Genomic DNA, 67,125 nt, shown 5'->3' with positions numbered 1-67,125 from the left:
ATGCAAGGCTGTCGATGATTGCGAGGCTGGAAGATAATGCATCCTTCGCAACTTCATGCAACCACACTCCACCGTGGCATACAGTGTGGTGGATCGAGAGAGTGGTGAGCCTGAAGGAGCTGATTCACAGCCGCAGTGGGTCTAAACAGTGGCCCGATCAGGTTGAAGGAGCCGGACTCTGGCACTGATAACTCATGGACGGTCCCTCTGGTCAGCACATTGAGCGACTGCTTCACGATTTTCCTGTTCTACCGCTTCAAATTCCGTCCGTACAACCATGGACTCTGTCTCTGGACTCAACAACTCATTCGGGTTCACCGCCATTGACGCACGGCGTCATCTCAATGGTATCGGTGTCGATGTGATGCGAAGCGACGACATTTTGAAAATTACAAAGCAACCGTTTAGAGCCTTGACCGTGTTGCTCCTCTCAGCCATTCTACTATCGCTTGTGGCAAGAGTTTCAAGACGTTACCGCCATCTCGCCGAGTATCGAGGTCCAGGAATTGCAGCATATACCCGGCTATGGATCTGCCGGACCATCGCCTCGGGAAACTCCGCAAAGATCATGGTCGACATCAACAAACAGTATGGACCGATCGCCCGCATTGGCCCGAATCACCTTTTGACCAGTGACCCCGAACTTGTCAAACACATACTCGCTGCACGCTCTCACTACACGCGAGGAGCATGGTTCGACTCAATCCGCATTGATCCAGAAGTGACAAACATTGTCTCGGAGCGAGATACCGGCCGCCACAATCATCTGCGCCATCAGATGTCCGGCGGGTATGGTGGCAAAGAAGTGGAAAATCTGGAAAGAGATGTCGCCAGCCGGGTCATGGAGTTTGTCTCCTGGCTTGAAGAGCGAGTCACCGAATGTGGCAATGGCAAACAGCCCATTGATCTGGCGAGACCTATCCAGTATCTGACGATCGATATTATCACACATTTGTGCTTTGGCTACCCGCTTGGGTTCGTTCGGGAGAACAGGGACTTATTCAACTTCTTGCAAACGATCGAGACGCAATTGCCGATTGTGCAGCATTTCTCGGTCATCCTGGAGCTGAATACGCTGCTGCGGACTCTGGTAAAAGTGCCCTTCCTGCGGCCCTTTATCACTCCATCAGCTCGCGACAAGTCTGGAATTGGAGTCATCATGGGGGTATGTTTCTGATCTAGTTCCGTCACAAATATTGACCCTGCAGGACTGATATCTCGCAGCTCTCGCGTGAGGTGATCGACAAACGCTATGCCCCTGGAGCTCCAGCTGAGCGGGATATGCTTGGAGCGTTCAAAAAGCACGGGATCACTGCTGACGAAGCGGTGACGGAAGTCTCGATTTCCTTGTAAGTGTCTACCATCTCAAAATCTCAGCGTAAAGCATCAGGGTCTGATGATGAAAGGAACAAAGGGTCGCCGGATCCGACACGACAGCAACTTCGATGAGAGCAATCCTGCTCATGATCATCTCGAACCCAAGAGTTTACGGAAAACTTCAACAAGAAATCGATGACTTCGCCGCAAAAGGAATGCTGAATAGCCCTGTGGCCGACGAGCAGTCCCGGCAAATGCCATATCTCCAAGCCTGCATCAAAGAGGGTCTTCGCCGGTACCCACCTATCACTCAGCTGCGAGAGCGCGTGAGCCCGCCCGAGGGCGATATTTTCCATGGCCATCGAATCCCTCCAGGTACATTCGTGGGCATCAACGCCTGGGGCTTGCAGCTGGACCCGGTATATGGTCCCGATGCAGATGTCTTCCGACCTGAGCGATGGCTCGAAGCGGAGCCTGAGCAGCTCGTTGCCATGACGCAGGTGCATGGATTGATTTTCGGCTATGGCAATACGAAGTGTCTCGGCATTCCTATTGCTATGATGAACTTGAATAAGTTCTTTGTCGAGGTGCGTATCATACACAGGCGGTCATGGGTGCTGGGAGGTGAACGCTGACATTAAGTAGGTCCTACGACGGTACGATGTGGCATTGGCGGACGCTACGCAACCATGGAAGTCCTTGTGCTATGGCATTTTCTTTCAGAAGGACTTCAATGTCGTTATTTCTCGCCGGGAAGAGGCTGTGTGATAGGCTAGATAGCAGATCTACTAGTACGAACGAAGGGCCCTGAATCAGTCTCGCACGGGTTGTGTGACCTCAGGAGAAGGATGACGGAGTTCTGCGGATGAACACAAGTACGGCAAGTTGTCATCCTTGATATCAACTTTGCTCGGCTTCATGTACAACAGTAATTTCGCCGGAGGATTGAGAACCACACCGGCGAAGGATCGAGAACTACACCGGCGAAGGATCAAGGATCACGCTGATAAAGGAACAGAATCCACACCGGTGAAGGTCCAGAAGCTTTGTTGGTGAAAGCTTGCATAGGGCGCGCTCGTGCATCGCACAATGAGTATTGCCTGAGCCAGCGTGCAAGGGACATAAGCTAATGAGAATCGCCGAATATGGCAGGTGTGGAGACGGAGACTAGTCACTAGCGAACAGCTGACAAGTTGCCAGCACTAGTGGCTGGGGAGGACGGGTGATCCTCCGCCGTAGTACACGAAGCGAGAGAACTGGGGCCGCATAATGGGATTGACCTGAGATTGTTTCGCGATAGCGGAGTGGATCACTCCATGGCGGACGGCTAGGAAGGGCAGGTCATGCTTGACCGGTCGATGCGGCCTTCCAGCTGACGACGAGGCATTCATCCTTCGACGAGGTAGGCTATTGAAGTGGACTTCTTGACTCTGACGACAAATTCGGGTCCCGCCAGGATGCAGGAATTGGAAGAACAACATCGCATCGGTACATGCCGGCGACCTGGAGAAAGTTATCGGCAGGCGTTGAGGAGGAGGATTGCCATCCTTACCTAGAGGCGTTCGAGTGCTCAGACTCATTCGGTTCGATAGGGAACTCGAAGTGACAGGATATGGAAGTTTCCGCGAAGGCCTCGTCTTTCGAGCTTGGCCACTCGACCGGTCTGGCTGCAACTCAAGTTCATGGCCAGACGACCCAGCATGGCTCACTCTGGTCCATGTCAACATGGTCGGAAGTAACATTCACACATCTATATGAGGTGTCCTCTCGCGAGTCATTATCAGCATCCAATGCTTCCTCAATCTTCCCAAAGTCCACCACTGATCTGACCTCAGGCGACAGGCTTCTTGCCAATCATCAGGTACATTGGCGTAAAGAGACCGTGCTTGCCTCCGGCCACGAGCGCATCGCCTCCATCCGACAACTCTGCCGCCGTAGTCGCGGTCCCCGACGGCGCAAGACCGACAAACTCCAGCGATCGCAACAAACATCCAATGCCATATCGACCGACATGTGTCATGCGAAGGTAGCCTAAGAAGTCGGTGATGTTGCGCGAGCCGGCGAGGTTGCCCGCCAGTGGTGCATACCACGGCTTCCAGTCCGCACGCTCAGCCAGATCCTCACGCTCCTCAACTACGAAGCCCGCCTTGATCATGGCTCCGTACGCCTCTTTGGCTGGAACCATGTTGGAGATGCCGTTGCCGCGCTCGATTCCCAGTCGGATCGCTTGATGCTCGGGATCCTTGGGGTTGTACTTGTCCGTCATGACCCACTCGTAAACGCCAAAGGTTCCGCCTGGCTTCAAGACACGGTAGATTTGCGAGTAGACGCCTTCCAATGTTGGAGCGTGGCAGGTTGCCTCGATGGCATATACGGCGTCGAAGGTGTTTTCGGGGAAGTTAATTTCCTGAAGACAAATTTGATCAGCTCTCCGTAGAAGGACTTGTTAATGCAATAGCTGGGCTTACCATGAAGTTGCCCTTGACGAATGACACTTTGTGTGATAGCTTCTCTCTGGCGGCGTGGCTTGTTGCCCTCTCAATCTGATATGCGTTGTTGTTCAAGCCGACCACGTTACAGCCGGTGAATGTGGCGATCTCTCGTGCTGGTTTACCGACACCACAGCCGACGTCCAGCACAGTCATGTCCTTGGTCAGGCCGATGCGGTGGGCGAGGTAGTGCTCATGGCGGGCCAAAGCTTGCAAGAGCGATTCGTCTGGCGCAAAGCTGCAGAGGTGGAAGGACTGCGCCCAGCCCTCTTCGTACAAGTCCGTGACGAGATCGTAGTAGCTGTCAGGCCAAGTCAGCGGTGCGCAGTAAGACAGGTCTGCGTGAGGGCGGCTTACTTGTTCACCAAAGACATGTACTTGCTCTTCCGGTCGTCTCGCGCTGCTTCGTCGTCGCGGGCGACACCGTTGGTCTCCCATGCGTTGACGTAGTCTCTGGTGACGGTCTTGTGTGTGTTGTGATCCTTCTTCAGCATAGACAGGAAAGCATTGCGCTCCTCTGCCGACTTGCCATGCATCAATTTGAGCATAACAGGATCGCGGTCGACATCGGTAGTGACTGTGGTTACGGCCATTATGAATGTGAGGATGTTGGTGCCAGAAACGAGAGATGGAAACAGCAGGAGAAAGAAAAAGAGGTATAGGAACTCGATAAACACGAATCCGTTATCGATACCAAAGATCAGACCACTTTCCATATCGTAGCCGTTGCAAATTTCTCGATGCATACTGCAGGTCCCGTTGCATTGAGTCCCTTGCATGCGCACTTGTGGAGCCTCTGATCCTGAAGGATTCGGACTCGGACTGATGGCTGGTTGTGCAACTTAGTTGATCGGTACCCGAACGGTGATGATCAAGCAAAGATCTGGTGACTGTCCATAATTTGTTCTCTCCATCCATATGTTGCCACGCATGCAACACGTGGAAGTCAGATCTTGCCTGAGATTTCCTGCGATTGTCACCAACAAGCCTCGATCAGGAAAACGCCCAGACCAGCCCAGACCAGTGTAGCGCATAGTGGCTCACTCAAACGCTCGGCTACAGGCCCCTGGTGAGGATTGTGCTGGATAGCTGCAGTCGTGTGAAGCAGAGCCAAGTGGAATCAGGAACATGATTGACTCTAGTCTGGTCCGGGTCCAGATTGGAATTGGGGCATCGCGGGAGGTCAGACAATCCGGAGGTCGACTCGGGTCTCGACCATATGGACAGAACAGCATCGTCGTAGTTCACTGAACAGTGGACTGTTCCTGGGTCTGTTGGCGAAAATCGTGCGGCGAGGCGCCGGTCTCTGCACGATTTGCGGCTGCGGAACAATGTCCTCGCTGTTCTATGCGGGAAATATGACCTTTCGATCCAGGCCTTCGCCAGAGTTTGAACGCCATATGCCAATGTGCCACCGATTTGCTCCCTACTTTGTGACTTGAGGCTGAACAGTAGTTCGGAGATAGAAGATCCTGTCAATGTCTGTGCCGCCGATACAGTCCACGCCAATCTCAGATCCCTGTTCCGGTTACTCGCTTCATAGACCAATTGGAGCTGCGTTGTTTGTACATCTTCGTTCAGAGTCAAACATGAGGAAACCGCCTTTGAAAGGACTCTTGCACCTAACAACCGATTCCCTGCTCGAGCAACACCCCGGGAACGTCGACAGGCGACGCGCGGAGCATCAAATCTCCTTCACCTCGAATTCGAAATCACCGCCAGTGGTAAGAGTAATCTTCGAAGGGCCGTATTCGAAAGCTTTCCTTTCTGCCGTCAAGACATCTTCTCTTGTTCCGCACATCCACTTCGAGATGGAGTCGAGGCCGCTGAGTCCGAATCGATACCTATGGCCTGGCTTCAGAGGTCGATCCCGACGAGTTGCGAGCACCAACTCATTAGCGAAGGTGAGTGGCGTGTCCGGATAGAATGTCACCAGGTATTGATCATCATCGCCGCCAATCTGGCAATTGACAAAGCCGGACCGTTTGCCGGCATTCTCTATGTCGAGATTGACCTCTTGGCCGTCGTCAGACGTATCGTCACAGAAGAAGTTGTGCCGAGCATATCTGGGTATCTACACCTGAATGTAGACCGCGTTGGAGGATTGTGTTTCGACGTCGTTGTTGTCGTGAGAAGTGTCGAGTCTCCTTGTCTCCCTCGGTTCGGATCTGCGGGCCAATGATTTCGCCGAAGAGCTGCCGCTCTCCCTATGACCTGGTATGACCTGACTCCGCCATTCCTCTCCTCTCCTCTGCGCCGACTCGGCCATCTCGTCGGTCATGACTTGACGCAGCCGTGCACCAAAGAGCAGCCTGGCCAGCGCATCAGGTCGCCACGGCGATCAGGTGACACAGGAAGCATTCTGGCGGTGGCTCACTGCCTCCATCAAAGGCCGCCGGGCCGTATTATTGTCGATGCAGAACGCAGAATCCATCTGCCACGACGCCAGACTTCTATACAGATGGCCGTCCGGTACGCCTGCGCGACGGCACATGCGCGACAAGCCCACAATGGGAATTGCTACGATGATACGATGCTTACCTTGCCAACCTCAATCCAAGTCGACCAACATCTGAACGTCGCTGAAACATCTGAAGGGTCGGAGGATGGCGAGAAGTTATCGACGCTGTTGAGGGCACTCATCGGCCACCAACGAAGCCACGTACGACCACACCAGCCACTAAACCAAGGATGTACCATTCGTCTGCCGCAAGACCGGCCGCGGTCGCGAGCTCGTGGCTGCTCGTGCGGATAATCCTCCTTGACTACAGTGAGAGGGTCGATCAAGTCTTCGTCGGAGCTGAGCCGGCTATGTGCGAGCCATGCTTTCCTCAAGCTTCGTTGCACGGCGAGGATCAAGTCCGGTCAAGCAAGGCGCAGCGAAAGGATCGAGAATTGCCTTTGCGGATTTAGTGTTGGCCTTGACCAACATCGCCTCAACTCGATGCAAGAAGGGGACCATGCGCGATATAAAGACACGGTGAGTCGCTTCAATGTGATCTCAATCTTCCTCAAAATTCATCCCAGTCATCACCGCATCTTTGCTTCTTAACTTCAACCACGACAATATGAAATTCCTCCTTCCAGTGCTTGCGCTTGCGGAGCTCCTCACGACCAGAGTCCTGGCCACACCTGCGCCGCAGATACCGACTCGTGTCCTCGAGAAACGTTGTCCGGCTTCACAGCACAACAAACCCAGCAGCTGACGGACGCTTTCGCCGACGCCATGGAGCTTGCCGGCTATGTCCGATCTCCTGCCACGGCGACGAAAGTGGGACAGATCTTTGAGCACTATTTCAACCCAGTCGACCGAAAGATGGTGGACAGTGCGCCTTCCCACACATGCTCGCGTTTGCTCTGTACTGATACATGCAGACGTCTACGATGCCATTCTCGGAGGCGATCCCTCGCATCCTCCGGGGAATCCATTGCTTGGTAAGGGCCGAGCTGCTTTGCTGCTATTCAATCGGGACTCTAACAGCTTTGGTACTTCAAGCCGATATCACTGTCGTGCCCGACTTCACGGATAACAGGTACCCCAACCTGGTGTGCAAACGTGGAGTGATGGCAGCCCTGAGATATCAAGATACGGATAAGCCCAAGGTATGTCCATCGCTCCATTGACAAGACACATCACTGACAGCCTCAAGATGATCATCTGCCCACGTGCCGGGTTCGGTCACGGCGGAATTGGCAAAGGATACAACAACGTCGTTGCGATCTCCTGCCCCTACACAAGGAGAAAGCGACTCGCAATGCGGATAGGTATGGGAAAAGTGCCCTGCGTTCACACGGAACGACGTACTAATGGCTGTTGCAGCTTTTCCTGGCTTGCGAACGAAGTACTGTGGTCGGTCATTTGTGACACAGACTACGTGGCTCCGCAGGCTGGCGACGAAGAAGATGAAAATTGTGACAACCAGGGCTGCACAGCGTGATCGAGATCGATTTCTAGGCACGACGGTCAGCGTTAGAGAAGGACCATTGTCGAGTTGGTTCCATGTTCGGGCTTTGATGAGGTTTCCATCACGATCCTTTCTCGTTGCTATTAGCCTCTTCAACTTCACTGCCATTCAGATCGTCACTATGCAGGATCGTCCGTAATGATTCCACAGCCAAGACGAGTTGAGTGGCGGTCACCTAGCGCTATGCCGGTGAGGTAATTCCAGAGGCCAATACGGGCACGGAGCCATCTCCGAGAGCGCGCAGAACTGGCCAGAACGTCGTGTCTCTTCTCGTGAAGCGAAGAGAACTACCGACAACAACCACCCTGGTCCTTGACTCCTCTTTCTCGGTGAATTATGACAAATCACGACTGGATTCCATTGATGGAAACATGCCGGCGCATTGGCACAACTGTGGCAGCCACTATGCCTGATGCTGACCGCGAACATCACCGCCAGCTGATTCGCCAATGCCGCATTTGCAGGCATCCCCCCTTGACCAGCTCACCCAGGTCGTGCGATCTTGGCAGCAGCAGAGCACTCCACCTTTCCTTTGCGCCGAGACAATGAAAGAGTACACTCCAATTTCCATCAAGAGCGTTCAATCCATTCAACGGCCCTCTCGGGGTCTCGCCTCTGCGACAAGCAATGAGCCATAGCACTGCCCTTGCAGAAGCGACTGCAATAGATTAGTGATGACCGTCAAATGCGCCGAACACGGGCGAGAGTAGGCGGACCTCGAACGAGATTCCGCCACTTCCGAGCGAATGTCAAGTCAATGATTTGTGCATGACCATACGGAAAGGCCGTCGATTGGGCCACAGGCTGTGCGACAGTCCGGGGTGGCCATATACATGGAGCTTCTCCGTGTCTCTAGCGCAAACAACCATGTCGGCACGCGTGTTCGCAATCTCGAACCCATGCGTCGTTCTTCCAACTGCGCCGCACCACCGCGAGCGGCACATCCATGGAGGCCATGATGGGGTTTATGGATGATACTCGGAGCCCGCCCGGCATCCGTTGTGATCCAAGATGGATGTGGAGTCGACCGCGTGATTTAATACCATCTCGGACCCCAACTGCCATACTTCTGCTTCAACCCGTCGTGCGAGCGAAGAACTGTTTACGCATTCGTCAATCAGCTCGTCAACTTCAAGATGAAGGGTTGTCTCAATCATCTGCTGCCCGTGTTGGCCATCACCAACGCCCTCGGTGTCGATGCCCTCTGCCCGGCCTTGAACGCCAGAGGAGCCTCCGAAAACATCCTTGCTGCTCCTCATGGCAATCTGGAAGCCCGCTACGCCGCTGCTCCACCCGACAATGGCAGATGTTCCCGCATCTCGAAGGCAGCCGGCGGTGGAACTCGTTCCCACGACTGGTGGCCGTGCGAGCTCAGCCTCAATGTTCTGCGTCAGAACGCGCAGAGCACGATTCCGCTTCAGGCGAATTTCGATTACGCTACGGAGTTCGCCAAGCTTGATGGTATGTGTTGACGATGCCGAGAACTGACACCAAGGTGATGCTGACATGGCGGTGATCTAGTCGAGGAACTGAAGAAAGATCTCTTGAAGCTTCAGACCGACTCTCAGTCATGGTGGCCTGCGGACTTCGGCAACTACGGTCCTTTCTTCATCCGGATGTCATGGCACAGTGCCGGTACCTACCGAGCGACTGATGGTCGCGGTGGCTCTGGTGCTGGTCAACAGCGTTTCGCTCCTCTGAACAGCTGGCCGGACAATGCCAGCTTGGACAAGGCTCGACGTTTGTTGTGTAAGTCTTCTGCATCATGGCTTGCGTGATTTGCCGATGTATGCTGACCTCGCTTGCTCTCTCCAGGGCCGGTCAAGCAGAAGTATGGCCAGAAGATCTCCTGGGCTGACTTGTTCGTGTTCGCCGGCAACGTCGCCATGGAAAGCATGGGCTTTCCCACGTACGGCTTCGCATTCGGCCGCGTGGATACCTGGCAGGCGGATGAGAGCATCTACTGGGGTGGCGAGGTCGAGATCTTCCCGAGCAACAAGAGTAACGCGGTCCGTTACGATGGCAGCGATGATCTTGCCGATCGCGCGGACAAACTCGAGGACCCACTTGCAGCCGTGGATATGGGGTTGATCTACGTTGATCCTCGTGGACCCAATGGTGTGCCAGACCCGTTGTTGTCTGCCAAGGACATTCGCAAGACCTTTGGCCGTATGGGCATGAACGACACAGAGACCGTGGCCCTGATCGCCGGCGGTCACGCCTTTGGAAAATGCCATGGTGCCGTCAAAGGCGGCTCGAACATCGGACCCGAACCCAACAATGCACCAATCGAACAGCAAGGATTCGGATGGCAGAACAGCGTCGGCACTGGAGCTGGTGTAGACGCATACACCAGTGGTCTAGAGGTCATCTGGTCCGACAAGCCGCTCGAATGGACCAACGACTACCTGAAGTCCCTCCTGACGAACAACTTCACTCTCGTCCAGAGCCCAGATGGTGCACCTCAGTGGGAGGCACTCGACGGACCAGAGATCTACCCGGATCCATTCGTTTCCGGCAAGTTTCGAAGGCCGACTATGCTGACCAGCGATTTGGCCCTTCGCGACGACCCGGTCTATGGAGAAATCTCGAACTCCTTCTTCAAGGACTTTGACCTCTTCACAGAAGTGTTCTCCAAGACTTGGTGTGAGTCCGCCTTCAAGCCATCTGAGCTCGACACACAGATTTGCTGACACTTTCCCCAGACAAACTCCTGCACCGCGACATGGGTCCAAGCTTTCGTTATCTGGGACCATATGTTCCTAAATCCGAGCCTTTCCTCTGGCAGGATCCTCTCCCGGCAGCTCCGTCCGTCATCATTGACGATGCCGACATCGCCCAACTCAAGAGCAAGATTCTTGGCAGTGGGTTGAACAGCTCAGAGCTTGTCACCACCGCCTGGGGCGCGGCCTCAAGCTTCCGCATCTCTGACAAGCGCGGCGGAGCCAACGGTGGTCGTATCGCCCTTGAACCTCAGCGCTCTTGGGTGGCCAACAACCCTGAGCGCCTTGCAACAGTTCTAGCAGGCGTAAGTGAACTATTATCCAGGCTGTCAAGCTTTGAATGTTGACGCTAACCCGCACCACAGTTGACAGACGTCCAAAAGCAATTCAACTCGGGCGGAAAGCAGGTCTCTCTCGCCGACCTGATCGTTCTCGGTGGTGCCGCAGCCATCGAAAAAGCCGCCGCAGAAGCCGGAGTCACCATCACCGTGCCCTTCACGCCCGGCCGCGTTGATGCAACCCAGGACCAAACCGATGTCGACTCCTTCAACTACTTACAATCCAAGGCAGACGGCTTCCGGAACTACGGCAAAGGCGACAGCCGCTCCACAACGGAGGAACTCTTGGTCGACAAGGCCGGCCAGCTATCTCTCAGCCCTCCCGAGCTGACCGTCCTTGTCGGTGGCCTCCGCGCTTTGAATGCCAACTTCGACGGCTCGGCGGTGGGTATCCTGACTTCCCGCCCGGGTCAGCTTACGAACGACTTTTTCGCCAATCTGTTGGACATCACCTACACGTGGGCGCCGGTTGAAGGTTCGAACAATGAGGTCTTCATCGGCACGAACAGAAATACCAAGGAGGTGGTGTACACTGCTTCCCGCTCGGACTTGATCTTTGGCTCGCACCCGGAGCTTAGAGCCATTGCGGAGGTGTACGCTTCGGCGGACGCGCAGGCTAACTTCGTTGCGGACTTTGTCAAAGCTTGGGCGAAAGTCATGGACTTGGATCGGTATGATATCAAGGGCCGTCCTCAGAACGATGTCCAGTAGGTCATGATGGAGGTCGATCGAGGGACGGCAACAAATTTGCGGGTTTGGTCCTTGTGAGAGGAGATCCATGTGACAAGGTACTGCGAGGGATTCCTGCAACGACCCGGCCTTGGACAGTCTCTCCTATGTTCATATCATCAATGTCAACTCCTCAATGATCAATCACGTTCAGCTGCTGCGAATACAGGTTGCCTACATGCTGAGACATGAGCTCTGTTTTGTGACTTCTTGTCTTCACAGTGAGTGCCGGACCGATGATTCGATAACTCCGGATGGGGCATTGTCCTTTGGGCATGGTCCGATACAAGGTCAGTCGATTCGCACATAATCCATGGTACTCGAAGCAACAAGTTGACAACAATGTCGATTCAGACGCTGCAATGCTCCTCGAGCTGATGTATTAAAAAGTTGCGGTCCAAAAGAATTAGTTGCGAAGAGAAATTCAGTCGCGCCCTGCCAGTGATGTGCTTGCCGAAACGTCATACATGATCAAAGAGGTGTTCCCGACATCGACCCAGCATCTCCCCCATCATGCCGCTCAATGTGAAATCGTTGGATGGTATGGACGAGGGCTTTCAAGAGGATCCAGGAAAGCCGTCCTTTATCGCCTGTGGTCGATCAGCAAATAGCACAAGATCGAACGGTCGTAGCTCGCAACATACCGAGCAACCAGTCTAGATCCATCCCAAGTCGCACAGCGACACAAGACATCCGCGGATGTCTACTTGCAAGTCCACTTGGTGCTTGGGCTGCGAGAGGGACAACAAGTAAGCTTTCATCTCCGACGACCCGACTCCAGGGGGTCGCGCTGGATCGACTTACGGAACGGGCGCCTTGCAGTTGCCGTACCAGACATTGCCGTTGCCGCAGGTGCCCTGGCAGAAGTCCATGCTGTTGGGACAGTTGGTCGAGGAGCCGGAGCCGTTGCAGTCGTACGGATTGACCTGCGTGCCTCGCTTTGGGAGAGTGTCGGATGGGTGAGCCGTGGCTATGGCCAGGAGTGAGAAGCCGAAGGCGAGATTGAGGAGCTTCATGATGGCGATGTTGTTGTCCAAGATGAGTTGGCTTTGGCGATTGGGATTGAGTAGCAATCAATAAAGATGAGGAAGAGAGGGCACTTATGTAGAGGTACGGGCTGCTGAGGTGAGAGTGCGATATCGTGAGCTTCGGATAGTTCTACTTCAACAGGGATTTCATTTGCCGATCCTGGACCACAATGTAAGCACCGGAGCATGCCCAGAGCGGTGAATGTGTTCCTGGAATAGGAGATGCTTTGCATCGATGCGACAGAAGGAGAGCTGCTGACGATCGAGCGTGGAAAACCAGGAGCTTCGGGTAAGCTCACTTCCAAAGTTCTGACCTCCTCGCCGAAACTGCATACATGCTACCATTATTGACACAAAGGGCGTTCCCATGGCGAGCCAACCTCCTCTGCCGTGATATCGCTCCATGTGCGACTCGATGAGGACCTGCAGATGAGAGCTGCTGAGTACGTACGACCTGACGATCCGGAGCCCAGGACTTGTCGCCGGGTCTCATCCCGCGAAAATCTGATGCTCAGTCAGACCTGATCCTAAGCCCAACCACCATGAGCAGGGTGGTCGCACCGTGCACAAAAGTCAATCCCACATAATCCCACGACTGCGAGGTTCAGAGGTGGGCATACGCAGTCGTAAGCAAACACATTTGCCGGCAGTAGTACCAGCAGTCGGGTCGGGCGCTGGGTTTGCGCAAGCGCAGCAAGCGAGAAAGGCCGAATCGAGGAGAGTCGAGATCTTCATGTTTTTGGTCGCTTGTTCGTAAGAAGAATGGTGTGTTGGATGTCGTTGATGTTGATCGAAGCACTTGGGACGGAGTGAAGCGGCTTGGTGAATGGTAAAAGAAGAGGTCAGTCTGAGCATATATGTAGCCGCATGTGTCCCATCGGCGGCGGATTGAAGCGGACGCTATTCCTTCACGTCGGACTCGTGTTGGGAGATCAATCCCTGACAAGAGGGCGCACCGGTAATCTCTGTCGTGACCGCAGCGGATCGAAGCGAACGAAGAGGTTAGGGAATCTGGACGCTTTGCTTGACATCAGGCGTGTGCAGTTCTGTGTGGGAACAATACACAAGGCTGATCCCCGACAGGACGGGCGCAGCGGCATTCTTGGATATTACACGCGCCGTTCCGGGTTATTCGCGCAAAGTATCGCCATTTCTTCGAGCTTCCATTAGCACGGATTGCAGGGGATCGACCGTGGTACACTTGACGGGGCCAGGCTGCCCGATTCTTGCTTTCGATGTCATCATCTGTATGCGCCCGGTCGGAGTCAGCGTGCAGGGACTCGTGAATCGCAAGTAGCGAAGCGCATTGATCCCAAGCCGAGTCGAGTGAGTCGCAAAGAAACGAGGATCCTCCCAAGCAAGAAGGTGACGTCTAGAAGACGCATGCGGACGCAGGTACGACGATGCAATGCGATCTCGCGTCACGTTGCACTAGCACTAGCGCCGATCTTAGCGCCAGATCGTCCTCCAAAATTCGGGACATCATCACCGCTTCCCCTGATAGAAAGTGGTGATGCAAGAATCCCAAAGTATATGGAGCAACGATTGCATGCTGGTGCCATCGCCATCGAGCTATACCCTGACTAGCATGGCAGAGGTCGGGGAGAGCAATATAGGTCCCGAGAAGATGTAAGTGGTTGTTTCTTTGCGCGAACTCTCTTCCTCGTGTTGCTATTGCCATACGTTTCTTTGGCCCGCTCGGTCGCCTTGTGAGAAGCCGTCAAGATGGTCAAGCTTCCAGAGTACGAAGTACTCAACTTTTGCTTCGACAACGACAATGGCTGTTCATTGACTGTACTTGCGAACGATGAGCGATTCCACGTTACGGTCGACCCGAAACAGCTCCAGGATCGATCGAAGGAAGGGAAGGTCATTCAGCGAAGGTACAGGAGGCTGTTGAAGAGGGCGAAAGCTGCGGATCAGGACGGCGAAGAGCAAGAAGAGACGACGCAAAGCGGCAACGAGGACGACAGCGACCAAGACTCGGAGAAGCAAGACAGCGCCGTTGATGTCTCGTCTCCCGAAACTGAACAGAAGCCGGAGGATGAGGACGGTAGCTCAAAGCATACCAACGCGTTGCATCGACGGATCCTCACACCACTTTCCGAACACATACTCTCCAAGCCATCTGGATCGAAGCCAACTGTACAAGACTGGTACTACAGCCCGATACACTACTACAACCTCTCCACATCCTCGGGAAAGCTTCAAGTCCAAGAAAACCAGTCTCCTCCAAAATCCCTCACCGAACGCATGAACGAAATCCTCATCCCAACCATCTCACTCCCCAAGAAAACCCTCAATCTCTCCATCCCTCAGTTCAGCGCCTCCGACCTCACAGTCCTCTCCTGTGCCTCCGATCCAGCTCCCTACCACCCCATCCTCGTCTCCCACAACGACAACAACGAAACCTACTTCCTCAAACCCGTAGATCCAACCCAACCCGGTCCAACAATCCGCGAAATCGACATCATGAACACCATCGCGAAGAAAGACCTCCACTCTCGCGACGACTTCCGCTGTCCTCAACTCAAAGGCCTCGTTTACTTCTCCTCATCATCCTCCGACTCCTCAACGATCGAGCATAAACACATCGCCGCCATCCTCCTCTCTCCCATCGCCGACCCAACACCTTTAACCCGCCTCCTCGACCCTTCGACTCCAGAACACAAACGCAAGCAATGGGCCAAAGACGCAGAACGCATGGTCGAAGTCCTCCACGAGAATGGTATCGTCTGGGGTGACGCGAAGGGTGATAATTTCATGGTGGATAAAGATGACAAGGTGTGGATTATTGATTTTGGAGGGAGTTATACGGAAGGCTGGGTGGATGAGAAGATCAAGGAGACGGAGGAGGGCGATTGGCAGGGTACGGGGAAGGTTTTGACGGCGTTGGAGGATCCGGTCGGTGGGACGATGAGTGAGGAGGAGGAGAAGCGGCTTGATGGGGAGAAGGAAGAGGATGAGGTTGAGGAGGATGAGAAGTTGGAGGGAGAGGAGCAGACGCCGATGCAGTCGTCGCCTCGTAAGCGGAGTCGTGACTCGGCTGCAGAAGGCGAAGATGCGGATGAAGCTGCTCCACCAGCGAAGCAGCAGAAGCGATCACGACAAAGCGCAGGTACGAAAGACACCCGAGATGTGAAGTACTGCTTCTGCGAGTCGACCTCTTCTGGACGTATGCTGGCATGTGATGGGAAGGACTGCAAGCGGGAGTGGTTCCATTTCGAGTGTCTGGATATCGAGGAGGCTCCTGAGGAGAAGGAGTGGTTTTGTGAGGAGTGTCGATGAAACAAGTTGAGCGTGGCATTTGATTGGGCTGCCGTGGTGCCTTGTAAGATAGAAGCATGATCGGTCTCCAATTGTACAGTATACTGATATGTCGGAAATGTTGTCGTGCAAGTTGTACGTCGCATATTGCCCACACCCGTTCAGCTTGTCACATCCACGTCCCAAGCGATAGCACACAGAGCGCTGTTGAGTCCGACTCGGTCATGTCGTCCTCTGCCAAAGCCGCCACTCTCCTGTCTTTGGTTCGGAGGGTGCACATCCGCCCTGAGCGGCCATCGTTGCGGTCCAGTGTCTAACAAGTGCACTGCCCACCGTAGCTGTGCGCGGTCGCATGTCAGGACATACGACGTAATGCTCTGACGGACGACAGGAAACACTCACCACTCGGTGTTTTGGTTGTCGCAATGATACTTGCACCAGTCTCCGGACTCCCAGCATTGAATGCCCTATTGACACACGAGATTCGCGTTAGCAGACGGTAAATCGGTCGAAAGGGAAGGGAGGGAGAAGGGAGGCCATACTGCGACCATTGGAGTGAGGAGGCCGACGAAGACGGCGGCGATGATGGTGTGGACCTGCATGTTGCTTGAGCTTTTTGAGTTGGATCTGTTGTTGGGAAAAGGGAAGATTGTCTGGACGGGTGGCTCGCGGCCTTTATATGCTCGAGAAAGACCGGATATTCTCGGTATTGCTACAGGGGATTATCCTTGCAGACGAGATGGAAGCTTTCGCATAAGTCCAGGGAGACCAGACGTTGTGAGGCTGTGTATTCACACCCGTCGAAGGGAATCATTATGTGAAATGTTCTGCGAATCGGCCACACGATCCAAGCACAACTCGTTCAACCCAATCTTCTCGGCTTCTTACTCCTTGGCCCACCCTGCTTCAATCTCGTCGCATCGACCACTCTCACTATCCTTCCGCGAATCATGCTTCCCTCTGCTCCCAACAATGCCTTCGTACATGCCTCTCTGCCCGCTCCGAATCCTCTCAGCACGACCTCGAGCTTGGTGTGTCCAACCAGCATTCCCTTCTCTTGAATCTGCTTCAACACGAACGCCGCAAGTTGGTACGCTGCATCATAGCTGCCTCTTCCAGCTTTGCGGAAGCCAATGTTGCCCGCCGATAATGACAGAAGGACGTCAATCTTCTTGTTCATGTCCGCTGCAGACGCGGACGCAGCAGAGATTCCAGATGAAGGGGTCTGTGTTGCAGGTCGCTGCGGTTGTACCAGAGTCATATGTGTGTTATGTTTCGTAGCATAGATGTGCAGGCGATGAGGAAGTTCTTCGGCTCCGCTACTGCTGAGGTTGTCCATGTAGTCGCTCGAGAACAGAGAGCCTGGTGTCTCGTCCAAGATGTCGGATATCGAGGGACCTTCGCCAGTCCGTCCGCTGGGTGGAAAAGATCGTGGAGCAGCGCTGCGCGGCGCTGTTCGAGTGTTATTCGTAGTAGCTGCGCCACGGGAACGCTGACCGATGGCTGCGAGGCCTGCGAGAGCATCATCGTCGCGGAGGAGTGGTGTTGTCGTGCTGAAGGCTGCGGCGCGGAGAGTTGTGTGTGCGGGCAGGAGGCGCTGTCGGCAGGTGTGGCAGAGAGAGGAGCTGAATAGACGTGTGGACGCCATTGTTGGTCGGCGTGCGAGCTCGTACGGCTTTCTTCGATGTGGTCGAATAGAGCAATGGATATTGTAGAATCGACACCCCCGATGCTGCTCCGCATTTTAGACTCATTGCGAGCCTGAGGCATGTGGTCTGTCCATCATTTTCTCGATGTCGGAGCAGTTCGCCTTGCCTCCGATGCTTCCATCATCAATCTTTGACACTCACTTTCACCACTGTTCTTCTCCCTCACTTTTCTGTTTCATCACAAAAGTCCTTCTGGCTTGAGAAGGCGCCCACGAGATAATATAGCATGAGCACGCCCGCGCTCCGCGTCCTCTCTCCGCGAGCAGGAGGAGTGCTCGCGCGAAAATCCACCCCAACAACACCCGCGTCTTCATCATATGGCCGTACCGCAGCATACCGACGGACAATAGTAGCATCGACTATTCGACAATATAGCGAAGCTTCAGTGCGATTACGGCAAGATGGCGCAAGCAGTCTGCCACCCATCGCATTGCGATCACATTTCCTGCCACAAACCATTTCCCAGTCGATGAGCTTGGGAGCCAGGCATGTGAGTTTCAAGGAAATGCGTGAGCAGCGTGCGAGGGAGGCAGCTGCAGGTGGAAAGAAGGAGGAGCCAAAGTCAGCGAAGAAAGCAAAAAAGGCAGAAGAAGCTGCTGCTGCTGAGCCAGAACCTGCAGCTTCACCGGAGCGATCTGCCGCCGATGATGCGTTTGCGCAGTTCAAGGCAGATGCTGAGAAGCAGTGGGCGCAGTCTGAGAAGGCTCGAAAGGCTCAAGAGGAGCAAGACAAGCAGAAGCCAGAGGGTGAAGAGGCAGAGGAGGGTGCTGAGGGAGAGAAGAAGAAGGACAAAAAGGATGAGCCAGCTCCTCCACCTCATGGCGGCAAGACTCCGTGGCAGGTCTTCACTGAGACTCTCCAGACCGAGTTCAAAGCCAGTAAGGAATGGAATGAAGGTACCAAGGAACTCAGCGGATCCATTCACGACTTCACACAGAACCCGAATGTGCAACGTGCGCGATCAGCATACAGCAAGGGTGTTGAAGCTGCTACCACTACGACCGGAAAGGTTATCATGGGTACAGCTGGAGCTATTGGAAAGAGTGCTGCTTGGACTTGGGATACTCCCGTGGCCAAGGTTATCAGAGCCGGTGCGGGCGCTGTTGGTTCTGGCGTAGAAAAGGTCACCCGGCCTGTACGCCAGACAGAGGCGTATAAGAATGTCAAGGAAGTGATCGATGATGGGTCATCGCAGCGCTACGGAGGATGGACAGAGCGAGAAGAGCGGAGACGGAGAAGAGAGGAACGAGACATCAAGATGGGCATTGACCCGAACAAGCCTGTTGAGATACACGAGGAGGACCCGAACGCTGGCAGTGCTGTGACAGTCCACAAAGATTCCGCATGGAAGGAGAGCTGGAAAGCTTTCCGCGAGAACAACCCAGCGATGCAGCGCCTCTTCTCAAATGTTGGATCGACATATCGCGAATCTGAGAATCCTCTCATTTCCACGGCGCGTAGCGTCTCCGATCGTATTGCAGGCTTCTTCGCTGAGAATGAGACTGCGCAAGTCATCAAACGCTTCCGCGAGATGGATCCTTCATTCCAGCTCGAACCGTTCCTCACTGAAATGCGCACATACATTCTACCCGAAGTTCTCGAGGCCTACGTTACCGGCGATATCGAGACTCTCAAACTCTGGCTCAGTGCAGCGCAATTCAGCGTCTACCACGCTTTGATGCAGCAGTACACCACCGCAGGATTGAAGTCTGACGGCAAGATCTTGGACATCCGTGGTGTTGATATCCTCAGTGCGAGAATGCTTGATCCGGGTGAGATTCCGGTCTTCGTCATCATGGCGAGAACGCAAGAGGTGCACGTTTACCGAAACAAGAAATCCGGCGAGCTGGCAGCTGGTATGGAGGACAAGGTGCAGCAGGTCACATATGCGATTGGTGTGACAAGAATTCCTGAGGAGGTGTCCAACCCCGAGACGAGAGGGTGGAGGTTGATTGAGCTGCAAAAGAGTGCTCGAGACTACGTTTGAGAGCAGATCGTCTTGGCGTGGTCGGAACTCTTCTCGAACTCTTCTCAGCAGGCTTTCGCGTGCCGTTGCGTCAAGGTCCGCATGGCGGACCGGCGACAAATCATTCCTCGAGCTGATTCCGACGTAGCGGCGGACGAGTTTGCCTATCACGATATCTTCAAGGTCTCGCAGGGATGTCCAGCGGTTACCCAGCCAGGCACTGGATCCTACGTCGACCTTGCCGGCCCATCTCCTTCTTCCTGGCGTTCAAGGGTGAACTCGAACTCCGTGGCAACTTCTCGACTGAGCCGCACAGCACTTGTTCAAGACGCGCGGCGTGATACAAAATTAGCATGAGCGATGCGTTTGCATGGACCATTCACCACCTTCGACAGGACGACGCTTTCCAGCGGCCTTGACTGCTCGCTCGACTGACCTCTGGAGTGCTAGAAGCATTCTGGTCCTTTCGGCTCGACTCCACTCTTATTGCATGCCTCTTCTGGCATTTGTACCTACTACGGCATGACCTGGACGCGGCGTCCATGGACGAAAATCGCACAGAAGAAGGGCTTGTAAGATGCTCGAATGTATGTGTATATAACTTGTAATGCAATGCATTGAAGACTCCCAGGGTTCATCAGATTTGCGTTATTTCCCGTTTGGGACGAGCTGGTCTGCTTAGCTCACGAAGCATTCTCTCCGAACGACATGGACCATGCCGGTGATGAGCCCAACTACTATGTCTCTCGCTGCCTTGATCAATCGCTCTGTCTCGACACCGGCTCAATTTCATTGTTGAACGCAACGCAACTACACAATGTGTCTTTGTCCTGTCTTACATCAAAGGGTCTCGACAATGTCCTTGTTTCTCCCGAGTCTTGCCTTGGGCCTTCTCGATCGGTATAACTTGCTCGACATGGCGCACTTCGATGCACGTCCGGCAGCTCTCCGATCCACGACCGAGCCATCATGTCCGCCTGCGATATGGAATCTGTGCTGGCACAGATCACCTCGTCGTCGACTCACCCAGCCATCACGAACATCATTCGTAAGGCGGCGGACGCTGACATTCTCCCAGTCCTCAAATTCGACCGTTGGGTCGGTCTCTCCCCTCAAGACTTCCTCCGTATCCTCCCCGCTTTGCGACTAGCCTCGCAGATAATGCGCTCGCCGCGAGGCCTCCAGTTCTTCTACGCGCGAGCTCGCGGGAACACAGAAGTAACGTTCGACGATCGGGACATCAACCAGCTCCGTTTCTACCGCGATGACAGGACACCGAATGCCCACCTTCCCCCTGACCACGCCGCCATCGCGCATACTTACCTCAACGACCTGGTCATGGCGGTGACGCTGGCATTCGAGCCTCGACCGGACGAAACAGAAGGCGACTGCGAGCCTTTGTCTCACGATCGGATCCATTGGAGCCAACCGGGAATCCGCAGCAAAGTCGTGATGAACGAAAAAAATCTCCACCGACTGGATTTGATGCAGACTCTTGGCCCTGCGGTGTTGAAACAGTGGGTGATCATGGCGACCACGTTATGCCACGAACTCAGCCATGCGTTCAATATGGCGTTCGAAGGCCAAGAAGACCATGAAATGTTCTTCGAAGACGACACATTCTGCGAACTCGGGCATGCGTTTGAAAAGTTCGTTATCGGTGGGCAGGTGCTTGTTGAGCGCGGGCCGGCTGGAGAGGCGATGTTGGTGATGCGTGAGTGGTCATCGAGTCATATGAGCAAGGTCTACGCCGCTGGTGGGACTTATGTTCCAACGGTCAGTAGGGCCAGTGAACCGGATCCGTTAGACATGACTGTGGTCCAGGACAGCTGGACGGAGCGGTTGTTCAATGATGAGCGATTTTGGGACGAAACGCTCGTCCGTGATGGCGGGCAGTCACTGCAGATACCGGTGGCCGCCTTTGCCAGACGAGAAAGGGTAGATTATTCTACGAAGCTGGTGAGTGAGTGGGTGCGGGCTACTGGATGGATTAGGGGCTAGATTTCTGTACAACACGATTGGAGCTGTCGATACCATAGAAGAAGGGAGACAAAATGACAGTGCACTCAAACCTCAGTATCGTTTCAAGTCGCTAATTTCATTCACTCAATATCACGCTAGGCAGCCGGCCGAACTAGAAACGCAGGAGCTTCGGCCGGCTCAGCAAACGTGCACGAGATGGTACTTTGGAAAGGAGAATGTATATCTGTGTTTGTCTGTATGCATCGATGTACATCGTCCTTGTAATGTCTATCTGCAGCGCTGCGCTCGTCGAACTCGCAAGGAGTTCTAGTCAGTCGAACCGAGCTAAAGTTCAATCTGGTATCGCAAGTTCTGTCCAGACCGCCTTGGGCGGCAGTGTATGCTATACGCAATCCTCTGTACCACAGCCTGCCCCAGATCACTGTGATGAAAGCACCCTGCCTTTCCTCTCTGCAGTCTCGCAGACAAGTCGTCCGAAGCCCGTGGCACGAGACCGACTCCGACAATCCTCGTTAGTTCGTTCATGAAAACGAGTATATCACAATCACAGACCCATTCCCGGCCAATATCTGCTTCCCCGTCTTCCCAATCGATTTGTTCGTGCTCGTACGTAAGCCCTTTCGGTCGATGTTCTATTACCAGCCCTCGTTCGAGACGGCAGCGACCTCGCTTCCTTCGTAAGATTCCCAGGTGTCAACCGAGTCACTTGAAATCCCTTCAGAATCGCTTGCGTCGTGAGATTCCTGGCCGGACTGCTCCATCGAATCCCTCTGAGACCCTTCCGAGCTGCCCTCGTGGGGATCTTCTTGGCCGTCGGCGTACCAGTACGGATAGACCCATTCTCGCACTACCTGCAGCGCACGTCCATTAGACCGTGGCATCTCTTCCGACCAAAACTTTGGATCGAAATGCATCATGAGCCAGTTCAGTGGAATCATGGTCACGATTTCGTCGGACTGTACGGGCGTTTGTGGATAAGGCACATGAGTTGCATCCTTCTTCACGCCTTCCAGCCAGCCTGGATTGGGCAATTCGCGGAGGAGAGGTTCCTCCACTCCGTTGTAAAGAGCACCACCCACCAAGAACTTGTCGAGGGCAAAGCCGACCTCTGCGAATGCATCGCTCTCAAACGTCGGCTCGTCACAAGTCCCAAAGCTTTCGCCAGTAGACATCACAGCGTAGACAGTATGAAGAGGCTGCTCGCGAAGATTGTCTTGATGAACGCGATGCGCCAGTTCATGAGTCAAGATATAGGCCAGCCAAACCCACTGTCTGACCAATTCGTACTTTGGAGTGTCGAGAGAATCCATTGGCTGTAACTCGTCGAGGTGACGCTTGGAGATCTCGATGAGACCGTTTGGCCACGCGCTGGCCTTGTAAGGCGCAGAAGCATCTGGCTCATTGAACTCCACCCGACTGACATACACTGTTTTGCGCACAACGTCAAGGACCCGATTCCGTTGGACAGACGTGAGTGGGACATTTCTCATATTGGTTCGATGGAAGGTCTTGCGAACCTGGTCGTCCTCTCCCCATGTGTAGATCCTAGGACCAAATAGGAGTGCATCGAAGAACTGTAGACTCCGCTCACTCCCGAGGATCTGACCGGTAAGCCAGATAGCAGGCTGGATCCTCAGCCTATCTTCAACGCTTAGCAGCGGCGTGTACCAGTCTTGTACGATAGGTGAATCCTGCTCCTCGCAGGATCGGCGAAGGATTTCCTCAATCTCTGGTATCATGCCTTGTTCGGTCAGTCCGGAAACCCGCTTCAGCTCCTTGAGAAGGTCCATGACTTCGTAGACTTGTGCTGAAGCGGGCTCGGTTTCGATCTTCGCACTGGCAAGCTCGCCGTCAACATTTGCTTCGCTGGCGGTGGAATCGATATCCTTGTCGGCGCTGGGGGTAGTAGAAAGAGCACCATCTTCGTCATCGATGACCGTTGTCGTTTGAAGCGCATCGAGTACAGTGCCGACAGTTGCAGTTTGTGAATCTTCGGCGGCGCTCATCCGAACCTCCTCGACCTCAAGACCCCCTATGGCGTCGACCAGCTTCGATTCAACGCCTACGATAGTCGTTGCGCTGACCTCCTCATCGATACAGGTGCTGGAACTCGTGCTGGTGCTGAAGGCGGTGATCTCCAAAGACTCCGTGGTTGACATTCCGTCTGCAAGCGCAGTACTGTTGTACTGAGGTGTGCTTGCTGCAGCATCAGTATCGACTTGCGTCGAAGGCTCGGGGGCGCTGGCTGCTTGAAAGTCTGCCATATTGCAGCGAGTCCGAGGCGCAGATGTCTGAGAAGGAAAGGACCGAAAGGTGGAAGCCTCGTGTCTGAGAGAGAAGTAGAAGGCATATGCTAGCTCCACTAGACCGGAAAGTGACTGGTGCGCAGGAGCTACGTGAATGTCATGGTCTAAGCATATGCCGCCTCAGGTTTCGACTCCCCCAAGTGGGTGAATCGAGCTGCTTGAAATCATGTAGCTCCCTGGGGATCAAGGCATTGTTGTTCCATGATGCCATCGTAGTCTTTGTGTATACTGATGACTGGCCTCGACCCATCTGCAAGGCCAGGGCGACCTGTATAGTGTTTTCAGACAAGCGATGCTTTGCGGCTCGGCTGTCTTCGTATATTTTGCAGCCTCGTGCGCAACTCTTTCATATTGAACACATCGAAAGCAGTCACTATTGCCATTGTACCATGACAGATTCAGGTGATGCAAAGCCGAGGAAGGGTACTCCTATCATTCACTCGCGCAAGTTATACTGTACGTCGGCACATGGTTTCAAAGTCAAAGCTCAATTCCTCCTATTTCTTTCATAGACTGGTCGTTTTGTTATGCACTCGATTCAGGCGTCGTCGGTGTATATGGTCACCAGTTGCCGTGGCACTACCACGCATTGGTCGAAATGTCTGTCTCCTTATTTCCAGAACAAAGGCAAAGACTATCGATCGAACTGCGTCTCGAGGTGCTGACGCTGCTGTCTGAGCTACGGTCTGTGCTGCAATCTGTGCTGGAGTCTTCTGTGCCGCTGTCCACCGTGCTGCCGCTGCTACTGCCTGCGCTGCTGGTTGCGCTGCTAGTCGCGTCACTGTCTACGCTGCTTCCCAAAGGTCCTGCCATGCAATCCGCATACCATTTGGGTTTGATGTTCTTAAGGGGCACCCTCAGCGCTTGCCCTTTGCTTTGCGGCATCGTTGTGGCCCAAAAATGCGCATCAAAGTGCTTTCGGACCCATGATATGTCGACGACAGCGACATTCTCAGTGCTCTGTGCCGGCACATACGGGTATGGAATGTGGTTAACGTCGTTCGGAGCATGTCTTAGCCAGCCTGGATTGGGCAACTTGCGCAGCAAAAGTTCGCAATGACCTTGGTAAAGTTGGCCGCCGACGAGAAACTTCTCGAGTGCGTAGCCCATTTCTGCGAATTGGTTCCGTTCGAACGACATTTCCTGACCGAAGAAGTCCCGCCTCTCGGTGCCGAAAATCGTAAAGCTTTCTTGAATATGTTCGTGGGAGTAATGATGCTGGTCCATGCGGTGTGCGAGCTCGTGAACGAGAGAATATGCGAGCAAGACCCACTGCGTCAAAATCTCGTCACTCGAAATCCAGGACGAGTGTAAGCGAGAAAAGTCTTGAAGAACTTGCGACTGTAGCTCGATAAGTCCATCCGGAGATGCGGTCGCAGCTGAAGCCGACATGGAATCTTTGGTGAATTCAATGCTACTGTGGTAAAGCGTATCTTGAATGCGATCGATCACGCGATCGCGCTGCTGAGTGGTCAATGGTCTGCCGTCGATGTTTCGGCGATGAAATGCCTGACGCATCCTACCGTCTTGTTCCCAGATCTGGATTCTAGGGCCGAAAAGGAAAGCGTCGAAGAATTGTAAAGATTGCTCGCTTCCAATGATCTGTCCTGCAAGCCAGAAAGCGGGCTGTACCTTTAGTCTATCTTGGATTGAGAGACTGGGTGTATACCAGTCTTGCACAAATAGTGAGTCCTGTGCCTCGCAGGAACGACGGAGAATCGGCTCAAGGACTGAATGTAGCCCCCCTTCACAGAGCGTTGAGAGACGTTCGAGCTCTTCCAGAAGTCCACTGACGCTGGGTTCGAGATCAGAGGGTACCCCGGTGCAACTATTGACTCCTGATCCAGCAGGAGTCTGAGTATCGTCATCGATAGTGCCTGGCGTGGGGTTTTCAGTCGCCGTTGCAGCTTGATGTATGCTTGACTGCGGCGCTTGGCCGAGAGACTCGCATGATCCGGAGCACATCTTCACAGATCGTCTTTTGAGGAAATTGCAAAAAGATATCGAAGAGGGATTGAGCTGGCTTGTGGTTTGTTGTCTTGAAGGAGGAAAGGGAATGATTTTGAGCGTCGAGGATCATCGCTGAGGTATACTCATAAGTTGCAGGAATGGCTGCCGTTCGAGTTGAGCTTCCAACCAAAGGCTGCATTGTTATCTTGCAGTGCCATTGTGACCATGTGGAACAAAAGAGGTCTTTGTGCTGTGCCTCCTTGACTCAATGGGCCATGTCTGGCTACAAAGGTAGTCGTTGAACAATGCAGCGACTCCTTTGTCGTCGGAAGCTGTATCCTGTAGATGACGTGGGACTGCCTCGCGCTGTGGCCGTTGGGCCGGCAGTGCTAGGGTCGTATGTCAACATGATCTCGCGTCTGCAAGTGCAAGAAAGGTGCGAGTGGCCGTACCGATGAGCATCCTGACTTCGTGCGCAGACAAGGGAGCCTCGACATGGCTGAGTACGCTCAGGGCAGCTGTAAAGCCTGCTGGATCATACCCACCGCAGCAAGAAGCTCATTCTCCATATGCCTCTTCGCCACGACTTGCAAAGAGATCGGTGCTCCGCTGTAGTCATGCATCCGCCACAAGTCTGTCGCCGCCTCATCGTCCCCACTAAGGGGCTGCAGATCTTCATCCTGGTCTTGAGGATAGTCTGTCCTTGGCCCAGCTCGTATGTGAGTCGGCACAACCATAGCGGGATAGTCCAACACATTCCAGAAGTGGGTATGACTCGCATTGTGCAGGTTACCAGTATCGTGTGGGCTAGCGGCACTCATGGGGCAGATGACGATGTCAGGATTCCCCTGAGCCATCCAATCCGCGAGGAACTCCTCACGGTAGACATCTCTCCGATACCGTTTCGTGGCGATGGCGATTGCTGTTTCTTCCGTGTCTAAAGCAGATTCGTCGACCAGATCGAGGGCATGTGAGATCAGATCATCAAACACAGGATAGTGAGGTTCGTTGCCAGCCTCGAACGCAGCATTAGCGAGCTTCATGCCGTCATGCATGAAAAGCTCGTGGAAGAGCTTGTGGGCTCTCGCTGGCTGGTAGAACTTGAAGTCGGTGACTAGAAAGCCACGACTTCGGGCCTGTGCCTCTGCCCATTCCATTGCTTGCAGGGAAGGTGGCTGTGGTCGGATGAGACCGTAGCTCTTCAAAATGCCAACCTTCAAGCCAGACTTGTGCTTTGTTGTTCCTAGTCCAGTATATGGAATAGGCAGACATGCCGGGTCCAAGAGATGTGGCTTCTGGGCCAGAACGTGATAGAGCATGTAATCCAAGTCCCGGAGTGAATAACTAAGGGCACCGACGATATTGTGTATGCTCAGATTCGCAGGACTCGGTCCGGCCGGACTCATGGGCAGAAAGCCGCTCGACCCTTTGAGACCGTAAAGACCACAGAATGAAGCCGGGATTCGGATGCTCCCTCCGATATCTGTGCCGAAACCAAATGGTGATCCTCGCATAGCCAGCAAAGCAGCTTCGCCGCTGGACGACCCTCCAGATGACAGGTTGATGTTGTAGGGGTTCAGTGTTCGTCCAAGGAAAGAAGTACCTTCAGGCGAGAACACTGCAGCAGGTTGATGTGTCTTAACGTAGAACACAGCTCCCATGTTGCGGAGTATCGAAACGAGTGGGGCATCTTCCTTCGCGATGGTTCGAGTGGCCATGAATCCCAAGGACCAAATTTGGCGTTCAACTTTGATTGTTTCTTTGATGCTGATCGGGATTCCATGTAGAGGTCCGATGGTCTGGCCTGTTCGTTCGAGATGGTCGTCTAGTTCCCTCGCCCGCTGCAAAGCTTCTTGCATGTAGAAGTCGGTCAGACAGAACGTCAGCTGGTGGGCGATGATGGCTCGCTTGCAGAATGCTGACACCACTGCGACGGATGTGAGCCGCTTGGATGCAATGGCTTGCACGAGGTCGACGAGGCCATAGTTCTCGGTGATATCGATTTCCTCAGAGGTCAGCAGTCCGCAATCTCGAGGTATGCCAGTGACATCGAGTGGTGGGTTGACGATCAGCTCTGATGGTAGAATGAGCTCTACAGGCACCTTAACTGCCACGTCTTTGAGGATTGCTTGTCTCTTTGCTTCGAATTGTTTGTCGCCTTGCGGGATCGCCTTTTTCTCGACAGTCTTGAACATGATTTCGTGATGGCTTGAAGTTGAAAGTGTTGGTCGAAAGAAAGGCCAGCAGCGCCCACTTCTTCAAACTGATGGCAGCATTGCGACTGTCGAAGCAGAATGCTGACAGACGCTGCAATGCATTGTTATTTGTGAGGTTGCACTGCAGAAGCCGCGTAGGCTTGCCGTGATGTCATGCTGTCTGAGCTGACACAATTTGTCTGTCCGATTACACAGTCCGTCAACATGACAAACATACCTTGAGATAGACCAATGTGTCCGAGACGAAAGGCAGCAAAGGCTGGAACTTCATGTCTGTCCTTCGCAAGCGCAGAGGTAGGTTGGTTCTTTGCTCTTCGCAAAGTTTGCTGATGCTCAAAGGCTGATGGCGATCGCTGGAACACCTCGTACCTGACTATGACCCTCCATTGTACCGGTGAAGTAATGGCATATTCTGCAGATTCGCCGTTCTCCAGCCGCGGGGACTTATGGAAGAGGCAAGAAGCAATGAAGTGAGCTCGCTGACAGAAGATGCTGAGCGGATCGTCTACCGTGCTCCAGAATGACTCGAATGGACTTCCATCACTCACAGCTTCGACTTGCTCTCCTTGAGCCCCAAATCGAGTCCAGTGAGCTTCTCCAGCTCCTTCACAGCCAAGTCTGCCCGTCCCAGCTGCACCTTGATCGTGCCCATTCCCAACTTCTTAGCCGTCCGCAAATTGCCGCCTATATCGTCCAAAAATGTTATATCCTGCGGCCTGACACCCATGCCGTAGCCCTTCAGCTTCACCATCTCATGTAATCGTGTGATGGCATATTTGTAGATGTCCTCCGCTGGCTTCCTCATGCCAACATGAGCGCTGCTGACGAAGATGTCAAATACACTCTTCAACTCCTTGTTCTGCTTGCCCTCGGGTGTGCTTTCATCATTGAAAGCATGACCCGGTGGAAAGATGCTCGTGTTGCTCAATGCTCCCAATATCAATTGTCCATTGCTCTTATCCGCTGCCGCTCGCAATCGCTGCAGCGCCGGCCACATGTACTGATCGGGCTCGCGAGCGATTCGCATCATCTCCCAGTATAGCCATTCGACATCGAGATCGGGTACATCGGGAGCTTGGAAAGCTGCCTCCTCAGCGCCGGCGGAGGCTGATTGGTTGCGAGTTTTGGCGAGGTGCTTCGCGTAGTATTCGCGCCAGCGCTTCTCATTGCTCAGATCAGACTTCCACTCTTTGAAGAAGCCATCGTCCAGGAGAATGTCCCCGCGCTCGAGCTTCTGCCACGCTCCGTTCGGGTTGGTCGCTGAGATGCAGTAGTTGATGTAGCCTTGAGGAATGTCTTTGCTCTTCTCGTAGTCGAGGATCGCCTGAAATGGAGATACTACGAACTGTCAGAACGTTCGGAATTGGTTGGCGTGGAAATCCTACCAACGCAGACACCGCCAATGTCGAACAGTAGCACTCGAGGGTATTTGTTGGTGGTCGGTTTGGACATGTCGAGAGTGGTGCCAAAGAGTACAAAGGTTCTATTGTCGCTGGTCCAAGGCCTTCGCATGCTACGGGTTCAGGTCAAGTCCGATGTGAGATGTATGGACAGTCTGTCAAGACACGCTCGAGCGATTCGTAGATACGACATCGCCGCAGTGATGCTTCGATATGGGAGATACCTTTAGCCGTCAGAGGCCGAGGCTCGCTCGACCAGGTGGAGTCAATTCTAGCGCGCAGAGTATGACTAAGCTCGGATATGGCCCTGCCCCCTTGCATTGTGAAAGAAGCCGTTCGCTTTTCATGCATGGACAACCACAGCAAGCAACTCTGGAATTTGCGCATCGACCTCATCAAGTTTCGCAGGTATATGCATTACCTGGGGCATCGTCGTGGAGATGCTCGAGTGAGGACTATACTGGCCAGCGTCTCGAACGCTCCAGCCCGTCTACCCTTCACGAGCTTCCTGGCGTCGAGGGGGGGATCGCCTGATATGGGCCTCCGTCGAAACGACTTCACTCCGACGGTCGCTGTCGCTACTCGTATTGCTGGATTGTGCTCGCTCATGAGCGTTGGGAGGCGAGCCAGTCCAGTCTGCCCACGACACGATCAATTGACCAGACTGAACAACCACAATGAGGAGGAGGAGAGGCGAAGGGAGCGAGCAGGTCAGTCGTACCACCTATCCTTATGTCGAAGTCCTCCTTCCTACCCACAGCCTTGGTCCTCAGCTGGACCTCGTCAATTCTCCACCGCATTTGAGTGACCCAAAGCCTGGCCGTTTCATCATTTGAGATATATGACCATCGTTAAGTCCCGAGGAAAAGGCATGGCCTCTACGAACATACTGGTCGACCGGCCGGTGCCGCCACTACGTTTGACGGGTTCGTCCTTCCGCAGCCACTGCTCGTGCCAGAAATTGTATCATCGATCGCGGCCTTGTACGCAGCGCCGCAGTTCGGATCGCTTGCGCCCCCGCTTGCATTCTCAAAGTAGCTGCAGATGTCATGGCTGAAGCAGTCTTGGGTGTATGCATTGCCGATGGCTATTCCCGTACAGCCAGCTCCGCAGCGACCGTTGCATGAGTAGCTGAGAGATTGTCAACACTTGGACATACCATGATGACTGCAGAGCAGAGTAGTACCTTCCGCCAGCGCTGTTGGAACCGTAATTGCTTCCTACTATGCCGGTGAAACGACAAGTCCGTCCGGCGGCATCGGTCCAAGTTGCGGTGGCACTTTGCCCGACTACCAGGCAAGTGATTGCTGCTGAGGTGGTGGCTGCGAGCAAAGGGAGGAGAACAACGATGCGACGAATAGAGGCCATTGTTGAGAACGCCAAGTCTCGGTTCGATGAAGCCGCTGTTGTTTTGAAAGTCGCAAGCATCGACCCGTGGGAGCTGTACTGGCCATATAAGATGAGAGGGATAGCCTCGCTTGAAGCATCATTCCGTTGAATCTTGGACCTCCTTCCTGAGTAGGCTTGATTTCTTCGCTTACCAGGGTCCTGCCTATTCAAGGTCCGGCTATACTGCGGAAGGCTTCACATTCGTGATTGTCCACGAGTCCCACCAAGTGGTTCATCTAGCGATTCGATGCAGAGCACTGACAAATACCTCGACCATCGTGTCTCATACCTTGATCTTGTGTCACCGCACGGCCGCTCATCGCCCCCGTTCAGGACAAATCTCCTCTGGCGAGCTCAGAGCTTGTTCGTTCCCCTTCCCAGGCCCTTCGGTAGACCACCGGATGGGATGCCTGGCATGTACAAAGTTGAGCCATATTCCGCCAAATCGGGATAGTCTGCTTGCCCGGGTTCAAAGTCGCAAATTTAGGGCATCGCATAGTGGTAAAGTCAAATCGGCTGATGACCAAGGCGAGGAGGTCAGACGACTTGCCTCGCAACCTCATCTAGGGGAGATATGCCGTTCTTATGTTCAAAGTCCCGCGCACCCTTTGTTCGTTGCCAGCGTTGCGACAAGCCATCGTGCTCCACCTTCGAACAAAGTTCTGGCTGCCGGCGGGTTCTTCGAACACAGAGTAATGCTGAGTGGTGCGACAAACGTAGGACTAAGCGCCTTGCTGTCCTCGGCCTTTTGTACTCCTATTGCGAGTAGGGTGCTGGCAGTCAGAGCGATGGTGTTGACGAGCGATGTTGTATCTGGCACCCTCTCTGGCGATGACTTTATCAAAGCCGACGAGGGCGCATGTTGGCTCGACGATCGGGCATCGATGAGCGAGAAGCTGCTTCCCAGGCCCAACCTTCAACAACAAGAGTGCTCCGATCCAGGGTGGACGTGCTCTGGCAACAGAGTGCAAAAGCTTCGTGGGACTTCAGTCGCGATCGAGCGGTTCAGGATGGGTCATTGTATACTGCTGTAGGAACGGTGCGATGTTGTAAGCAGACGATGTGAAAAAGGCGATGATGAGCGGAGTTCGCAAGACGAACACTACCTGCGAGAAACTCTGATTTGGCATCTGTCCAGGCGCACCGCGATCGTCATCACCGTCCAATGCAGACAGGCCTTCATGCCTTCGAGCCATGCTCAACGGCGTATCCTTGCCAATTCTGAAGAGCTTCTTCCATTTTTTGTTTGTAAAGCGGAAGACCGCCGAGGTATATGAGATACTCCCGTCGCTTTCCAGGGACGTTGGCACCCATGTCTAGAAAAATGGAAGGTCAGTGAGCTCAACGTAACGGCCTACGTCAGTGTAGCCTCCTGCCCATGGATGTACTTACACCAGGAATTAGTCTGCACCAACAAAGTGCGCTCTGCTAACTCCAGTGTGTGCTTCCGCCAGTATGATTCCGCCTCTTTGCTTGCCTCAATCGTCTCAATGCCTTGATCTCTTTGCTGCGTCAGGAGCTTCAGAATGTACTCTCCCTGGATTTCAAGAAATGGAGGGCCGTTGGTCAAACTTGTGGGAGCTGGCAAAGTCAGATGTGGTTGTTTACCATACTTTAGAAGCTTTGCATACCTTGCGGTCCATACACCATCAAAAAGTCGGGAAAGTCTGTTTCGCAGAAAAGTTAGCCATTGCTTGCATAGTCTCATCACGCCAACGAAGACCGGGCACCGCCCAAGAGGTCGACTTTTGGAGAGTCTTACCATTCACCAGCATCCCAAGGTTTGTGATCACGCCGTCCTTCCACTTCTCGTCAAGGTCGAGCCCGTTGCGTCCTTTGATACCCATCGTTCGCAGGCCACCAGTGACTGCGTCGTAGCCCGTGCACACAGCGACAACATCAAACTCCCGCTCCGTTCCATCCTCGGTAACGATGCCTTTCTTGGTGAATCTGACAATGGGAGAGTTGGTAATGTCGACGTTGTCCTGATCGCAGGACTCGTAGTAGTCTTGCTCCAAGCTGGGTCTCTTGGTTGAGATGTAGTAGGGCGGCTCTTCGGGTGCGAGGAGATCGCGCTTGGCCGGATCTGAAATGCGTGCACGGGTCTTCTTCGCCCAGAAATCGTAAAGCTCACGGTTGGCTTTAGGGTCCACAAGGTAGTCTGAGTATGAACCTTGCGACCTAGTCGCGAAATCAGCCTCAACATCACAAAAAGGAAAGCAGGACCTCCTCACCAATTGAAACCACCTCGCTTCCAGAGGTGTTCCAGACGAGCATTCCGCTGTTCTGGTGTGTCGTCGAACACTTTCACGCCAGAGCCCTCTACAGGAAGACCACTCCGGGTGTTCCTACAAGCTTTGAAGACATGAGGCATCTGCGGCATGTATGATAGGATTTCTTCCTCCGAGATCTTTCTCTGTCTCATCGGAACAGCGAAGTTGGGCGTCCGGATGAATTGCGTTACTTGCGCACTGACCTTGGACGCCTCTTGGACGATCTGTACTCCAGTGGACCCGGCCCCGATCACGGCGACCTTCTTGCCCTTGATCTCAACGCCGTCTGGCCAAAGAGAAGAATGGTGAATGACGCCTTCGTATTCGCTGCGGCCTTCCCACTCTGGTTCGTACTGCTTGAACGATGTGCCAGTCGCTGCGATGAACCAACGAGACTTCCATTGTGCACCATCCGCAGTCGTTAAATGCCAACGATGTTCTTGCTCATTGTACTTTGCTTCGGTCACACGTGTGTTGAGCTGCACATCTCGATGCAAATCCCACACATCAGCTACGTGTTGGAAATAGGAACGAAGCTCCTTGTCGGATGGGAAGCGCTCGGTCCATTGGAAGGTACTCCAGATGGCAGGGTCTGAGAAGCCATAATAAGGGAATTCGCAATCTACGCGGGCACCAGGATATCTCTGTATCGTTGCATCAGTACAGTACAACAACTGCTTGCTCAGGCCGGCCGAAGGCTTACATTCCAATTCCAGACGCCTCCAATGGCAGCACCGGCTTCCAAGACCTTGACACTGAAGCCATGCTTACGAAGAGTATGAAGCAGATGGCATCCTCCGACCCCGGCCCCGACAACTAAGACGTCCAATTGTTGTGTGGCTGGAGGCATGATTGGAATCGCTCTCGAATTGGGAGGTACTGGAATGGGAGATTTCGATGCAATTGGTAGTTTGCGATGTTTGGCTACATGAAATGAACGCTTTGGCTGTATGTGTCAATCGGGTGTACGCAACGAGGTGAGGGATCGACTCGCGAGATCGTGGGAATAATGCGGACATTGTGAGGGGTACAACATGATCCTTGTGTGAGACCGGATCCCCGTTTCAGCGTTTGATATTGGAGGTCCAAGCTGGACATTGGCATCATGATGCGGCATTCTCAGCAAAAGCCAACGTGGGCATCTACCTTACGAGTCGCTGAAATGGAGATGTTCCGGGGTGGAGTGATGATGAAGAGGAAGAAGAAGAAGAAGAAGAAGAACTAGATGGACCCCCGAACCAGAAGCCAGGCATCTACGTGATGACACCGACGGATTACATAAGCTGGCGTTCCCTCTTCAGTGTCCAGAGCAATCGCACCCAGATTGATTTCAGAGACCATTACAGCACATGTGCTTTAACGAGCATTCGAGCGATGCTATCATCACGCAAAATGAAGATCCTGGCTACGCCAGCACTACAGCGAGGTCGCTCCCGCACCGTGCGCCGTGAACCTTGCTGGTCCTGCTAATCGCAGGCGTGCGTATTCTCCATGACCGAGTCGTCGTCGACGCACAACGTACTCGACAATCCAAGCAAGTCAATCGCACACTGTTACCTTCCATGGACTCTGGCAGCCCGGATGCCCATGATAAACACAATCGGAAGCCAGAGACATATCCACTTCGCAACTTCTGTACCGCCGAGGGCGGCTTGGAGGTAAGAGAAGGAATGCTCTCTCCAGCGACATGGATGGCCGTTTCCCAGACGGACAAGGATGTCTTGCTGCAAGGCCTAGAATATCTTTGTACCCAGGCCAGGATCATCCTCAAAGCATGATTTGTCACGCACGTGCTTTGGAGCTTCACACAGCTCCACCTCGAAGACAATTGGAGAAAGTTGATAAGAATTCATTCGTGATGCTGTTGCGCTCTTCTGCCTCATCGTTCCTGCCTGGCCTGTATTACAGTGGTTCCTCTCGTAACGTGGTTCTCGTTCAGATGATGCTTGGGATCTTTGGGATGGGCAGCAGCTTGTAGATGTCGGTGGGCTGGCCGAGGATATATGTCGGAACCTCAGCATAAGCACGAACGGCGGTGATGCGGCAGTCGGAATTGTAATCCAAGTACACCTCCCTCCGAGGTTGTCAGCGATGCTATGGCGATACAAATCAAGGCCTGTCGCAACCCCAAACAGACGATGGGTCGTCGCCGGCCTTGTCCACTCCAAAGGACTTACCCAGAGAAAGTCGTTGGGATCGGGACGACAGAGTTAACACCGAGAGTCACTTCAGTGTAGATGACGGTGGTGCCATTGTGTGGAAAGTCAACGTATCGACCAGTGACAGAAGAAAAGGCCTGGCGAGTTTCCGTGCCAAAGTTGACGACGCCCTGACCCGTAACGCCCACGAGGACTGGACCACCTCCGTTGGGATAACTGGGCATCGTTAGTAAGCATCGAGGAAGTTGGTCGATGGATCAACGTACATTTCAGTCACGCAAGGTCCATCAAGATTTCCGACACCGAAAGGGATGTCATGAAACGCTTCATAAACAGCGACCACGCCGTCTTGCGAGTATGCGTATGGGATCTGTTTGGCAATGGCGATTCTTCGCTCGGGTGTGCAGGTGCCTGAAGTGAATTGTGGAAGGGCGACGGCAGAACCCACCACGGCAGCGAGAGCGACCATGGGAGAGGAGAACATGATGAATGAGGACGGGCGGTAAGAAGAGGCTTGCAGTGAACGTTGGGACTTTGTAAAGGAGGAATGAGGACGTGATGTTCATCAACGAGATGTGCAAGAGGCGAAGTTATGTACAGTATACATTTCCGTCCGCATCCTGCCATGTGCCTGGGTCCTATTTGTTGCAGTACAAACAACCTTGGTTGTTCGGAACAGTCCATGCGCGAAGGATGGACTTGGGAATCTATTAGCGGAGATGTCGAGCCCAAGGTAGACAACGCTATGAAGGCTCGACGTTTCGGCTAGGACATGCTTCCCAAAAGTGCTCGCGGATCTTCAGCGCCGAAGGCAGGGATCTGCTCTGTTAGGGCCAGTTCGGTGAGGGGCGGCACCTAGAGATCGGCGCAGCACTCTAAGCCATGTTGCCCGACATCTCGAATGTAGAGAGAGCCGAATAAACTCGAGGTGAAATCGTAGAGAAGGACGCCTGTGACAGCAGAAATGTCGAAGAGTCAATCATTCGAGCACGTCTCGCATAAGAGATTGGCGATTTGCAAAAATTTATCGATCTGCAACGCCACATGGACGCGCATGGAGCTTCCCAGCGGCAGGGTCCATCCTGCTTCAAGGATCTGCGCGCTGCCAAAGGGAATGGCAGACTTACGTCAAGTCGAATTGGTGTCCACCGAGGGAAGACGGCGCTATTATTGGGACTTGCATGTGCAAGGCGCAAGTGCCGGAGTCTCGAAGTTGTGCGTCGAGATGCGGAGCGGAGGCTTTGATCCTTCGTTGCGCGGGAGCGAGTCTGACAGAATCCATGAACGAAACCGCGAAATTGCGCGTGGAGTACCACTTCGACGGCAGTGCTGCCTCCTCGGTCGACTTAAGACTTGCCATGGGCATTGCCTCGAAGCTGTCCCTCCAAGTACACAGTCTGGCGAAGCGCATAGGGATTGCTTGCCGGAGACGAGAGTAGTCTTAGGTCGTCGTCGAGCACATCATGGGCAGAGGCCTAGTAGATCAACTCTTCTCGCACCACGAATCCTCATCGCTTGACCACAAAGTCCAGAACTTCATCCGCCAATTCCCATGCGCCTACCGCAGCAGTTCGTCGTCTGAGCCGCGGGAATGCCGGCAGATCCTTTGCAGCACCGTCAAATTCTTTCAACAATATCTGCTCAATTTCAGCTCTCCTGCGTTGACGCTGCTCGCGCTCGTCGCGCATAATTTGTCTTTGGTTTTCGGCCTCCGCGCTTCTGGGCCTGTCGATCTGACGGACGATTGGTCCAAGGTCTGCGCGGGCGATGGGTCTTCGAACGGCAACTTTGCGCAAATGTCGCCGGCTAAAGGTGGGTGCTTTCCTCCTTCTCAGGCGAGGCGCGGGCACTTTCTTTCTCCTCTTGAAAGTCAGGGGAGGCGTGGGTACTTTCGGCTTCCTTATGAAAGGCAGGCGAAGTGGCCGTGCAGAGTGTGGGCCTTCGGGGTCTTTTTGGACATTTAGCTCCGTGGTAGCCTGGCGGCCAGGAGAGTAGAAGGTCACTCCTTTCGGAAACGTCAGCTTCCTGAAACTGGGCGACAAGATCGAGTCAATCAAATAGGTGGAAATAGGGCCTTGCGTGCTACGTCTGTGCTCTCGTCCACGCTGCCGAGCCGGACTTTCCCTCTTGACGGGGGAGGAAGGAGGCAAATTCCGTGGCTGAAATGCAGGAACGCATGTTGACTTTGTGTTTTTTGCGGGTGCAGGACTTACGCGGCGTATTATCTTGCGACTGGAAGCCGTGCTTGAGGCGGATATTGTCGTGGTAGGCGTCACCTTCTCTTCCGATGTGCGATCCCTGCTTGTGCACTTGTCACGAGGCTGACAACGCGGATCGTGTAGCTCTTTTGCGATGATCGATGTGGCGTTGGGGTCCGTAGCAGGCGTAGAACTGATGATATGCTCTGCCTGGCGAGAGGACGCGGGGCGCGCGGTAGTCTTCGTCGATCTGCTTGACGATGCGGAAGCTGTAGCCATGGATATACTCATGCCTGCATAGTCAACCATATAAGTACGTATTGGCACTGGCTTGTTCGGTTGAGACGCTTCCTTCGCATCGAGTTGTTGCGCAGTGCTTTGCTTCGGCTTGCTTGGCGTTGAGGTGTTCGTATTCGGTGTGCATTTTTTCGGCTTGTCACTCTTCGGGTTGTGATTCTTCGGGTTGTCATTCTTCGGCTTATTCTTCTCCGAAGTGTTCTTTCCTGACGAATGGATCTCCTGCGCATGGTGCTTCTCAGTGCGAGTCTTCTGTTTCGAATTTTTGTGTTTTGGAGTGCTATCAAGCTCGGTTGCGATTACTGGCGAGTCCTCCGGGATCATCCGTCGAAGCTGAACCCTGAGCTCGCTCAGGAATGTCTCGGTCGCTCTATCCCAAGCGGCGACACAACGCTTGGAGTCCCAATCCATCCACGAGATACTCAGCAATGCCTCCCTGCGCTTCTGCATGAGAGTCCAATGCATTTCCATCTCTGGAGAACCCATGGCGGAAGCGACGAGGCGACTCTTGAGAGTGGCATATCGGTGGCGGAGGTGATTGGCGCGTTCTACGCTGATCAAGATGGTGCGTGGTACGGTTATGGTCTCCAAGCCTAAATGACGCTCAGCTACGCCGATGGCTAGTCATTGAGTGGTACGAGCTTGATCAGGTGGAAGTCCAAATGTGCCAGCTTTGAAGGCCGTCAGCAGATCCGGGAGCTCGCCTCGCCCGAGCTTGTCCTGGTTGAGCTTTTGGCGGCTGAGCGAATCGTCGAACAATGTCGTCAGGTTTACTCGTCCAAATGGGACATCCATTTTAGTCTGCATGTCTGTCTCGGTCTTGTTGGTCAAAGTGGCCGCCATGCCACCCTCAGAAAGCACGCCAAAAATGTTCCGATGATGCTCGATCTTCATGCCAGCAAGGTCCTGGGTACTCGCCGCGCCGCCGGGCACAATATCAATACTTGAGGGAATCGCTCCAAACACGAATGCTCGATCAGAGCCGTTGAAAGACCTGATATCCTCTTTCGAGGGCGGCGGACTCTCCTTGGGCGCGAGGAAGAACATGATTTTCTCGCCCGGCTTGACAATCTCCCCCAAAGCCTGTCTTTGGTGTTTCGCAACCATGTCATCCGTATATTCGTCCTGGAAAGAGAACTCCCAACCTTGGTCGCCACGCAAATCGCGTGTACTGTACTTCGTGTCCGGGTCGAGACTGAGAAGCCCAGCTTTCTTGCCCCATCCTCCTCCGCCAGAGAGAACCTTGGTCAGACGACACTTTCTGCGCAGCATTGCAAGATTCGCCATACCCCAAAATCCGTCCCATGCATGAGCCTTTGAATCTCTGGAGGACTCCCATATGCTCCTGATGACAGAATTGTCCAGATCGAGAATATCTCCACCATTCTGGCTCGGAAAATCGCCCTTCGGTGCATCGGCGATGATGAACGCCCACACTTGAACAGGTTCAGGTCCCATTTCAAGCACTTTGAAGTAGTCAGACACGGCTTTTTCGAGCTCCTCCGATGCAGGTACAAGGTTGTCAGAAGAGTCGTCGGCGGCGATCTTGGCCTGGGAGAACTTGAATGGTAAATCAGTAGAAAGCTTTCGCACAATGTTTCCCATCGAGCTCGCGATGGCTCGAGGTGGAGTCAGAGGTATCAAAGGTGTCCGATATTCGATGGCGTTGTTGGGTGGTGCCGGGATATCAACAGCCTGCGACTCGAGGCGCTGCGAAATGACTTCGCGCAGTGCACCCGTGGTGGGATCTGGCTCATAACGGGTGTGCACTAGTGTGGATGGCAGGCCATTGGAGAAGGTGGTCTGCGCTAGTGGCAGCTGCAAGGACGTACTTTGCAATGTGCCCGTGGTTTTCATGAGAGTTTTCCAGTTGAAAGTCAACGATCCTGGCTTCTGAGCGGTCTTCTGTAGCGGACTCTGTGATTCGAGAGACAGCGGAGACGGTTGACTGTCGAAACAATAGCCGATACCCTCTTCTCCCGAAGCAGAGTTGTTTGGAGAAGGAAGGCGGTCCACGACCGCAGTTATCGTGTCAATCGCCTTGGTCATAGGCGCATCGCCGAAACGCTTGAGCACCTGAAGTGGGAATTGCGGATCCAATGCATGCTGAGCGAATGCGGGCGTCAAGAGGAGTGTCAGAATTGACGGTGCTTGCACGGGCTCTGCAGGTCGTCCCACTGGCCGCGGCTTGATAGCCGCGAGAAGTTCTTCAAGTTTTGTTGTCTGCGGAGCCCGCGATGTAACCATGCCCATGAACACGCCATGATTTCGCTCGCCAGAACTGATGTTCGAATCTTTCCCGGGTGTCCTTGCTTCTGCTTCTTGCGTGCTATCCACCTCTTCAAAGTAATTGTCCCAGTTGTCGACCGCGATTGCGAGACATCGTCGCTGTAGGATGCTCGTTCGGTATTGTGTTCCGGCGCGTAATGTCCTTGTCGTGCATTCCCACGACGGTCGCGTGCGGCAGAGCATTGATCGTGCTGCACTCTCCAGTGAACGATGCGCGAGGATGGAGATGTTTTCGTGCAACGCGAAGTGATGATGTCGATAAAAGTTACTGGTACGGGAGCCGAGAGCGACATCAATTTAAGGTTAAGCTTGTGACGCTAAAAAAGACAGGAGGACAGGGCTGGTCTTGAAACACTTGTCGACGACACCTCGTAAGGAAGACTTGACGAACAAGAAATCCTCTCCGCGATATCCATGGCTCAGACAGACCTCACCGTCTTCGATCAACGCTCTGCTGCTCAATGACAATATCACAAGCTCTACTGCCCAACGAAAGAAGTGAATCTCATGCGCCGAGTCCTCTTCACGGCAGGGTCCAAAGCGTAAAATCGACAGGTACCGTGAGACGGCACGACTCGATACTGGTGTGTTTACTCTTAGACAATATACCGAACCCTACGCGACTTTGGTGATGGCTGAGCGCAGCAATTGCAGACTCACCCGCTGACTCCTGATGCCGCAGCTCTGCGATCCGTCCTTCGCACGCCATGGCGGTCTCCCGCTCCTTACGCCGCAACAATGCCATTACCTACATTCTCGCGACGATCCTCTGCGTGTTCTTCCTATACTTCTTCTTCGGCGATAGCACAGCAATACCCGCAATAGCGAGAGCGCCACGACAATTCCTCAAAAGCAAAGATGCGGCCTCGAACGCCCTCTCTCCGCCCTCATTACCCTTTCTCAAGACCGCCGCACTAGGTCCGAACGAACATCCTCCACCACCTCCGGTCGTCCACTACCACATGGACAATGTGACGACAACTTCAGATCCGGTCGGCAATCGCGAAGCCGTTCTGATTCTCACACCTCTCGCGCGATTTTACCAAGAGTATTGGGATAATCTTGTCAAGCTCTCCTATCCTCACGAGCTCATATCGCTGGGTTTCATTATACCGAAAGGAAGAGAAGGGAACCAGGCGACCAAAGAGCTGCAAGAGCGGATCGCAAAGACACAAGCTCCGACCAACAAAAATCGCTTTGCGTCCATCACAATCCTTCGTCAGGATGAAGAGCCACGTATCGGGCAATCTGAGTCGGAGCGTCATGCTATGGCTGCGCAGAAAGAGCGACGAGCAGCCATGTCGAAAGCGAGAAACAGTCTGCTGTTCACAACATTGGGTCCCACCACATCGTGGGTACTCTGGCTCGACAGCGACATTATCGAGACACCACCGACCTTGATCCAGGATCTCGCGTCGCACGATAAGCCTATCATTGTGCCAAACTGCTTTCAAAGATACATGAACACAGAGACGGAAGCGATGGACATTCGGCCGTATGACTACAACAGCTGGCAGGACTCTCCGACTGCGCAGGAAATGGCGGCCAAAATGGGTCCGGACGAAGTGCTGCTGGAAGGATATGCTGAAATGGCCACGTATAGAAATTTGATGGCCCGCTTGCATGGTGCGTTGCAGCTTCGCTTACGACGCAGTCACTTTTGACTAACAAAATCAACAGAACCGAATGGCGACCCTCGTCGACTAATGGATCTGGACGGTGTCGGTGGTACCGCTCTGTTGGTGAAGGCAGAGGTCCATCGTGATGGAGCAATGTTTCCACCATTTCCATTCTACCATCTGATCGAGACCGAGGGATTCGCAAAGATGGCACGCAGGTTGAGCTGGAAGAGTTATGGCTTGCCGAACTACCTTGTACGTCTCAAGTGGAAGAAGGGATGAATTCCGATCTTGCTAACTCTGATCACAGGTGTACCACTATAATGAATAGGCCTTGATCCGACCAGGATCGGAAGGCAGGATGGACGGATGGACAAATGGCGAAACACATTTGCGGCGGCGTTGAGAAGGGCACTGAACTACTAGCATTTATATCACGGATTGAAACTGGATACATCGGGTTTGGCTGAGGTTGCGATTGAGACGACGATAGAGTCCAACCACTGCGACTGTATACATAGCGTGGAGGGCTGCACTGCTGGTATGCGCATGTGTTCAACATGTGGCTTGTATATGAAGCACAAAGGTGTGATCACTTTGCAACATTCCTTTTCAATATGCTTGGAGGCATCACAGTCGGGCCAAGTCCTCAAGGGAGCTGTCTCCTGATTTGATCGATATTGAGCTGGTCGAATGACAGAAGGAAAGAGGAAGGGGTACACCACAAGTCCCCAATCTCTTGATATCTTCGTGTGTGGATCCCGGCATGCCGATATGTGCAGGTGACCTATCGGGACGAGAAGGGTGTCAAGAAGCTGGAACGGGAGAAGACATGATTTTGGAGAACGATGAATGTCAATCATTCAATTTCAATTCGCAAGCACGCTCTCTTCTATCATCAATCTCTATTTCAAATGACAGCCAGCCAGAATTGGCCTGTCAAAGCTCAAAACAAAAAGCAGAAAACAAGAACGAGAACCAACTGCAACTCCAACTCTTCAAAACGAACCAATGCCAAAAGCAGAGAAAAAGCAAGAACAGAAGAAAATCGTCGCGGCCAAATACAGGAGCAAAAACTCGGGACAAATCTTCAAAGTCATACCAAACCAGCACCATCCAAAAGCTGCCAGAACCGATCATCTTTCTTCACTCACAAGTAGAACATGGTATCGTCCATATTGTCGCTCCACGGATTGCGTCTCGGGAAGCCGTACTTCATCTGTCCGCTGCCAACACTCGGTCTCCAGTAGGGCTGCTCGCGAAGATAGTCTTTGACGCGCTCGTTGTACTCCTCAAAGGTCTCTGGAGGATCGTCCTCGCCCTTGCGCTCGAATGGTGCCACATAGTCCGCGTGGTCATGACGTCTCAGCCAGTGTCGCAAATAGGCCCGGGCCCGGTCGCAAAGTCGATCAGCGTAGTACGCTGGAGCACAGTATGAGACGCCTTTGGTGGCGCGGGCGTAGGCGTAGCAGAAATCGTGGGTGGTGGAGTGCAGTTGAGCGGTCGTGAGGGCCATTCCATTCTGCAGCACGAAGTAGTGAGCAGATTTTCCGGTACCGATGATTGCGTCGTGGGATTGGAGGTAGAAATCAGAAGAATACGGGTGGGTAATGACCTGATCGACAACGAGACCTGGCTGAACATTCTCGCTCTTGCGTTGGAAATTTGGTCGCTTTCTGACGCAGTCGGCGTCTCTTGTTGGGTAGAACCGAGTGTTATGGCGCTTGCCGACGATGATGTACGTCAGGTCGAAGGGAGTATTGAGCCCAGTGTCATCGTCGAACACGATATCGTTGAAGTCTTTCGACTTTGGGTTCTTCTCCATCGGCTTGGGCGTGGGCCACGGGGCGCGCTTGCTGTCCAGTGGCTTGCTGAGGTCTGAGCCTTTTTCCTCCCATGCGATGTACTCAGCAGCCCAATTGAAGGCTTTTTGAATCTGTGGAATCTCAAATGAGCGGATTTTGTCGTACTGTGACTCGCTCACGCCGTCACGATAGAACAAGACACGTCTGGGTAGATGGTCATTCTCGTGATAGAAGTCGATCAGGCGCTCCTTGACCATATCACCAAGCTCCACAATCTCTTCTTTTTTGCTGCGTTGAAGGCGCATGGATCCAGGAAAATGCATGAAGTCTTTGTCGACGGTGCCGACGACCGCTGCAATCGAAGGCGTTCCAGGGCTTGCGTTGTTCGGAGGATGAGTGACGTCTGCGCCGAGAACGATGGTGTCGACAGAACAGTTAGGACCACGGATAGCAGCAAAGTCCTTTTCGCCGAGGGTGTGATTGATACCGTATCCTCGCAAGTTGAATTTGAGAGCAATGTTGGACGCACTCTGGGCGTTGAATTTGTCGCATCTCTGGCGGCTGGCAACGCAGAACACGGTCTGAATGCCGAGTTGGAGCTCAGCGACTCGTTTGATGTATGCGTAGATGTCTTGGTTCTTCTTGTCGATCAGCACATATACAATCGGCACACGGTTGTTGCGTGTGAGCGGCGCAAGAACGGATCGTAGCAGTTTCTCATAATCAGGCGAGTGACCGAAGCGGCGCAAATCGTTGTATGTGCTGGACACATCCACGAATCTGAATGGCGGTGGACCTTGTGTACCGAAAACTCCGTGGCGGTTTAAAGCACTCCTGGTCTCGAGCAAGATCTTTTCGATTTCGCGGGAGTTGTCGAAAAAGTTGCTGAGATTGAGGCAGTACAGGTCTTCCAGACGGGATGCAACCACGAATCTGACGTTGAGCAGATCCCAGGAGGCCGCTTCAACCGAGCGCGGTCTAGGAATATTGGTGTTTGGGTCCAGGTACGTGACGGAGGGTGGGTTCAGGTATGTTGCGTCGATCTCGAGTAGTTTCTCAGCCGTCTTCAAACCTCCAAATCCTGCCAGACCGGTGTTGGGCTGCTGATTGCGAAGGCCGAACATATTGAGGCCGTCTTGCAGGATAAGACCGCCTTGTTCCAAGGGCATCTTGCGAGCAGCATCGATCATGCCGCTCGTCTGCTCACTCTCGAGCATACCACCGAAACGCTGGTTTTCCACGATGTCGAGCATGTTGGCAGGGAACCACTCAGTCTTCGTGGCAAGTTTTCCGCTGCTCGTCGAGACCAGAATGGAATATGCATTGCGGTCAATATCTGGTCGCTGCGCCGGATAGAGGGCATCGCCACTGTTCCTGCCGTTGGTGAACCATTCGTTGAGCGTTTCACGCCCTGTCAATCTCATGTCCCTCGCGAGATCGCTTGAGACATCATGAATGAACCGAAACTGTGCATTGTGATCCCAGTCAATGCTTGGTTTGTAATTGATTTCGACTTTGAGGCCTTTGAGCAGCCCTTGCCGCTTTTTGGGAGTGTCAAGTCGACTGCTCAGGCGCAGCAGATGTTGCACCGTCTGAACTTGGAAGAAAGCAGAAGTGGCAATGTTGACGTTCAGAAGCAGCCGATTAGTTCCCGGCCGCGCTGAGAGGAAGAAGCCCCGGAATGTGCTCAGGCCACCCTCCAATTCGCTGTGAGTGCTCGAGTCGAAAGCCTTGCTACCGCTCGTGAATGTGAAAGTGTGTGGTGGCTCTCGGGCAGCTTGTGTGAGAAATGCATTGAGACCGCGAATCAGAAGCGTTGGACGACTGTCGGTGGCAGCAACTGCGCCAGCGACGTGGAAACAATCTGCAACATCGACATTGCAGTCGATGGTGTTGACGTAGTGAATCTCCAGTAGTTTGATCGGAAGCCGAACACCACACTCGTTGATGTATTCACGATCATTCAGTGAGAAAACAGGATCTTTCTTGTCGGTCTTGTTGAAAAGATCCTCGGTGCTCCAGATGTTGGTGTAGTCAGTGGCCCATTTAGTTGAACGCGCAAGCTCGGGGATTTCTGAGCGGAGAGTGTCGAGCACAAGCTTTCTGTCGGCACGCCTTTTCACCGAGAAGCCTTTTGGTCGAACCATGTAGATCGAATACACGAACATCTTCTTGGGCAAGTGCTTGAAAGTCAAATAGTTCGTTGCGACCTTTCCCTTGCGCCCTTCCTTGGCAAAGTCAGCTCGAAGACCGTGTTGCTTCCTGATGGTGCCAGGGTCGGTCTGCGTCTCCTTCGCAATCTCTTTCGCGTGCTTGTCAATTGCTTCGAGTGCTGCTCGAACATTTGTAGCCTCGCCTTCCGTGCGAATGTCGGCGAAAGTAAAAATCCGGGATTGAGGATTCGGAGGACGGCCGCCATCGCGACCACCACGATCACCGCGACCACCACGATCACCGCGACCACCACGATCACCGCGACCACCACGATCACCGCGACCACCACGATCACCGCGACCACCACGATCACCACGACCGCGATCACCTCCACTGTTAGCTGGCGGACCATTTCCTTGACCATTCCTGCCATAGTTGTTGAGACCCCCACCATATCCTCCTCCCTGCCCTACACCGTATTGACCACCGCCATTCCCAGCTCTTCCTCCTGGACCGGCAGCCTGACGAAATCCACCATCATGACCCTGCACCTCTCCAAACTTCGGCGCCTCACCAAAGCGCAAACCAGCCATACCATCAACGACAGAACCACGACCAGCACCATTCTTGACCGGCGAAGTAGCACACGGGAAAGCACCAGCACCAACCGGCGTGAAGGTCGGAGCGTTGGCGATCATGTCGGCGCGAGTCCAGGGGCTGGGTTGAGTCCATGCGTTGGTCGACATGGTTGCTGAGTTCGTTCGTTCGTGTTGGTTGAAAGTGTGTTGCTGGAGTGATTTGTTTCGGGTTGGGATTGGAAATTTATGGTTGTCGATCGTTAATGTCCGGAGAGCGTTGTGTGACGAGGAGGAGATAGTCTTGCTGAAGACGAGCGGATGGGGTTAAGTATCGATCGTGGTCGTCTTGTTGTGTTGATTTGCGTTGGCAATCCGCTTGGCTAGCTTGGACAATGGGACGATTGGATCGTTGGAAGTTTAGCAAACCAGATGGTAGGAGATTGCATGTTCCAGTCACGATATGACATTGTCTGAGTCGGTTGTTGCTTGCGCGAATATGCTTGACAGGCCGTGGGACAAAGGCCACGCCAAACGCTATGCATTGTAGAATGCTTGCTGCTCAGCTCTGGGACTTGCTGCTCAGCTCTTGGACTTGCTCGAAAATGCTCTGCATGAAATTTGAATGCAGGACGTGGTGGCTGCAGGTTTGCAGGGACAAAGGCTACCAATTGTTAGCGTCTCCATTTGTGAATGCAGCATACAAACCTCGCTGCAGTAAAATTGCCATGTTTGCTGCAGTCCTTGCTCTCCCTGTGCCCTAGACGGTGCTAGGCACTCTGCGGAGTATGCTCGGTTGGAAAATGGCGTGAGATCGCCTGAAAGGATTCTGACTGTTCATTTCTCCTCGATGTTCGCATTATCATGCAGTCGTCATGTCCTCGATGCCTGTTGTCAAGCCCATGCAGCGCCTCGTGTGATGCTTCTGTAGTCCATACCCCCGTTGGAATGCCATATTCATGCCCGTGTTGGTATCCTGCTTTCCAAGTCATATCCGTATTCCCATCTCCATCGCGTTTATTCCACCCTCGGTCTTCTCTCCTCCGCAACATACCCATCCTCTTCATCCTCCGCCTCAGTCACCGGCTGCCACCCGACCTTCTGTCTCAACACCCGGTTCTCCTCCCTCAACGCCGCCACCTTCCTCCTCCAAGGCTCCACTTCATCCTCCCGCTCTTTCATTGCTGTTCTCACACCCTCGCTCACCCTCTGCAATCCCGCCTGCCACTCTTGATGCGTCACCTGAGCTTCCACCAACTCGCTTCGAGCTTGTGAGAGCAGGGTCGTATAGTGTTGATGTAAAGCGATGATATGCGTTTGCTGCTCGAAGCAGTATTGTCGTATACGCTCGGTTGTGTCGGTTAAGGTCTCTTCGTAGAGGGTTTGTAGGCGGAGTTGATCGTTGTATACTCGTTCGAGGGAGGACAGGCGGGCTGTGGTTTGAGAGAGTGCGGTTTGGAGCTGGGTTATTGTCGGAGTGGTGTTGTCTTCTTCGAGTGGTGCTGGATCTAAAAGTTAGAGGGTGCGTGTATAGGGCATGTCAGGGCTGAGCTCACCTTGTGCGTCACCGTTGATTTGAGGCAATGATCCGTTCGAAGTAAGTCTTCCCTGTGGAGAAGTCGAGTGTAAGCTTAGACTCAGGCAGAGTGATGCACAACAGATGAGGTATAATGAAGGTGTAATATTCCCTCCTCCTAGCAGCGACAGACAAGGATCCATGTCCTCTCCCACAATTTGCACAGTCTCCAACATGCTCTTGCACCATGATATCCACAAGATGCTCTTATGCAAAGAAGTACCAACCTGTAATCTCTCCACTCTTGCAATGCCCTCCTGCACTTGTGACCACTCCTGCCGATTCTGCTCAAGCCATCCACTCAAGCTCTCCATATTCTGCATCAACGTCTGCATATCGCTGTAGTGACCGGCTGAAGGCATGATTGATCCATTCATCCCACTGTACATGGCGGCATTTTGCGCACCGATCCCGTTCGGATTGGCCATGCTCGGTGTGTTGTTTACTGAGATCCACGCTCCGGGCGGAGTCCAAGGTCGGCGCCTTCGGCGCGCTCAACGGACGGAGAGGTCGCAGGATTTGCAATGTTGCTATCGTCGGATTTGGCGTCTTCGTCGGCGATGCTAGATGGACCAGCTGCAGTGTCGTTGGAAGCGGTACTAGCAGTGTCTTCGACCCAGCTTGCACTGTCCGTGGAGGGAGTCTCGTTACTCTCGGGCGCGATGGGTTTGTGATCGTTGCTGTCGTCTTTGATTCCTAGGATGAGGTTGTAAATAGAAGAAGAAGGGCGGTAGAAGGAAGAAGTCGGGATGAAGCCTTCCAATGTTGTTGATGCAGGAGCTCGTGAAGTGAGGCGCTCCAGCTGTGGCTGAGGAATCTTGGTGGGGCTTCGGTCTCGATATGCGCTGGGCGGGATGAGATGTGCTTCGGAGTCGTGATATTCTTCCTTCACTTCCTCATCCCTTTCTGCTGATCTGTCGCCTTGCTCCTCGATGATCGCTTTCTTGATCTCGTCCCGGAAGCGCTCTTTGCTCTGCTGTTCTGTGACATGTCAGTATGACTGAAAGAGGAAGCTGTGGACCACGACTAGCGTGCCATCACATGTCAGAAGCCAGGGAAACAACATACCACGCTGCTGCTTCTCCTCGTCCATCTGAGCCACGAGCTCACCACCCTGCTGCTGACCCTTCTTTGTAAGAAGCACGCTGCTTCCACCAGGAGCAACACCAAGAATCCCCTCTGTTACAGCTTGTACTTCCGTCAACCCTTCCAACCGCCGCTGCAAACGAGCCTTCCTCTCCTCCTCCTGTGCCGGCGTCAGACGCAGCCCCCCAAGTGCCGACAAGCTCTCTCGCGAGCGAACCACAAACTCCTGCAAACGCTGCTCGATCTCCGCGACATCAGTCGTCGGCTGAGGGAATACGACGGGAGCCAGCTCGCCCAAGAATGCGTCGAGAGATGGAAACACATATCGGTGAGTGTTGGCGTAGTAAAGAATAACAGGGTGATCGGCCATGACTTCTTCCTCTTTGCGCTCCTCTTTACGGCCGCGACTCTTGCTTCTTGTCCTCTTCATTTCCACAGGGACGGCGCTGTCATCAGCCTGTTTCTCGCTAGCAACAGCAGGGCTGAGAGGGAGGACATTGCTTGGTGGTTTAGCCAGCTTTGGAAACTCAGCGCCGAAACCTGTAGATGAGAGCTTGGGTGTCGATGGCACAATGTGTGCGGCCGGAGGAACAGGCGGCACTTTCGCATCTTTGCCCGTTGAGAAAGAGACTCGTTTTCTCTTAGAAGGCGGTTGTTCTCGTGGACCTGCGAGCGGTATAGGTGGCCTAGAGCTATACGTGACGTTTCCTCTAGATGCAACGAATGCTCCGAGGGCTTCCATATCCGCTGTGGTGGGCGAGCTTGGACCAAATAAAGCCGACCGCGCCGGTCGCGGCGAACGAGGTGGTATTTGCTCTTCCTGTGCAACATCTTGGACGAGACCCCTGATCCATCCAGAAGGCAGACTTCGAGGCACAGTGTCGTTATTAACCACGGTGTCGGTCCTTGTAGTTGTTAATCCAGCTGGCAGAGGTCCTCCTGGTTTTTTCTTGATTCCTTTGGTGCGAATGCTGGCGAGTCTAGCGGTCAGGTCACTTGCAAAGTCGCCGGAGTCGTGGCGCTCATCTCGCTCGGTGGGGGTGGAAGTTGCGCTTTGCTCGGTCGCCGCGCGTTCTTTGCCTCGTGAGGACACTTCGCTCGTGCTGTCCATGTCTGCTCCGTTTGCTGAGGAGATGAAGTTGACTATGTCGGTAGGATGAGTGACAAGTCAGCAAACGATAAGGTACTGTGTAGATGATGACGCGGTAGTAGATAGCGGGAAATGTAGCCGTTCTGGAGCAGTAGAGATAGTGAAGGGAGCTTGCAGTGCGATCTCGAATGCATGTGACCCTGCTAGCGCCGTTTGTAACGCATGTGGGGCAGGATCAAGTGCGAAAGTGAATGGAGTTTTAGCTAGTGCATACATGAAAAGGCGTGTTACGTACACTGTGGCTGCTCCTCCTCGCTCAAACTGATTGCATCGCTTCTTCGATGTCTCGTCGCAGGTCGTGGAATCTGACTCGAAGACGATGCGGTTCTCGTAGGAATAGGGGCTGATTTCGACCCGACTGCAGTGTCCGTTGGCGACACATTCTCCAGCTGTTCGGTTGCTACCACTACCGGGCCAACCTCTTTCTTCTCCTTCGGCCTCTTACTCTCAAAATCTAACTCATCAACCTTCGGTCGTTCCGGTCTCTTCAACCCCGAGACCCTCGAGATCGCCTGATCAACACTCTCTCCCTTGGCCGCAATTGGAGTCATGCGGAGCGACTTCTTCATCTGCTCGAGCCCACTTCCACCTTTACTACCACTTCGATTGCGTCCTGCAAACGACGACTCGATCTTTGGATAGCTCATGCTCGCCGGCGACTTCGGACTTCGAGGCTTCTAGTCTTGAGCCGTGCCGTCGAGGTTGAAAGAAAGCTGTCGACTTGCGCTAGTCGAGCTGGATGTTGATCTTGGGCTGATAGAACTGGGATCGTTGTTTTCGTTGACGGACGTTGCGGACAGTGGAGCCGGCTCGATAGGTGGTTTTGATGGGATAATGATTGAGGGTCGGATTGGCTTTGATCCCACAGGAATGGGGATCGGTGCAGATGGGATGGAGGTCGAAGTGGCCGAAGTCTGTTTCGTAAGAGACAGCGGGACCACGTCGGGTGGAGTCTGATCGAAGGCTGAGCGACTCGTAGCTGGAACTGCAATCGGGGCAGAGGGAGCTGTTGATGGCCTTTGGCCAGCGTTCGTCGTCTCGTAGCCACTGTCTGCCTCGTCTATGAGACTCGAAGCTGAACTTTCGGCTCCAGAATCTTGACGCATGTCCTTCTCCATTGCTGTTGGATTTACCCCCGAAGGATCAGTCGGAAACAGCTGCAGCTCATCAACCTCAAGCCTCGCATTGGCAGTGGCTTTCTCTCGAGGCGACGAGGTATACAGCTCTTCTTCCATCGAACCATCGACCGAGCCAGCCATAGATGTCTTCCACGGCGACGAGGTATACAGATCCTCTTCCTCCTCGTCTTCTCCAGCATCCTTACTCAAACTAATCGAGTCCATCAACCTTTTCATTCCCGCCTCCTTCTCAGCAGCAATCATCCGCTGTACAAGCCTGATGCCTTGCGCTCCATCCGGCACCTGCGGTCGCCTATTCATTCTCATAACTCGTGGGGACCCCTGCAGCCTTCTCATTCTCTCCTCTTCATTCTCAACATCTTCATCCATTCCTGCACCATCTGCATTCTCGCCCCGCCTGGGTGAATCGAGCAATTGCGGAGCCGGGTCCGAAATCGAAGTGACACCACCAATGCGAACCTTGGGTACAAGTCGCGGAGATCTCTGCAACCTCCTCCGCCTCTCTTCCTCGCTTTCCACATCGCCCTCCATCCCTCCATTGCCATCATCGCTCCTCCTCCTCGCCCTTTCCGCAATCCTCTCCGCCTCCATTAACAACTCAAGTTCATCCTCACCATCCTCCTCGCCATCGTCACTGGGGTCAGGCAGAATTCCCAAGCCCTTCACAGAGAAGGTAGGATATGGCTCATACGTCTCGTCGTGATCTTCGTCGTCACCAACCTCCGTGATCGTGATGACAATGTCTCCAGACTCTGGCGCATCCACTCTCGGGCTTGCAGGATCTTGCCGCAACTTCGCCCATAGACTTCGTAGGCCCATCGACCAGATATGCTGAGCGTATTTCTCTCTTGTTGCTTCGTCCACGCTGCGCAACGCGGTTCGGACTTGTTCCGAGATGGGAGTTTGGCGGTCGTTGCTAAACATTGAGAGCAGTCCGAGAGAATTGTAGGACTCTTCGAGAGCATTGTCGAAGTCCTGATTATATGGGTCTGTATGCGAAGTCTCAAAGCAAGTAGGGATTGGGAATCGCGCCAGGGTGGGTGGAGAAGATGTCTTGCTGGGAGTCGCGATGCTGGGAGGTCTCGCACTCGCAGCATCGGACTCGGAACCGACAGCATGTTGTCGTTCGTTTCGTATTGCTGAAAGTGGCTTATATCCAACCAAAAAGCGCAAAGGATCGGGTTCTTCCGCCACTCTCGCAGCCAAACACATCAATGTTGCCGCCAGTCCTCCATCCAACTCTTCCTCGGGCACATTCCGCTTTTGTTCCGGCGGCGAACATCTTGAACCCTCTGCGGGTGGCGAATACGAATGATCGATGTCTCCCCTGCCTGCGCACTACACAGACGGACTGGGTAGATCATCAAGGTCGGCTTGCGGTGCCGATGTCTTAGAGGGAGAGGGCGTGGGGGTTGAGGGAGAGCTGCGAGATACCTTCTTTCGGCGTCTTCGCGTAGACGGGGTTTCGGGTGAGACATCCTGTGTCACTCCCATCATTGAGTTTGCCAGGATGTTTGGAACAGTCGAAATCGTAGGTAGCGTAGCTTTCATCGGCTTTGGCGCCGGGCCAGCCTTTTCCTTCTCAAGAAGATCGATAGCAGAGTCGAGCTTCTGTATAGGCCCTCCATCATAGGTCGACTCTCGATGATCCTGGGTATAGCCTCGCAGCATGGCATCGATGACCTCTTCGTCTGTAATACCATTGTGCTCCAAGTCGTCCGTAGAAGCTGTTGTCCTGGTATTCTCTGGTTCGTCTTCCGTCTCAAGCATACTCTCAGCGCCAGACTCGCTCTCACTCCCTGAAGAATCCGAGTCCTCAAGACCAGGCATGATCTCGTTCCCTATTTCATCCAGGAATTGCGCCAAGAATCCTCGGATACCCAAGCTCCGGCGCACGATCGTCCCATTGTTCGTCGCATCTTCGACAATCGGCGGAGCCCTAATCGGCGTCGCTCCCGTCTCAGGCATGGAGTCCAGAAGCTCCGCCAGTGTCGTCCTGGGATGCAGTGTCTCTGGCACACTAGTGTGGAAGGTGATTTCGTTTACCGCGTATGTGCCGTATTCCAACCCAGATGCTTCGTGGACAACGTCGCCAGGAGCTCGTGATACGCCAGTATTCTCGACATGCTCCGTTTCTTGCGCTCTGCCGGAATCAATCTCTTCGTCCTCCCCGTCGCGGTATTCTCTCCTCGTTCCCGACCGTCTCCGAGGGATTCGAACATTCCTATAACTCTTTCTAAACTTCGTGTTCGCCTCCACCTCCCGCTCCCACTCCTCCTCAATCTCTCTCTCAAGCCTCCACTGCTCTGATCGTCTGCGGCTCCTCACTCTCCTCCTTTCCTTACCTTCTGCAACCTTGACCCGTGCTTCGTCAGAGATGACTTGTGTGCCAACTTCACCCCGTACACTCCCTTCATTAGGGAGCGTCGCAGACTCCGGGTCGAGTTCACGAATCTCATGCTCGGGGTGATATTGCACGGACTTTCTTCGTGGTGGCTGTTCAAGGAGTCTGCGTGTAGAGCTGGAGGACGAGGAAGCGATCGGCCTAAGGGTTGGGCTATTAGTATTTACATGTCTGTAGGCAAGGGGAACAGTGCTTGGGCGAGGAGGAAACCTACCGCCAACTTTCCGGTAACCTCATCCTTGGAGGAGCATTTTCTTTTTTTACTCGCCGTTCTGAGGAGTTCAGGGCTCCACTGTTCATCGGCCCCAGTTCAATGAGAGGATCAGCATCTTTTTCACGAGCGCTGCTTTCTTCACGCTTCCTGGCACCCAGAGTCCATCCGCCAATCGTAAGACCCGAGATCCAAGATCCGAGTCCGGCCAACGTTCCACTTTGTCTCGACCTCTCTTTTTCCTCCTCGTTCCGTCGCTCTTCGTCCTCGGCCCAGATATCCATCAACTTCCTCCTCTTGTCCGCTAAGCTCCAGGTCCCATAGGTTTCATCAAGAAGAGCAAAGAATTCTTCCTTGTCCTCTGGATTGGGAAAGACGAAGTTGTCAATGTTGGAGGGCGTGGATCTGGACTTAGGAGATACCAGATGGCGATTCCACATTGCCAAACGGAGTTTCGACAGGATGGCTGATTCTGGTGAAGAAGATCGCGGGGATGGAGAGTCGGTCACAGCGTTGGACGAGAAAGTTTGGTTGTCGTTGTCTTCCTGGATGGCTGTGGTGGTCGATTCGGAGTCGGCATTCAGTTCTGATTCTTGTTCCTCGAGTGGGTGGGACATATTTTCCACGCTACCGAGCGATGCTCTTTCTTTTCCTTTGGACTTTGCGCTGGCATTTCCCGAGGCCTTTGTATCGAGCTCGCGGGGGTTTGCAGGCAGAGCGGCACCTTTTCTGGATCCGCCTTGCTTGTCCGCATCTACTTCGTTCTCGCTATCGTCGCGGTCGATCTTGGCTGTGTCCACTCCGTCGTTCGGGTCTGGTAGCGAATCGTGTCTGCGAGAGCTCGACTGGCCCGTATCGTGGTTCATCGTTGGCGTTGAGATACTGCTAGGTCCAAATTGTAACTTTCAAAGCGATGATGGTATCTCCTGTCGTGTACTGGATTCCTGGAAAGCTGGCCGTTCAACTGCTCATCATCGGTGGGCCTCAAATTGTGTCGAGGGGAAGCTTTGCCGTCCGATGTATGATTCCCGTAAAGTTGCTATTGCTCGAAATTCGATGTAAGCAGTAAATCGTGCTGAGGGTGAAAGCTGCGGCGGTAAGCTGCTCGGCGAATAAGGAAATATGGCGAGATGCTCAATGTTGCATCGCAACCTTGAAACATTCCTGCAGGTGAGTGCGACTTGGGCGACCCGACAACGGCACTTGCTGCAATTTGCCGTATGGCGCTTTCTGCTCGTTAATCATCGCTCCATCTGGAAGGCAGCAGCTAGCTCGGCGAAGGAAGGCACGGATTGATTGAGCAGATTTCGCAGTGATGCCCACACATTGACATCAGGTATGCGTGGTGGACTGTGTAGTGAGCGCTCAGCTTCACAATGCGACCTCAACCTTACCTCGGAAGAGACCATGGTTGCTGAACAATGAAAGTGAGTACAGTCAGCCATATGATCAACTCTGCGGCCTTGCCTTAACTTCCTTGGACTGCTCGAAGGCTCTGCACATCCATTAAAGTCCGGTGTCCAAAGTTTTTGCTGAAGATTTGAGCGACGAACGAGCTATGCACTCAAATAGAACGAGAGACGAGAGAACTGCGAAATTGAGCAATCAGCTTTGCGAATGGCATTTCGACCTCACCTCTGATTCGCTTTTGCTTGTTCTTGTGCCCATAGCTTCAATTTCTTCCCTTCCTACCGCAGACTGTGCGGAGGTCTCGCTCATCCAGCTTCTATGGCACCGCCGATGCTTTGCCACACTTTCAACCATCACACGATGCATGTAGCGTGCCCTTCTGGACGTCTTCTCCCGTGATCGCTGCACTTCTCACCCTCGCTCACCGATCGCTAAGCACAAACCTCCTCTCCACCTCCCTCGCCTCCTCATCTTCCTGAAAATTCAATTTCACCGAAAACTCGCCCTTACTCTCACACTCCCTCGCCCTCCACCCCTCGTTAACCTCCGCCTTATAAAACGTCGTCGTATCCGGGTACTGCGCAATCACACTCCTCCCTTTCGGCAAATCCCCTAGTCCCACATTCGTATGCGGGATGACAATAAGCTGAGCGACACTAGCGCGTTGGGGAGGCGGTGCTTCGCCGGATGTATCGGCGTCTTGGACTTCATACCGCCGTTGCTTGCCCTCGCCGATGACGTTGGTGACTCGGCAGAGGATACCCTCGCCTTCGAGCGTGGGATCTTTGGCGTCGAGGTGTCGGCAGAAGACTATTTCGCCGAGTTTGAGGACGAGGCGGTGGGCGCCGCGGGCGTTGTTGGCGGCTGCGGCGGAGCTGGAGATGGAGAGATTTTTGGAGGAGGCGGGTGTGTCGGTGGAGGAGGCGACAGACTCGGCGCCGTCTTCGATTTTGACCGATGCTTCTCGGGTGGTGGTTGCTATGCTGCCGGAACGGGAGGGTTTCTCTTTTGATGCTGAGAGTCGGCCGGGACCGCCGATGATGATGCGTGGAGATGGAGCGGCGGAAGGAGAGGTGCGTTCGGGTTCGGTGGATGCTGCGATGGCCGCAGGGGTGGAGACAGCGGAGGACTTGAGATTTGATGCGGCGCCCTTTTTGTTAGGGCCGCCGCGGGAGAGTTTACCATTTCGACTGGTGGTGGAATGCGATGCGCTCAGGTGTTGCGCGGCGGACTCCTCTGAGGCTTCTCGTAGACCAGCGAGGATATTGATGCTATCAAGGAGATTCATCTCATTGGATTTGCCTTCGATGATGTGGTTGACTTCTTCCGAGAGCTTGACATTTTCTCGGTAGAGCTTTTCGAGTCGTTCGTCGAGACTGGCGTCGCTGAGCTTGTTGTTGTTGAGGTGTTCGGCTTGTTGGAGTTCGACTTGAACGATTTCCTCGCCGATTTCGTTGGATCGGGACTGGCAGACGTGTTAGGGGATGAAATGAAATGTGTCTGGCCTGGTTGGACATGAACAGATGCGCCCAAAACCCCGCTCCGTGCACTATACATACCACCAATGCATCGACACCTTTTGCTTTGTCGTCAATCTCCTTCCATAGTCTCCTCTCCTCATCCGCATCCTGGTTGGGATTTTGTCGGCCTCTACTGCGGCCCGACATTGTTGTGGGAGTTTGCAGGGAACTGGTCTTCGCTATCGTTTCATGTCAACGACCAGTGCAACAGAATGTAAGATTCCGTCCAGCGCGTGATGTCAAAAGTTGTATATTGTTTGTCGATGGACTTCAAGAGAAGTGATGTCTTTATAGTGGATACGAAGACGGGCTGGCCCGCGAAGACGCGTCCAATCCGGGGAGGCGCGGGGCAGCGGTGTGATGCTCCGGCTGGGGGCAGGAGACGGCGGAAGAGATCGGCGAGGAACATTTGTCCAGATCTTTAACCAACATCACTCCTTTTCCATAGAAGTGCCTTGTTGAATCCAAAGAACTCCAGACACAGCTCGTCCAATCGACAAGGATTTCCAATATGCAGGTGCCACTTCTCAGACTTCAATGCGGTGAGTGGGAAGATTCCGAGGGGCAGTTCAAGAGCATATACTGACATGATACAGGCTGCAACAGCTACGAATGGGGTATGCTGATCATCTATGAAAATACAACAACATGCCCCATTGACACAATTTCCCTAAGGCAAGGTGGGCAAAGACTCTGCCGCAGCTCGCTTCGCTGCCGCCACTCCCTCCGATGACTTTAGCATCCAAGACGACAAGCCATATGCTGAGGTATGTCAAGCACAACTTCTCGCTTTACCGTACCAATAGTGACTGTCCCCCTCCCAGCTCTGGATGGGTACTCACCCCTCCAACCCTTCCAAAGATCTCGCCACTGGCCGCACTCTCCTCGACCTCGTCCAAGACAACCAAGCCCTCCTCTCCCCGGCCATTGCCTCCCGCTACGCACAGAAGCTCCCCTTCCTCTTCAAAGTTCTCTCCATCAACAAAGCGCTCTCCATCCAAGCTCATCCAAACAAGTCCCTCGCCGAGAAACTCCACGCCTCGGACCCCAAGCACTACCCCGACGACAACCACAAGCCGGAGATGACCATTGCCGTGACCGACTTTGACGGACTTTGCGGTTTCCGTCCGTTGAATGAAATCGCGCACTTCCTTCAGACCATTCCTTCGCTGAGGGAACTCGTCGGCGAGGAAGCCTCCAGCTCATTCGAAAAGACGATCAAAGGCCAGGAAACGACCGCAGATGACTCCAAGACCAAAGAGAACAAGAAAGCCCTGCAAACCGCTTTCACCAACTTGATGAACGCCAAGCCAGACGCCATCTCCTCCGCTGCTCCAAAACTTATTCAGCAAGCCAAAGATGAAGGCGCGAAATTCGCCGGTTCAGGCGGTCCCTCCAACGATGGCCAGGAACTGGCTGATTTGATGGTTCGTCTGGACGGACAATTTCCCAACGACATCGGTCTATTCGTGTCTTTCTTCCTGAACTACGTGAAACTGCAAGTCGGCGAAGCGATGTTCTTAAAGGCGGATGATATCCACGCCTACCTCTCCGGCGGTGAGTCACCAAAAACATGCCTCTTCTCTCGAAGCCTTCATCAAGCTGACCTTCCTTTCCTCAACAGACATCATCGAATGCATGGCCTCCTCCGACAACGTCATCCGCGCCGGCTTCACCCCCAAATTCAAAGACATCCCAACCCTCACCTCCTCCCTAACCTACTCCTACGCGCCCATTTCCGAGCAAAAGATGTCGCCCTCTCCCTACCCGTACGTCACACTCAACTCCGCCGCCTACACGGCCAATTCCTCCGCCTTACTCTACGACCCTCCCATCGAGGAGTTCAGCGTTGTACGGCTGGAACTCAAGGGCGAGGGAGCGAGAGCGACGTTTGAAGGCATTGAAGGGCCGAGTGTGGTTATCTGTACGGCGGGGAGTGGCACGATCAAGGTGGGACCGAAGGAGGAGGAGATTAAGGAGGGGTATGTTTTCTTTGTGGGTGCTACGGCGGAGGTGGTGGTTGAAGGGAAGGGGAAGGAGGGGTTGGTGTTGTTCAAGGCGTTTTGTGAGTTGGAGGAGGGTGATGATAAGGGGAGTAAGATTTGAGGACAGGTGAGTGGAGATCAGGTGTGATGGGCCGCGTGGAGTAGCAAAAACACAGGATGCTTGTGTATTCGCGGCTTGGAATACAAGTAGATTTCGAGGGAGCATAAAAGTTGTGCTTTTGACAAATGAATGAGGTATTCCATGGTGACACGATTCTGTGCCTGGCGCTTGAGGCGAAGCTTCTGAGTTGTTGCAGCAATCTCCTTGCTAGATCGCTATATGGATGACTGGTAGCACTATAGCTGCAACAAGTCGGTCATTTACCAAAAGCCTTCTCCGAGGAAACGCATGAATCGAAGTCGCCAAAGCCTCGCCGTCTCAACTCCAAGGTACACCCACAAAGCAAGATCAAGCATGCGACCACTTTTGCAGGCGTGGCTCTGCTGTCATGCCAAATCGAGCACTTCGACCACCCTTTTGCCCACCCTTCAAGGTACTCACGCGACGGTCTTCGCACCACTTCTCCGTCTCACCGCCGATAAGCTCTGGCACCTGACACCTGACACCGGCGTACGAAATGCCCCAAGGAATATGAGAAAGATGGTGTACTGCAGTATATGGTCACGCTGGAAGAAGTGGAGAGTCCCCTCTCGTTGCGTCGCTTTCACATGTGCCAGATTTGAAGCTCGCAATTGGCTGGATTTCATCGCGGTTTTGTCGGAGGAAGTGTGGAGGAGTGGAGACTTGGAGAGATGGCTGCGACGGACATCAAGGTGGAGGGTGGACACGGGAGACTTGGTTCTTCATGATGTTCTCGAGGTCAAGTGAATGTTAACTTGTACCAATCTCCTTCGACATCGTGTTGTGTATACTTACCTTATTTGCTTGGACGAAGAAGACGGGACACTTGGAACATCTCACCGACCGGAATTGACTCCGCTTGGATCTCGACGACGCTCACCCCACGCTTTTGCGCCTTGTACCTGCGCGACGTAGATTGCAGGGAATAGTTGTGGACATTTTTTGGTTGGACGAGAAGAGAACACGATATTCGTTTGGAGCGGACGACGAAGAAGAGCTGAGGGTGCGAGTGGTATTGCTATCAGAGCAGGAGGGAGGACACAGAAGCCGGGAATGCTGGAGTGACGAGAAGAGGAGATCAAGAACAGCAACTCCACTCAGGAGGAGACTGGCAGAGATACACGAAGATGCGAGGTCTCACGGGAGCTGTCACTGCGGTGCTGGTCGCGCAGACTTGGGCTGCTCCACCCGTCCAGTATCCGCTGGTGCAACATCTATCAGAAGGCAGCACGACTGGACAACAGTACGAGGTGGAGAAGAAACGACCGCTGCATGGGAGGTTTCTACAAATAACAGGTTGCGACAACATTATGGACAAGACTCTGCTAGACCATCACTGACAAGACAACGACAGACTTCCATCCCGACCGCTTCTATCAGATCTACTCCTCCACCGACTCCGACTCCGCCTGCCACCGTGGCCACGGCCCAGCAGGAATTTACGGCGCCGAGACCTCCGAATGCGACAGTCCCATCGCGCTGGTCAACAAAACGATGGAATGGGTCGCAAAGGAGTTCAAAGACAAGATCGACTTCGTGATCTGGACCGGCGACTCCGCCCGGCACGACAATGACGATGCCCTCCCTCGAACTGCCTCTCAAGTCCTCGGTCTGAACACATTCATGGTCCAGAAGATGGCAGAAGTCTTCGGCAAACACAACAACGACGGTGATGAGGACCGGAATCCTAACAACGACTTTATAATCCCTATCGTCCCAAACCTAGGAAACAACGATATTCTCCCCCACAATATCCTCTCCAAAGGTCCTAACCGTTGGACACGCGAGTACTCCAGTCTTTGGCGTCAATTCATCCCGGAATCTCAGGCCCACTCCTTTCAGCAAGGAGGATGGTTCTACGTCGAAGTCATCCCGCATCGCCTGGCGGTCTTCAGCCTCAATACGCTTTACTTCTTCGAGTCTAATGCCGCCGCAGACGGCTGTTCCGTGCGTTCCGAGCCGGGATATCAACAGATGGAGTGGTTGCGGATCCAACTGCAGTTCATGCGAGATCGCGGGATGAAAGCGATTCTCATCGGACATGTGCCACCGGTCAGACAGGAAGCCAAGACGAGCTGGGACGAGACGTGTTGGCAGAAGTATACTCTGTGGACACGGCAGTTCAGAGATGTCATTGTGAGCAGTCACTATGGGCATTTCAATTATGATCATTTCATGTTACAGGACTTTAAGGAACTGAAGAAGGATACGAAGAAGGGGAGAATGAAGGCTGCGGAGGCGAGAGCCCAGGACGACAGCGACGAGGTCTCACCCCTGGTGAAGACGGATTACTTCATCCAGCTCCGCGATCAGTGGTCCTCCCTCCCATCCCCTCCCACGAAGTCCAAGTCCTCCGATTTCCTCGACACCCTCTTCGGCAAGAAAAAGAAAGCAAAAAAGGAATTCCGCCGCGCCGAGAAGAAATACATCAAAAAAATCGGCGGCCCCTACGCCGAACGCTTTTCCGCTTCTTTTGTCTCCGCCAGTGTCGTGCCGAACCTTTTCCCCACGATGCGGGTTTTCGAGTACAACACCACCGGTCTGGACACGTTGAACACCATGGCCGCCATCCCTGCACCTGCACCCTTTGAGTACGACACCAGCGACGTGGAAATCGAGAGGAAGAAGAAACACAAGAAGAAGAAATACAAGTTCGTCGTTCCCGATGGACCGGACGAGGATGCGGGCCCGGGACCGGCGTATCTGATGCAGCCGCTCAGTTTGATCCGGTATACGCAATACTTTGCGAATTTGACGTTTATCAATAACGACTTCTCGAATCACACCGATGAGGACGCTGTGGAGGCAGAGAAGTGGCACGAAGGCAAACACAAAGGCAAGAAACCCAGGCATGAACCGGATCCGAGGGCGTTTGGATATGAGGAATTTTACGACACGAGGGATGACGATGTGTATCGGTTGGAGGATTTGACGATGGGCAATCTGCTCGATCTGGCGAGGAGGATTGGGGATTTTGTTCCCGAGGAAGATATCGACGCTTCGGCGGAACCGAAGTTGGATGTTCGCGATGATGATGAGGCTGAAGGCGAGGACGAGGGTGATGATGAGCTTGACAACGACAGCGAAGAGTCAAGTAGCGGTGGCAAGAAACACAAGAAACACAAGAAGAAGAAGGGGAAGCACGGCAAGAAACACAAGAAGAAGAAGCATGATCATGAAAAGGAGAATGAGGCGTGGTTTACGTTTATTCACCGGGCGTATGTGGCTACGATGGAGAGGGAGGAGATTGAGGAGGAATTTGGACGATAGATCGCGGAAGCCGGCGTTGGATACCTTTGACCTGAGTGGTAGCATTTTGAATCATCAGCATAGCGCAGTCAGATACCTACGAGTCGACCAGCATTCACACTTTGTTCGATCACTTCTGCACCCGTCGACGATGATCTTGCCAAGCCAACGAGGAAGCCGGACCAGACCCCGGCCCGCTTCGACACCTGCACTTCACCTCGCATCTCAGCTTCCAACGCAACCTTCTCCTCCACAACATCGATATCCCAAAAAAACATCAATTTCCGCCCGCAGACTCGCAGTATCATCGATCCACCCAGCGCATCTCATGGGTATTCCCGTCTCGCCACTCCCGGACCTCTCCAACCTCACCCCAACAGAGCTCTACCACCGCAAACGCGAATGGAACCGCGGGCCCCTCCTCGACCTCTTCCCCCGCCTCCCTCCATCCGCCCTCGAACCCCTCCTCGACACCATCATCGCCAAATCCTTCACCTACAACCTCTCCGACTCAAAATTCAACAATTCCCGGCGCTACACGTCCATGGTTGTCGCGCACGTGCGGCATCATTACACAAACTACGATGCGTTGTGGAGGGATGAGGGCGTCGAGAAGTGGGAGGCGAGACGGAGGACGGCGGGGGAGGTGTGGAAGGTGTTGAGGGAATGGTGTCCTTGGGATGAGAGTAATGAGGTGTTGGAGAGGTGTTGGAAGGCGACGCTCGTGAGTCCGGAGGAGAGGGATGGGAATTGGGATCCGATGGATGTGGATGATGAGGATGAGGTTTTTGGGAAGGATGGGGGTGGTGGAAGTGGGGTTGTGGGTGAGGTTGAGGTTGAAGCGGGTGATCCGATGGATTTGGATTGAAGGGGCTTTCAACTTGGCTTCTCTTCCTTGCCCTCCTGCGTGAAAGCTGCATCGTGCCCGCTGGGAGGTTTTGCTGGTTGTACGGGATCGTCGACTTCTGCTTCCTCGTGTGACTCGGGGAACTTTTCTCGGATTTCCTCTTTTGCTTCCGCGCTCATGTCGGGAAAGCGGCCGAGGTAGTCCTCAATCGTCTGCCAATCAGGCTTCATATGCAGCCATACTTCATCGCCAGCTTCCGGACCATGACCTTTTCGCTTAGCATCACGCCGCTTCAGCGAGCGAAACATCTGCGGCGAGAGGCGGTACAGCCACTCATGCTTAATCTGGAGTTTCGCGGCGATGTACTTTTCCTTCTTCGGCCGATGCATGAACGCGGATGGGATTCGTTCGAGAGGACTGAGGTTCGCTTCGAGGAGGTTCTCGTTCTTGTACGCGCGGTTGACTTGTGCGAGCTCGGTGGGGAGGATGTGGCTAAGGAACTCGAGACTGGCGTTGATGTTCAAATCCAGCGCTCGCCTCGGATTGGCGACCATTTTCAAGAAGAAGGAACAGACGTTCGGGTAGAGGAGGGAGAAGTCGGACTGTGAGACGTGGACTGTGCCGCGGAGCGTGAGTAGCCAGGCGGGACATCGATGTGGTGCGCTCTGAGCTTCCTTGACCAGCGACTCGACCAGCTCGAAATTACTCGGCCAGTACGTGAAGGCTTCGCTGTTGATAGCGATGATGGGCGCATGGATGCGATGATGCGGTGCGTCCTCGTCAGCGGGTCGTGTCCCCGCTCCCCAGATGTCGTAGATGATGCCCTGGGAAATATAGTTGAACGCTCCGCGCCTTACCCCTAGCTAGAACTAACCGGCATACGTACTATATAGCCGGGATAGTTAGGGGGGGTCGAAAAGGCTACCGAGATCTTTTAGGAGAGCGGCCTTTCTTAGTTACTATATTAGTATATAACTTTTCTTCTATTTTGCTTAAAGGCTTAGATTTTTAGTATATTAGGTAGCTCTAGGAGGCTTTAGGACGCCTATTCTCACTCTATAAAGGGACGGGATTGCCAAGACTCCACAAACTCTAATTCTACCTACCTCTAAGAGATTACCCTATACAGCTTCTTAATAACTACATTACTAATATATGTTCGTTTATTATCGGTAGCACCTTATTCGAAAGCCCTTATCGCACCGAATTACCTAAACTAGAAATTATCGAAATCCGCTAACGCGTTCCGCCGCTATCGACCTTACTACCTCCTTAGATAACTCAGCTAAGTAGGCAAGATAAGAGCCTTATTAAGCATTGCCTTATATACGGTTAGACTATATAAGACACCGTCGACCTCCTTCTAAACGATAGTAGGGGCTCTCGCACCGCTATATACGTCCGGATTAAGCGATTTAGAGATACTAGAACTATCTTCCCTTATAAAGGAGGTAGGCTATAGTTAATTTAGCCTTACTATCGAGACTTCCTTCTAGATATCCTTACTTAACGCTCTACCTACTAGTATAAGGAGTTATAAGAGCTGCTACTAGAGCGTTTCTTACTAGCTATCTATATAAACACGATTAACGTGTGTCTATATAGTAAGGACTTTACTAATAAGCTAGTCGTAAGGACTACTACTTAACAAGACAACGTCGTAAGGGCTATCTTTAAGGCGTAGGTGTAAGAGCTAAGGGCTAATTAGCTAGTATATGTCGATAAAACATATACGAGTAATAAACTAGCATTAAGAAGAAGAGGTTAGGCGCTAAAGGGGTTTCTAGCAAAAGATTAATAATACCTCTACTACGTACAGAGATATAGTATTCTTCTAGCCTATACTATTAATAGCTATCTACCTAGTGTGCTTATTAAGGAGGGTAGTGTTAAGAGCGAGGATTTTATCTTATAAATATAAGTAGAAGTGCTGCCTCGTTGCACACTGTTTCTAGGCCCTCGCTTAGTTATTATTATAGATAACTGCTTAACTTACGACCGTCTTATTATTAAGCAGCTCTATAACGAACAGGGCGTAAGGCTTATGTTCCTTCTACCCTATTTACCGGACTACAACCCTATTAAGAAGACCTTCTACCTTCTAAAGCACTAGATTCGTAAGCACTAGCATATAATGCCTAAATGTAGGCTCGGTAAGGACTAGTAGTCGGAGTTTAAGGAGTTTATAAGGCTAGCATATAAGTAGTAGAGCGTAAAAATCGACTATATAAAGCTCTTTAAAGCTTACTATGTTCTTAAGTAGCTATATAAGGCTACAACTTTTTAACCTACGGACCGATTCCTATTATCGTAGGCTTATTCGAAAGCCCGCAATCCCCTCTTAGAGCCCTATATACTTACCTATTTTTTTATATATCTTAGTTGTTACGATAATGTTAGTTAAAGTAATAGTAGTAATTTTAAGAATTTGCGAACCGTTATAAACGTAAGGCTAAAGCCCTAGAATCTTACCCCCGCGGAGAAATTTACTAGCGCCGGATACACCCGATTACCTCTTTGTACACGATTCGCGCACTAAAGCATAGGTTAATTAATAGCATTAAATAGCGCATCTTTTAGAACGGCTAATAAGCTACTATTTAAAAAAACAATTACTCTGTTTAACCGCGTAGTCGTTACGTAACAATTAAGCGTGTAATTTTAGTACAGATTTTCGAAGCTACTAAAAGTTTAAGGATCCTCGAATTCTAAGAACTCTAGCGTCGTCGCTTCGTAGAAATCTTCTATAATTGTTACTCGACAGCTACTACCCGTACGACACTCGTTCTTTTTTTATATAAGAGCTTGCGCGCCGAATTTAGTATAGAACTCGAAATCGTAGAAATCGATAGTATATTCGTCGTAGTATCGTCTATAAAACATTTCTAAATAACGCCGAGATAGAGAGGTAGGGATTGTACGCTAGCGTCGGATTTAACTCCGACTAGCGGCGGTAGTATTTTTAAATGTTTACCTCTATACCGCGCATTAATAACGACACCGGACTATTAAAAGGCATATATAGGCGTATGTAGTACTATCTACGGTTTAATATAAAAAAACAACTAGCTCGCGGCGACGTATAGTCGTTAAGAAACGAGGTGCGGCGTAGAATTTCGAATCTGCGAGGGGGACTTCTTAACGCACCGGCTAGATTCTAAAACTTTAGAATAACTATAACTCCTTTACACAACGATAATACGACAAGGAGGTAACATATTAACACTATTTCTTTACGAGGCGTAAGAGACATTATTAAGGAAAGACCCTTTCTAATACTAAGGAAATCGACCGGCTAGATATTAAGATCTAGCCTTAAAGGGTTGTGCTAAAGCAACGATCTATCTGTATCTACTTCGTACGCTCGAACGCTCGAATTCCTTAGTAACAACACCGCTGTCGACGAGCTCTATCTTACTTACTATTATTGCACGAGGTACGAGTGCCATTTTATGAAAGACTGCAGCCGTCTTCTTCCACCGACAGGGATCTTTCAAAGGTCTGTTTTGATTGGTTTTCCTAACAAAAAGAGGGGTCCATCAAAGCTCACTTTTAATTGGTCCCTCGCATCGTCGCATTCTCGCATTCTCGCATCGTCGTATTCTCGCACCGTCGCAATGTCGCATTGTTACCTCGGGCAAGGTAAGCTCCCTTACCGTGCTTCTGCGGCAGAAGAAAAAAAGAGGCATTGCATTGTCGCATCGTCGCATTGTCGCATTGTCGCATTGTCGCATCGTCGCATTGTCGCATTGTCGCAACGTCGCAACCGTCGTAATCGAAAGGTCGCGGGTTCAATTCCTTCTCTTTTTGCCCCGTCGTACCGTCGCAATCTATAAAGGTTGGGACAGTACGATTCGACGGGGCAAAAAGAGAAGGAATTGAACCCGCGACATTCAAAGCCAGATTCAACCGCTCTTTCTAATCGGCTAAAACGCCTACCTATTAGGTAGCCTAGAAACGGGCTAATCTATTAGCTTACTAGCTCTACCTCGTGCACATACTTGGACGCAGCGAGTCCGCTAGAAACCTTGTTACTACTATTGTCTATACTCTTTAGGAAGGCCTTAATGTTCTTCTTCGACTATAGTATACGACGGACGCTAGTCTAAGGCACGTACTTAGCTAGCTCGGCGTCCGGCTTACGCTTTACTATGCCTATGTTCTAGAAGTCGCTAGTAAGTGCGATTGTAGCGTTAGTTAACGCTACCGCTATAACCTCGTACTTACGTATAAGCTATTTGTAGTACGTAGCTACCGTATGC

At 53.1% G+C, this 67,125-nt stretch overlaps 19 protein-coding genes across 19 annotated transcripts in view; 8 read left to right on the top strand and 11 right to left on the bottom strand.

The window, feature by feature from the left end:
- CYP-4 (putative P450 monooxygenase) overlaps positions 1-73 on the bottom strand; it is a gene marked incomplete at both ends in the record, with an annotated part of 1,958 nt that extends 1,885 nt beyond the window's left edge. Inside the window, one exon of the mRNA XM_003856636.1 lies at positions 1-73. This exon is cut by the window's left edge and continues 399 nt beyond it.
- A 204-nt stretch (positions 74-277) lies between these two features.
- Positions 278-2,085, top strand: CYP-21 (putative P450 monooxygenase; the record flags this gene model as incomplete). Its single annotated transcript, XM_003856955.1, has 4 exons — positions 278-1,165; positions 1,225-1,349; positions 1,415-1,904; positions 1,963-2,085. 4 exons carry the CDS (start codon positions 278-280, stop codon positions 2,083-2,085), a joined length of 1,626 nt encoding a protein of 541 aa, XP_003857003.1.
- A 924-nt stretch (positions 2,086-3,009) lies between these two features.
- Positions 3,010-4,400, bottom strand: MYCGRDRAFT_98820 (uncharacterized protein; the record flags this gene model as incomplete). Its single annotated transcript, XM_003856635.1, has 3 exons — positions 3,010-3,724; positions 3,786-4,107; positions 4,164-4,400. Coding segments are annotated over 3 exons (1,135 nt in total), but the record flags the coding sequence as incomplete, so codon positions are not given.
- Positions 4,401-6,628: 2,228 nt separating this feature from the next.
- On the top strand, positions 6,629-7,671 carry MYCGRDRAFT_90041 (uncharacterized protein; the record flags this gene model as incomplete). The annotated part of the gene is made up of 5 exons (XM_003856956.1): positions 6,629-6,786; positions 6,894-7,132; positions 7,182-7,241; positions 7,303-7,409; positions 7,627-7,671. The coding sequence occupies 5 exons, from the start codon at positions 6,629-6,631 to the stop codon at positions 7,669-7,671; spliced, it is 609 nt and encodes a 202-aa protein (XP_003857004.1).
- A 1,236-nt stretch (positions 7,672-8,907) lies between these two features.
- MYCGRDRAFT_67250 (uncharacterized protein) lies at positions 8,908-11,543 on the top strand (the record flags this gene model as incomplete). The annotated part of the gene is made up of 5 exons (XM_003856957.1): positions 8,908-9,232; positions 9,293-9,520; positions 9,587-10,417; positions 10,477-10,799; positions 10,860-11,543. The coding sequence occupies 5 exons, from the start codon at positions 8,908-8,910 to the stop codon at positions 11,541-11,543; spliced, it is 2,391 nt and encodes a 796-aa protein (XP_003857005.1).
- Positions 11,544-13,162: 1,619 nt separating this feature from the next.
- Positions 13,163-13,324, bottom strand: MYCGRDRAFT_84191 (uncharacterized protein; the record flags this gene model as incomplete). The annotated part of the gene is made up of 1 exon (XM_003856634.1): positions 13,163-13,324. One exon carries the CDS (start codon positions 13,322-13,324, stop codon positions 13,163-13,165), a length of 162 nt encoding a protein of 53 aa, XP_003856682.1.
- Positions 13,325-13,456: 132 nt separating this feature from the next.
- Positions 13,457-19,552, top strand: MYCGRDRAFT_98817 (mitochondrial import inner membrane translocase, subunit Tim44; the record flags this gene model as incomplete). The annotated part of the gene is made up of 4 exons (XM_003856958.1): positions 13,457-13,547; positions 14,955-15,035; positions 17,898-17,978; positions 18,285-19,552. 4 exons carry the CDS (start codon positions 13,457-13,459, stop codon positions 19,550-19,552), a joined length of 1,521 nt encoding a protein of 506 aa, XP_003857006.1.
- Positions 19,553-20,500: 948 nt separating this feature from the next.
- MYCGRDRAFT_90036 (uncharacterized protein) lies at positions 20,501-21,824 on the top strand (the record flags this gene model as incomplete). The annotated part of the gene is made up of 4 exons (XM_003856959.1): positions 20,501-20,579; positions 20,682-21,490; positions 21,653-21,712; positions 21,792-21,824. 4 exons carry the CDS (start codon positions 20,501-20,503, stop codon positions 21,822-21,824), a joined length of 981 nt encoding a protein of 326 aa, XP_003857007.1.
- Positions 21,825-26,279: 4,455 nt separating this feature from the next.
- Positions 26,280-27,965, bottom strand: MYCGRDRAFT_32867 (uncharacterized protein; the record flags this gene model as incomplete). Its single annotated transcript, XM_003856633.1, has 1 exon — positions 26,280-27,965. The coding sequence occupies one exon, from the start codon at positions 27,963-27,965 to the stop codon at positions 26,280-26,282; it is 1,686 nt and encodes a 561-aa protein (XP_003856681.1).
- Positions 27,966-28,530: 565 nt separating this feature from the next.
- On the bottom strand, positions 28,531-29,438 carry MYCGRDRAFT_31579 (uncharacterized protein; the record flags this gene model as incomplete). The annotated part of the gene is made up of 2 exons (XM_003856632.1): positions 28,531-29,324; positions 29,372-29,438. The coding sequence occupies 2 exons, from the start codon at positions 29,436-29,438 to the stop codon at positions 28,531-28,533; spliced, it is 861 nt and encodes a 286-aa protein (XP_003856680.1).
- Positions 29,439-30,270: 832 nt separating this feature from the next.
- MYCGRDRAFT_19155 (uncharacterized protein) lies at positions 30,271-30,694 on the bottom strand (the record flags this gene model as incomplete). Its single annotated transcript, XM_003856631.1, has 2 exons — positions 30,271-30,517; positions 30,573-30,694. Coding segments are annotated over 2 exons (369 nt in total), but the record flags the coding sequence as incomplete, so codon positions are not given.
- Positions 30,695-31,954: 1,260 nt separating this feature from the next.
- Positions 31,955-33,898, bottom strand: MYCGRDRAFT_84186 (uncharacterized protein; the record flags this gene model as incomplete). Its single annotated transcript, XM_003856630.1, has 6 exons — positions 31,955-32,091; positions 32,168-32,356; positions 32,407-32,442; positions 32,538-32,956; positions 33,010-33,692; positions 33,752-33,898. The coding sequence occupies 6 exons, from the start codon at positions 33,896-33,898 to the stop codon at positions 31,955-31,957; spliced, it is 1,611 nt and encodes a 536-aa protein (XP_003856678.1).
- A 1,085-nt stretch (positions 33,899-34,983) lies between these two features.
- On the bottom strand, positions 34,984-35,691 carry MYCGRDRAFT_90033 (uncharacterized protein; the record flags this gene model as incomplete). The annotated part of the gene is made up of 3 exons (XM_003856629.1): positions 34,984-35,037; positions 35,276-35,423; positions 35,474-35,691. The coding sequence occupies 3 exons, from the start codon at positions 35,689-35,691 to the stop codon at positions 34,984-34,986; spliced, it is 420 nt and encodes a 139-aa protein (XP_003856677.1).
- A 1,024-nt stretch (positions 35,692-36,715) lies between these two features.
- MYCGRDRAFT_90032 (uncharacterized protein) lies at positions 36,716-40,174 on the bottom strand (the record flags this gene model as incomplete). Its single annotated transcript, XM_003856628.1, has 4 exons — positions 36,716-37,183; positions 37,421-38,295; positions 38,551-39,471; positions 39,535-40,174. 4 exons carry the CDS (start codon positions 40,172-40,174, stop codon positions 36,716-36,718), a joined length of 2,904 nt encoding a protein of 967 aa, XP_003856676.1.
- A 524-nt stretch (positions 40,175-40,698) lies between these two features.
- Positions 40,699-41,941, top strand: MYCGRDRAFT_33485 (mannan polymerase complex subunit MNN9; the record flags this gene model as incomplete). The annotated part of the gene is made up of 3 exons (XM_003856960.1): positions 40,699-41,617; positions 41,672-41,865; positions 41,921-41,941. 3 exons carry the CDS (start codon positions 40,699-40,701, stop codon positions 41,939-41,941), a joined length of 1,134 nt encoding a protein of 377 aa, XP_003857008.1.
- An 819-nt stretch (positions 41,942-42,760) lies between these two features.
- On the bottom strand, positions 42,761-46,315 carry MYCGRDRAFT_90030 (uncharacterized protein; the record flags this gene model as incomplete). Its single annotated transcript, XM_003856627.1, has 1 exon — positions 42,761-46,315. One exon carries the CDS (start codon positions 46,313-46,315, stop codon positions 42,761-42,763), a length of 3,555 nt encoding a protein of 1,184 aa, XP_003856675.1.
- An 846-nt stretch (positions 46,316-47,161) lies between these two features.
- MYCGRDRAFT_107646 (uncharacterized protein) lies at positions 47,162-56,858 on the bottom strand (the record flags this gene model as incomplete). The annotated part of the gene is made up of 12 exons (XM_003856626.1): positions 47,162-47,646; positions 47,701-47,752; positions 47,948-48,101; positions 48,224-48,701; positions 48,789-49,931; positions 50,192-50,622; positions 50,746-52,433; positions 52,530-53,591; positions 53,764-54,524; positions 55,105-55,124; positions 55,546-56,585; positions 56,680-56,858. 12 exons carry the CDS (start codon positions 56,785-56,787, stop codon positions 47,162-47,164), a joined length of 7,422 nt encoding a protein of 2,473 aa, XP_003856674.1.
- A 272-nt stretch (positions 56,859-57,130) lies between these two features.
- MYCGRDRAFT_67239 (uncharacterized protein) lies at positions 57,131-58,746 on the top strand (the record flags this gene model as incomplete). The annotated part of the gene is made up of 5 exons (XM_003856961.1): positions 57,131-57,182; positions 57,237-57,257; positions 57,316-57,407; positions 57,465-58,197; positions 58,265-58,746. 5 exons carry the CDS (start codon positions 57,152-57,154, stop codon positions 58,744-58,746), a joined length of 1,359 nt encoding a protein of 452 aa, XP_003857009.1.
- A 772-nt stretch (positions 58,747-59,518) lies between these two features.
- Positions 59,519-62,022, top strand: MYCGRDRAFT_54172 (Endopolyphosphatase, Ppn1p-related protein; the record flags this gene model as incomplete). The annotated part of the gene is made up of 2 exons (XM_003856962.1): positions 59,519-60,063; positions 60,122-62,022. Coding segments are annotated over 2 exons (2,070 nt in total), but the record flags the coding sequence as incomplete, so codon positions are not given.
- Positions 62,023-67,125: the final 5,103 nt, after the last annotated feature.

This window comes from Zymoseptoria tritici, chromosome 1 (genome assembly GCF_000219625.1).
Source record: "Zymoseptoria tritici IPO323 chromosome 1, whole genome shotgun sequence".
Classification (NCBI taxonomy): Eukaryota; Fungi; Ascomycota; class Dothideomycetes; order Mycosphaerellales; family Mycosphaerellaceae; genus Zymoseptoria; species Zymoseptoria tritici.
Note: the sequence above shows the minus strand (reverse complement) of the source record. Positions and strands in the feature narration are given on the sequence as shown.